A 72,089-nucleotide genomic window follows, 5' to 3' on the forward strand; every position below is an offset into this window, starting at 1 on the left:
CCGCCCCCATTGGTCACACTGGCTGAAGAGGATGGTCACCTCTCGGATTGAGCGCGCGAGTTCATCCGTTCCGCGACGAGATGACTCGCGTCAAACTGAATCCCGAATGAGGAAGTTGACTCATGCGGGCCCGTTTCTCCGCTGCCCTGCGGGTGGCGTGGCAAAGACGACGAGCCAACCCCGTGCCCGTTGCCGGACACGTGTGTGAACGAGAGCTTCATAGCTCATCGGATTCCTCCTCCAGTCTAAATCAAGATTGCGAGTTTGCCAACCCCCCCTCCCCCCCCCCGTGTGTGACCCTCAGAGAGAAGTAGCCGGGCGAGGGGTTCACTTCCATTCTGGCATTGGAGTCGTTCCCAATGCCAGGGATCCCCACGCGTGGCAGCGGTGGCGGCGTCACAACTCTTCAGATGTTGCGATAAATTGGCAATCATTTACATCGTTATTTTATAGATTATTTGGCTGCTATGAATGTCGATGCCATAAGCCGCTTCGTTGAGCTATCGTTCATAGCCAAGTCACTACTGTATATAGCTCAGTGGGCCTTACCTGGTAAAATAAGTTAGTTTTATTTGTATTTTTTCGCGTCATTCATTTACCTTTCCTATACTTTTCTTTCCTATCGTATTTTTGCATTGTTTGTTGTTGTAACGTTCTTCGTCCTCATCGGAAACCTCCAGGATAAATAAAGATCATTCTGATCATCCTCTCCCTCCCCCGCCCGCGTACTGCCAATGAATGACTGCCAACTGTGGCAGTGGCACGTAGCAGCCTCGTGGGTGAGAGCTGCCGTGCGCTATGAATCAAGAATCACCACTTGACTGGAGGAATCCGATGAGCTACAGATGTCTGGTAGTGAAAGCATCGCGCTGCGCTTTCAGTTGCGCTTCTGCGGCCGTCTGGAACGTACTTCCGTCCAATATCAGGAATCCACCGGAGCTGTGTACTTTTAAATCATCATCTAGATTGAAAACTAATTTCTTGAGAACTTATTTTTGTGTTTAGTTTGTCCTTCCCCCTGCCACCTCCGATTAGCACGGTTGGCTACGTACGGTGCGAAAGAAGTTCAACAAACATGCAGGCATACGGGAATGGCGCTGCTGGCGAGTGGATTGATCCTCTCGAAGCGTGGACGACGGCCCGGGCAGTTCCCTCCACCTCGGGCGATAGAACACCGAGGAGGCCCTAATAGCTGCGTGGCCTCAGCGGGTTGGGCCCAATCGCCGCACCGTGCGCGGTCGGGTGGGGCGGCCAGAGTGTGTATGCGGATCACTACTCGCCGCACAATATGCACAACTCGCTGACGTGACCCAAGTCTCACGTCCCAGCCAGCGGTGGCATGAGCCGCTGGAGTTGCAGTACTGCGGCATCACCTTTGTGGTGGCGAGATGGTAACGACCTCACCTGGTATACAGGATGTCATGGGTTCGATACCGATCCTGGCGCCTGCATTGTTAATGGAGTTTGCATTTTCTCCTCGTGATCATGTGGATTTTTCGCCACATCCGGTTTTTCCCCTCATTTGCAATCAGCATCCACGTGATGATAAGCCACTTCGACGAGTTATCATTTGTGGCCAGGTTGCTTCTTAAAAAGAGCTACACATCTCAGTGGGCCTTACCTGGGGAAATAGAACATGGTGTAGTTGTAGTTTGCGACGCTTCGTGGTGACGTTTGGGTGATGTGACGCGCGACGCCTGCAGTTTACTCGACGGCAAACCTCCTCATCCTTGTCAACGACAGCATCTTGCGCAAAGCCATCAGACGGCCACTACCTCTGGTAAGCACACAACTTGTGCACACACAATAGGGTTAACACCCACACACACTATAGTGTTAACACACTCAATAGGGTTAACACAAAATAGACGTAATACACTAGAGATAAAACACACCCACACACTATAGGGTTAACATACATACAATAGGCGTAATACACAATAGGGTTAACACACACACCCACACAATAGGGTATACACAATAGGGTTAACACACACCAATAGGGTCAACTAACTAACTAAACTTTTTATATTACCAGGTAAGGCCCACTAAGCTCTATAGGGTGATTGAGGAGCAGGAAGCGATCTGGCCACAAATGATAGTTCAGTACACACACACACAATAGGATTATACGCACACACAGTGATAGGGTTTACACCCACAATAGGGTTATCACACACAATAGGGTTAACATACACCAGATAGGGTTACTACACAAAGGCATAACATGGTTACCACACACACACAACATGGTTATCACACACACCGATAGCGTTAGCACACAATCTCCCGTGTAGCCTTGAACAGGCTGTCGGAGCAAAGTGCTGTCTGTGAGACGCGATTGAAGCTGTCGCAACACACGAGCGGGAGCAATGTGGCCAGCACCACACCCGGCCACCTTCGGCTCCCCAGTGCTGGTGTTCACACACCACACTCAGCTACTCGCTCAAGGCTAAGTTGACCTAAATGAGTCTCCTTACCGATTCAGATATTCATCAGTGATGTCGGTCGACAGCGGGAATCGAACTCGGGGTGCCGGATTGGTAGTGCGTTGCGCTAACCACTGTGCCACACTCAAAGATGGGTTAACCGTCGCTGCTGACAGGTGGAGTATCTACCAGATCCCACCGCGGTTTGTCGATTGGCAGGTTGATTGTGGTGGAGTAAAGTGTGGGTAAATCCCATCGTTCACCGAAACGTCTGGCCACAGTAGAAGAGTTAGGCCACGAATACCCCGTGTAGCGGAGGTCCTTCCACGAGTGGTGGTGCGAGCAGGCGCCTGCAGGCCTGCGCCTGCACCATCAACTCCTGCACCATCAACTGCTGCCCCCCTGCCTAAGTTAGAGGAGCGCTGCAGTCTGGGGGTGTGGACCATCGCCCCGAGTGTCGTGACGCCTCCTGCGGGTCAAACCACCACGCCGTCATTCACCTTGACCCACACGCCACTCGTGTGGATAATGCAGCCACAACAACCTTGCACGTGAACCGCCCACCACCTCTCAAGCGCCTGAGCCAGTCCCCCTGGCTGGCGCCTCTCCCCTGCCGCCGCCCTCCTCCTCACCCGGCAGGGTCGCTCCCACCGCCAGAGGGCGCCATGCGTGCTCGCTAGCCACCGTTTTCACGCCAATTGCGTTGCTGCACACTACACGCTCCTGGTTATCGATGTAGAGAGAGCTGATGAAAATTGGTCGAGAACGTGCGTGTGTGTGTGTGTACATACATACATACACACGTACATACACACGTACATACACGTACGAGTTGATTCCCGCTCATGGCCAACACCAGTGTGATTATCGATACTGGTCTTGGGCCTCCCCTAGGTCGACTCAGCCTTAATGAGTACCTGGTGCAGTGTGTAAACATCAACACTGGGGAGACAAAGGTGGTCGGGCATGGTGCTTGCCACCCACCCCCTCGTGTGTCGTGGCGGCCTTCATAGGTGCTGCTCGCTAACGTCACTTGCCCCAACGGTTCGTTCAAGGCTACACGGGGAGGGGGGGATCTTTGTCTTTGTGCTCCACGTGTGCCACGCACAGTCGCTGTCCCACGGGCGCCTGATCACTTGGCTCACGGTGCTGGAGTACGTGGAGGTGTTCTCGGAGATGGGCGCCGCGCGCCTCTGGGGCCCGGCCGGACGTTGGCTCATCATCGTGCTGGTGCAGCTCGCCAAGTGAGTGCGACCACGTGACCGCAATGATGATAACGATGATGACGATGATGACGACGACGATGATGACGACGACGATGATGAAAGACGGCGACGATGACGACGACGATGACGACGACGATGATGACGACGACGATGATGACGACGACGATGATGACAATGACGACGATGACGACCGATGATGCTGATGGCATTGGCTCGTGGTGCGCAGGGCGGTGCTGCGCGCCCTGCTGCTCTTCTGGCACAAGGCCGGGATCCAGCCGTCCCCTCCCATCGTCCCACTCGACAGAGATGCGCAGCCCTCCCCGCCGGCACACGGGGCAGGTGGGAGATGCGCGCACGGTCCATCGCACGGTCCGTCGCACGGTCCGTCGCACGGTCCGTCGCTCGGTCCGTCGCATGGTCCGTCGCACGGTCCGTCGCACGGTCCGTCGCACGGTCGGGACCATTCGCAGCCAGCATCGCCACCTACTGGCAGCAGACTAATGCCGCAGGTCGCTCAAGTGAATGATTCTGGTCTCTCGAGTTCTCACCCAGGATAAATTGAATAAACCTGAGACCCGCGTGGGCGATTGTGCATTCGCGCACGGGGAGCGGCAGCGCCGTGGCGCCGTGCGCCTGTAACCCGGCACCCTGTGGGGGGCCAGGGTTGGTGGATCACACATTCGTGACACTCGCCTGCCCTGGCTGCAAGGTCATCGTCTCCTGGTTTGCCGGCATACGATGGCAGTGCAGCGCACGTAGAAAAACGTTGGACAGCGTGCCGCACGAGTTCATGCGTGTCCCACGTGTGACCTCTCATCACCCCCCCGTGACCCCCCTCGTGATCCCCCTCGTGACCCCGCAGACTGCGAGAGGAGGGAGGGAGAGGGCGGGAGCCTGGAGCCAGAGTCTCTCCCCGCGGCCCCCTCCACCTTTCAGGGCCGCAGATCTCAGCGCGTCATCCGCTCGCTCCACCACAGTGAGAGTCCACCACCACCGTCGCCACCTAAACCACCGTCGCCACCTAAACCACCACCACAGTCACCAGCGTCACCTCCACCGCCACCGACACCACCATCACGCACCAAACACATGTCGCCATCACCACCACCACCACCTCGCAGAGCCACACGCGGCGTGGCCCCGCCACCACCGCTGCGTCCCACGCGGCCACCAGAGAAGCACCTCACCGCTGCCGCGTTTACGCTGCGGCACGGCTGCGCCGCGTCGCTCCGCACCACCTCAGCCCGGCTCGCTTCTCTCTCTCCCCCCCTTTATTATACCCCCTCCCCGCGGCCCCCCAGCCCCCCCTCTGGCACTGCGTGAGTGGGGCGCCCCCCAGCGCGAGGCGGCGGGGGGCTCCGCTTCCCGCGCCCGTTCCGCCGACCAGCCCCCGACGGTGTTGGGGCGCCAGCGTGTCACGGCCGAGGCTCTGCACGTGGCTCGTCCCCTGCTGCACCGTATCCACCGCCCCCCCCACAACCCCCGGCTGCTGCAGGTCGAAAAAGGGACGAGAGACCCATAGACTCACACAGAGACCCATAGACTCACACAGGGACCCATAGACTCACACAGAGACCCATAGACTCACACAGGGACCCATAGACTCACACAGAGACCCATAGACTCACACAGGGACCCATATACTCACACAGGGGACCCATAGACTCACACAGAGACCCATAGACTGACACAGAGACCCATAGACTCACACAGAGACCCATAGACTCACACAGAGACCCATAGACTCACAGAGACCCATAGACTCACACAGAGACCCATAGGCTCACAGAGACCCATAGACTCACACAGAGACCCATAGATTCACAGAGACCCATAGACTCACACAGAGACCCATAGACTCACAGAGACCCATAGACTCACACAGAGACCCATAGATTCACAGAGACCCATAGTTTGTTGTCCTTTCCCCGCACCTCCGATGAACATGATTGGCTACGCGCGGTGCGAAAGGAGTTCAACGCACATATTTGTATATTTGGGTGCGGAGGGATGGTACATCGGTTAGTGGCGCTAGGCTACGAACCCGGTGACCTGTTATCTGATCTGGTCCTGGGCTTCCCCTAGGTCGACTCAGCCTCAAATAAGTACCTGGTATGGTGTGTAAACATCGCCAATGGGGGAGACAAAGGCGACCAGGCGTGGTGCTGGCCACCCACCCCCTCGTGTGCCGTTCCGGCCTTTATAGGTGCCACTCGCTAACGGCACCTGCCCCAACAGTCTGTTAAAGCTAAACGGGTGATCTTTGTCTCTTTGTGTGTCTGTGTGTGTGTGTGTCTCTGTGTGTGTGTGTCTCAGTGTGTGTGTGTGTCTCTGTGTGTGTGTGTGTCTCTGTGTGTGTGTGTGTCTCTGTGTCTTTGTGTGTCTCTGTACGTGTCTCTGTGTGTGTCTGTACGTGTCTCTTGTAGGCTACATGGAGGGGAGGGGGATCTTTGTCTCTGTCTATTTGCTTTCCGTCGGTTTAACGACCAACGGCGTTACCTTCTTCTCCCTGTCATTGATGTGGGACTTATGTAAAATATAAATCTTCCGTGGCTGTCTCCGCTGAGTTCTCGCGTCGAACCCGCGTGTCGTTCGGCTCGATGTCCGACCTTTCGCTGCACGTGGAGCAAAACGTCGGACGTCGTGCCAGACGACATGCGGCACGACCCAAAAAAAGTGCGCTTCAGGAGCGGTGGTCGGTTCCTTAACTCCCGTGGCACCGCCGGTGCAGTGGCGAGCCTGGCGGCGTGCGGAGAGAAGTCGTGGAAGCCGTGGCTCCTCTCTGCCGCGATGGACATCACCAGGTAGGGCTCACGGCGCGGCTCCGCTGTGGAGCTTTGGCCGCGGGGTTAGGGGCTCACTCGTTTCTTTAACCCTTTCTCGTTTCCGATGACGCACACGTACGTATGCATTTGTCATCAGTAATTGATTTCCAAATGGAATCGAAAGTAAAAGGCCACGCGGGAGGGCGTGTGGCACTGTTTGCCGCCATCTGTCATCGAGTGTGCAGTGGTGTCGCTACAGGTCTCTGCGGTGAGTACAACATCTTTAAAAACAGCCCCATCCTGCAACCTACAGACATCTCGGAACAGGAAAGGTTAATCGTATAATGGTGTAATTTCCCCAGGTTTTATCTTGATTGTGTTGGCAGCAACTCTGCCGATGAGACGTTGAATGTCGACAACGTCTGCTTGTGTTGAACCAATGCTGCTGATGAGATGCACTCCCAGAAGGTCGCATGGCTGATGGGATGTGTAAAAAACATAAACTTCGATCCAGATTGCGCGATTGGCATCACCAGAAGAAGAATCCAAGCGGATCTCGCGCAGAGCAGCGCGGCGCTACGAGTTAGAGAACGGCCCGTGGAAGCGGATATCACAGAGCTACCTCTGAGATCCCATCAAGCAGCCTCTGATCCACATACAGTGGGGAGCAGCACTTTCCCACCCACTCTACATATGAGAGGGAGGTTTGTCACGTGATAGACTATTATCTAATTCTAAAATTAACCCTTTCCCATTCTGAGATGTATGCAAGTTCCAGGGTGGGTATCGTTCGCTTCTGAATCTTGGAACGGGCGAGTGTTACTCACCGCAGAGAACCATGGCGACACGACCGCACTCTATGATAGCTGGCGCCAGACTATACCACACGCCTCCCGCATGGTCTTGTTGGAGCATCGGTACCGATAAAGTTATTTTATTTAGTTTTTCATCCGGTTCCATCCGGTTCCGATGACGTACACACGTACATTGATCAGAACGGGAGACGGGTTAAGTGCGGAACTAAATCTAATGTGTTTTCTGTGCAGTCATTGGTGACCGGGCTGAGACCATCAACTGGCTACGCTTGAGAACTCTGTTTAGTCGCTGGCGCCTGAAGCCTCAGCCCATGCAGATTCAGCAGAGGCCACCAGAGGGCAGCGCAGCGCAAGGGCCGGTCTATGGGGCTGTGTGGGGGGCGGGGGGGGGGCGCTGTCTCTTCCCATGTGTGGGGCCCTCCCGGTACTTCACTCTCCTCCCACGTGAGAAAACAAAAGGAAGTGGGCCAGGCATCCCAACGCTTTCCCCTCTTGACAACAGGATTTTGAGCCTCGGCGTTGTCATCCTTGACGAGGGCTGCGCCTGCAAGCTCGGCGAGGCCATCGGCCGGAACCGGATTGAGGACGACGACGAACGTAGCTCTGACCGAGCGCCGAATTCCCGTCGAGACGGTCGTGAGATTGATTGGCGAGCGGAGCGGGCTGCTGTGTCGCGTACACAGCCAAAGCGGGCCACTGTGTCGCGCACACGGGCTGAAAGGAATCTAATCGATAATCGTTAGAGTAATCATTCGGTCGAGGAATCACATAATCCCAGCTCCACTCACAATCGCTGTGGCCTCCTTCCTACTCCTCCACTTCCTCCACAGCCTGAGCCTGATGGGCGACCCCAAGGAGTTGAACACGAGTGAGCGCGGAGAGCTGCGACGTCGCACCCTCGCGCTGCTCTACTACCTCCTGCGGTCGCCCTTCTACGACCGCTACTCGCAGTAAGGCGCGCGCACAACGGCGTGACCAACGCGCAGCCCTTCCAGGGTCCGCTTGGGGGCGACCGCCTCCACATGCTGTGTCGGTCCTGAAGGGGTAGGGAGGGAGGGGGGGAGGGCGGCGGGGGGGAGGGCGAGGGGGACGGGGGGGGATGGCGGCGGGGGGATCGGGGACGGGGATGGGGGGGGACGGGGGGGAGGGGGACGGGGGGGAGGGGGACCCAATACAAGTTCAGATATCACTCACCACTGATATTAGCCCTGGCTGCAGGTTTGCCTCGTGTTGCGGATGCAGCCCACAGCTGCCGCACCGTGCCGCTTCCGGCTTGATCCGCTACTGCGGAGCGGCTGTCCCGCTGCCCGCCGTGGGCTCGCATCCCAGGTTACAGCACCCCGGCCCAGGTAGTCTTTGACTGGCTAGGACACCGTATGATGGAACACAATGCCTGGCTATGGGGAGATGACAAATCGGAACGGTTCGATGTGCCACCGTTTCAGCTTAGTCCACGCCGAGAGTTTTCACCACCTGTATTTTGTCTCCCCAGGGCGAGGATCATGCTGCTGCTCAGGATCCTGGCCGATTACATCCCGGGCTTTGGCTGGGTCGCTCGTAAGTGCGCGCCGCTCCCTCTGCCAGTACCGTGTGTGCAGCTTGTTCTGTTTCGTATGTGTGTGTATGTGTGTGTATGTTTGTGTATGTATGTTTGTGTGTGTATGTGTGTGTAAGTGGGGAGTGGTAGTGTAGTGGTTAGCGCGCTGCGCTACAAACCTGGCGACCCGGGTTCGATTCCCGCTCACGGCCAACGCCAGTGACGATTATCTGAACCGATCATGGGCCTCCCCTAGGTCCACTAAGTCTCAAATGAGTACCTGGTGTGGTGTGTAAGCATCGCCGCTAGGGAGACAAAGGCGGCCAGGCGTGGTGCTCGCCACCCACCCCCTCGTGTGCCATCCCGGCCTTCATAGGTGCTCGCTAACAGTACTTGCCCCAAAAGTCTGTTAAGGCTGTACAGGGGATTATTGTCTTTGTTTTGTATGTATGTTGAACTTCTTTTACACCGTACGTAGCCAACCTCGCTAATCGGAGGTGGGTGGGAAGGACGACAAACTAAATACAAAAAGCAAACGAGACGCAGACTTAGACGCGTGTCAGGAGCACATAAACATTTGTGCGAAAGCAAGAAACCATCGGCTTTTCCTGAAGGAGTGCATTGTGGGTCCTCGTGGAGTGCACACGTACATACACTCGACGTACACACGTACGTGCACGAGCACCGTGGGGTCTGCGCTTGTCACGCGGCAGTGAGTCTCATTTGAAGCTTGTGGTTGCCGGCCACACTGTTGCGCACCACTACGACGGGCGTTCCTCAGCGATGACAATTGTAGATATTGAGCGTTATACCTCTACGGTGGCGTTTGTCCTGTGCCCGTGCCGTCCGATCTGCAGGACCATTGATCGAATACCTCCCAGCCTGGCAAAAAGTCTACTTCTACATGTGGAGCTAAGGAGCGAGGCGACGGACGGAGCGCTTGCGTGGCACCGGCAACGTGTCCCGGGAACGGATCGCGCGAGGGCGCTGTCGGTCCAAACATCCTAATGGTTTGAAACAGCCGATGACGAATGGTAGCCGGACTCTAATCAAAATATCCTAATGGTTTCAAACAGCTGCCCAACGATTTGCACAAATTGCATTTGTCTGGAATCACAAGTGATTTGAAACACGAGCGAGAGATGCCTTGTAGGCGTTGGTAGAAAAAAAGTAATCTGACAGACGGAGGTTTTTCTGACCAGTGTCGCTTTCACGCTTTCTGAGCTGCGCGGCAAATACGCGGTGCGGAGGGCGGTGGTACGGTGTGACACACGGCACAGTGTGACGTACGTGTAGCACGGTGTGATGTGCGGCACGGTGTGATGTGCGGCACAGTGTGACGTACGCGTAGCACGGTGTGACGTGCGGCACGGTGTGACACGCGGTACGGTGTGACACGCGGCACGGTGTGGCGTGCGGCACGTTGTGGCGTGCGGCACGGTGTGGCAGGCGGCAGGGTGTGACACGCGGCACGGTGTGACACGCAGAGCACGGTGTGACACGCAGAGCACGGTGTGACACGTGGCACGGTGTGACGTGCGGCACGGTGCGACGTGCGGCACGGTCAGATTTTGGCAACTTTGGAAAAATTACCGGAGCAAATTACTGTGCTCGGTCGAGCAGAGCAATAGCAACATCTACCACCGTACCGGCAGATATCCCAATTGCAGGCCAGTGCTGCCATCAGCTTTTGCTGCAAAGGGAGGGCTGCCACCGGGGAGGGGGGGGGGGCCCAGCTGGGCATTGAAACTTTGAGATGAGACGAGATGCAAGATGCCTGCGGCAGCTGTGCCCAGACGCAGCAAGTGTGATTGCGCCTGTCCCCTTGAATGGCTCAGTGACTCCGGCTTTGTGACTGCTGCAGTGCCTGGGCGTGGCTCCGGGCGACGGTGCGCAGTGTTGTGACTCGTGGTGTTGTGACCCATGGTGTTGTGACCCGTGGTGTTGTGACCCGTGGTGTTGTGACTCGTGGTGTTGTGACCCATGGTGTTGTGACTCGTGGTGTTGTGACTCGTGGTGTTGTGACCCATGGTGTTGTGACTCGTGGTGTTGTGACCCGTGGTGTTGTGACTCGTGGTGTTGTGACCCATGGTGTTGTGACTCGTGGTGTTGTGACTCGTGGTGTTGTGACTCGTGGTGTTGTGACCCGTGGTGTTGTGACTCGTGGTGTTGTGACCCGTGGTGTTGTGACCCGTGGTGTTGTGACTCGTGGTGTTGTGACCCGTGGTGTCGTGACCCATGGTGTCGTGACCCGTGGTGTCGTGACTCGTGGTGTTGTGACCCATGGTGTTGTGACCCACGGTGTTGTGACTCGTGGTGTCGTGACCCGTGGTGTTGTGACCCACGGTGTTGTGACTCGTGGTGTTGTGACCCATGGTGTTGTGACCCACGGTGTTGTGACTCGTGGTGTTGTGACCCGTGGTGTTGTGACCCACGGTGTTGTGACTCGTGGTGTTGTGACCCATGGTGTTGTGACCCACGGTGTTGTGACTCGTGGTGTTGTGACCCGTGGTGTTGTGACCCACGGTGTTGTGACTCGTGGTGTTGTGACCCATGGTGTTGTGACCCACGGTGTTGTGACTCGTGGTGTTGTGACCCGTGGTGTTGTGACCCACGGTGTCGTGACTCGTGGTGTTGTGACCCATGGTGTTGTGACCCATGGTGTCGTGACCCGTGGTGTTGTGACCCACGGTGTTGTGACTCGTGGTGTTGTGACCCGTGGTGTTGTGACCCACGGTGTTGTGACTCGTGGTGTTGTGACCCATGGTGTTGTGACCCACGGTGTTGTGACTCGTGGTGTTGTGACCCGTGGTGTTGTGACCCATGGTGTTGTGACCCGTGGTGTTGTGACCCGTGGTGTTGTGACCCGTGGTGGTGTGACCCATGGTGTTGTGATTCGTGGTGTTGTGACCCGTGGTGTTGTGACCCGTGGTGGTGTGACCCATGGTGTTGTGATTCGTGGTGTTGTGACCCGTGGTGTTGTGACTCGTGGTGTTGCAACTTGTGATGTCGTAACCCGTGGTCTTGGGGCGGTGACCGTCGTGTGCACTGCGGCGCCCTGCCACAGCGTGCGCGTGTCCCACGTGTTCACCACAATACCGACGATGGAGGCGGCCCGTAGCGGTCGAGGCTGCGTCGGTTACAATGCGGTTGTCGCAAGCTCAAACCCTGATTGGTGGTCGATACAACCAATAATTCCTCCGGGGTCGATAAAATCGGCTACGGTGGTCGGTCGTGCTATGGATAGACTCTCCCCCGTCATAGAAATGTTGAATTTCCATAGCTGGCGAAGGGCTTTTGACGGGAGACGCGCACCGCCTCAACGCTCGGCTGAGCAGGAAGTCGCCCTCGAATTTTATTTTTGACCTCGTGTTGTTAGTCACGATGTCCGGCGTTTCGCCCCGTGTCCCGAAGCGAAATGTCGGACATCGTTCCGAACAGCGCGTAGCGGCACAGCTGTAAAAAACGCCTCCGAGAGAGCGTTTGGCCACCTGCCTTAGAATCGCCTCGCGCCATCCCAGCAGCTGCACGGGGACGGTCGCCGGCCCGTGAGTAGCTCCGGACACGGCAGCGGTGGCGGCCACAAGGGAGTGGGATTGGGGAGCTGGTGGTGCGTCGGCCGTGCCGAATCGGCCTCCCCGGCGTGCCACGAACGTCGTCACCGATGCTCCACACCGAGCCGCCACGATTGCCCGCGAGCGAACGAGTGGCAAGATTGGCGCGACAGGTTTTTAATTCACAACGAACACGGAGCCTTCTCGTGGTGCCGGCGCTCTCTGACCGATCGCCGCGTGCAAGGCTGACTGCATGGGCATGGTTGCGAGCGGCGCCTGTGACTCGCTTGGGTGGTGGTCGTTGTGGTGGTGGTTGTGGTGGTGGGTGGAGATGGCAAGCGGCTGACGAGGGCCTCGCTCAATAAACTCTTTTTCTACGGTCGCATGCCTCGTCTCCGTGCTGTGCCACGCGTCACCACGCGTCGATGCGATGACAACCATTCGCGTGGACGGCAACGGGTGACGGCGCAGTGGCAGCAACAAGGGCCTGGGTTTCATTCCCCGACCCGGCAAGTGGGGGGGAAGGAAAAGGGCCGAGTTTGATGACAGTCGATGCAGCATTGTCACCATCGGCATCTCTGCCTTGGCCGCCGCGTGAGTGGCCAGGGCGGTTTGGGAGAGGTCATGGTGAGAGCTGCCGTGTGGAGTCGCACGGCTGCGCGGTGGTGATGCTCGCGCCACCTTCTGGGTTAGATTCCTGACTGGTGTCCATCTGTGTGGAGTTTGTGTTCTATCTCCCCCTGTCCTGCGTGGGTTTCCTCCCGTGTTCTCCGGTTTTCTCCTCCGATAGCGAAGTAAAAAACCACAATATCACCGGCATTGGCCAAACATCCCAATTCTGAGAAATCAGACAAGTCCACACAACCACGGGGAGAGAGACACGCAGACTTCGCATATCCAGCAGCAGGCGTCAGGGTCGGGATCGAACCCACGACCTCCTGCATACCAGGCGAGGTAGTTAACATCTCCTAGCCACCGAATGTGGAGACACTGCCACAGACGCCGGTGTCGTGGTGAGCACGCCGGATTCCAACCCAGAGGCTGTCGGCTCCAATGATCGCCCGGCGCGGCAGCTGAAACAATGGGGCGAGTTTCCTCAAAGCGCCCACCACATCTGTCCCCGCAGCAGCAGTGGAGAATCACGGGCACACGGCCAGTCGATTGACCCCGGTCGCGTGTGGTGGGGTCAAGTCTGGGCACTCCCACCTCTTCAACGACGTCCGCCCCGTGTGGAAGAGGAGGCCAAAGAATCACTTTCGATCAGTGGGGCACGGTCGCCGATAAGACATCCGAAGTGCGAGGGCCGCCACACATTTGCGACCATTGGTTGGGTTTGCCAGCAGCACGATGATGGTGGAGTGTTGCCACGTGTTGTGTGGGGGGCGCCAGGGGGCCGCGGGCCTTGCGATGAAGAAGACACCCGGCCGAGAGGAGCGTCCCTCGAGCTCCTTCCCGGAGAGTCCCACGTGTCACGTGGTGGTGGCGGTTGGTGTGTGGGGTGAGTGGTGAGGCAGGTTGGTGTGTGGGGTGAGTGGTGAGGGTTGAGGCAGGTTGGTGTGTAAACAACATTCCTACTCACCTCTCTGTAAACAACACTCCCACTCACTCCTCTGTAAACAACACTCCCACTCACCCCTCTGTAAACAACACTCACACTCACCCCTCTGTAAACAACACTCCCACTCACCCCTCTGTAAACAACACTCACACTCACCCCTCTGTAAACAACACTCACACTCACCCCTCTGTAAAGAACACTCCCACTCACCCCTCTGTAAACAACACTCCCACTCACCCCTCTGTAAACAACACTCCCACTCACCCCTCTGTAAACAACACTCACACTCACCTCTCTGTAAACAACACTCCCACTCACCCCTCTGTAAACAACACTCCCACTCACCCCTCTGTAAACAACACTCACACTCACCTCTCTGTAAACAACACTCCCACTCACCCCTCTGTAAAGAACACTCACACTCACCCCTCTGTAAACAACACTCACACTCACCCCTCTGTAAACAACACTCACACTCACCTCTCTGTAAACAACACTCCCACTCACCCCTCTGTAAACAACACTCACCTCTCTGTAAACAACACTCCCACTCACCCCTCTGTAAACAACACTCCCACTCACCCCTCTGTAAACAACACTCCCACTCACCCCTCTGTAAACAACACTCACACTCACCCCTCTGTAAACAACACTCACACTCACCCCTCTGTAAACAACACTCACACTCACCCCTCTGTAAACAACACTCACCTCTCTGTAAACAACACTCCCACTCACCCCTCTGTAAACAACACTCCCACTCACCCCTCTGTAAACAACACTCCCACTCACCCCTCTGTAAACAACACTCCCACTCACCCCTCTGTAAACAACACTCACACTCACCCCTCTGTAAACAACACTCCCACTCACCCCTCTGTAAACAACACTCCCACTCACCCCTCTGTAAACAATCCCACTCACCTCTCTGTAAAGAACACTCCCACTCACCCCTCTGTAAACAACACTCCCACTCACCCCTCTGTAAACAACACTCACACTCACCCCTCTGTAAACAACACTCCCACTCACTCCTCTGTAAACAACACTCACACTCACCCCTCTGTAAACAACACTCCCACTCACCCCTCTGTAAACAACACTCACACTCACCCCTCTGTAAAGAACACTCCCACTCACCCCTCTGTAAACAACACTCCCACTCACCCCTCTGTAAACAACACTCCCACTCACCTCTCTGTAAACAACACTCCCACTCACCTCTCTGTAAACAACACTCCCACTCACCCCTCTGTAAACAACACTCACACTCACCCCACTGTAAACAACACTCCCACTCACCCCTCTGTAAACAACACTCCCACTCACCCCTCTGTAAACAACACTCACACTCACCCCTCTGTAAACAACACTCCCACTCACCCCTCTGTAAACAACACTCACACTCACCCCTCTGTAAACAACACTCCCACTCACCCCTCTGTAAACAACACTCACACTCACCCCTCTGTAAACAACACTCCCACTCACCCCTCTGTAAACAACACTCCCACTCACCCCTCTGTAAACAACACTCACACTCACCCCTCTGTAAACAACACTCCCACTCACCCCTCTGTAAACAACACTCCCACTCACCCCTCTGTAAACAACACTCCCACTCACCCCTCTGTAAACAACACTCCCACTCACCTCTCTGTAAACAACACTCCCACTCACCCCTCTGTAAACAACACTCACCCCTCTGTAAACAACACTCACCCCTCTGTAAACAACACTCCCACTCACCCCTCTGTAAACAACACTCACACTCACCCCTCTGTAAACAACACTCACACTCACCCCTCTGTAAAGAACACTCCCACTCCCCCTCTGTAAACAACACTCCCACTCACCCCTCTGTAAACAACACTCCCACTCACCCCTCTGTAAACAACACTCACACTCACCTCTCTGTAAACAACACTCCCACTCACCCCTCTGTAAACAACACTCCCACTCACCCCTCTGTAAACAACACTCACACTCACCTCTCTGTAAACAACACTCCCACTCACCCCTCTGTAAAGAACACTCACACTCACCCCTCTGTAAACACACTCACACTCACCCCTCTGTAAACACACTCCACACTCACCTCTCTGTAAACAACACTCCCACTCACCCCTCTGTAAACAACACTCACCTCTCTGTAAACAACACTCCCACTCACCCCTCTGTAACACACACTCCCACTCACCCCTCTGTAAACAACAACTCCCACTCACCCCTCTGTAAACAACACTCACCACTCACCCCTCTGTAAACAACACTCACACTCACCCCTCTGTAAACAACACTCCCACTCACCCCTCTGTAACAAAACCTCTGTAAACAACACTCCCACTCACCCCTCTGTAAACAACACTCCCACTCACCCCTCTGTAAACAACACTCCCCACTCACCTCCTCTGTAAACACACTCCCACTCACCCCTCTGTAAACAACACTCACACTCACGCCTCTGTAAACAACACTCCCACTCACCCCTCTGTAAACAACACTCCCACTCACCCCTCTGTAAACAACACTCACACTCACCCTCTCTGTAAAGAACACTCCCACTCACCCCTCTGTAAACAACACTCCCACTCACCCTCTGTAAAGCAACACTCCACTCACCCCTCTGTAAACAACACTCCCACTCACCCCTCTGTAAACACACTCCCACTCACCCCTCTGTAAACAACACTCCACTCACCCCTCTGTAAACAACACTCCCACTCACCCCTCTGTAAACAACACTCCCACTCACCCCTCTGTAAACAACACTCCCACTCACCCCTCTGTAAACAACACTCCCACTCACCCCTCTGTAAACAACACTCCCACTCACCCCTCTGTAAACAACACTCACACTCACCCCTCTGTAAACACACTCCCACTCCACCCCTCTGTAAACAACACTTCCCCATCACCCCTCTGTAAACAACACTCCCACTACCCCTCTGTAAACAACACTCCCACTCACCCTCTGTAAACAACACTCCCACTCACCCCTCTGTAAACAACACTCCCACTCACCCCTCTGTAACAACACTCCACTCACCCCTCTGAAACAACACTCCCACTCACCCTCTGTAAACAACACTCCCACTCACCCTCGGTAAACAACACTCCCACTCACCCCTCTGTAAACAACACTCACCCCTCTGTAAACAACACTCCCACTCACCCCCTCTGTAAACAACACTCACATCACCTCTCTGTAAAACAACACTCCCACTCACCCCTCTGTAAACAACACTCACACTCACCCCTCTCTGTAAACAACACTCACACTCACCCCTCTGTAAACAAACACTCCATCACCCTCTGTAACAACACTCACACTCACCCCTCTGTAAACAACACTCCACCACCCCTCTGTAAACAACACTCACACTCACCTCTCTGTAAACAACACTCACACTCACCCCTCTGTAAACAACACTCACACTCACCTCTCTGTAAACAACACTCACACTCACCCCTCTGTAAACAACACTCACACTCACCCCTCTGTAAACAACACTCACACTCACCCCTCTGTAAACAACACTCCCACTCACCTCTGTAAAGAACACTCCCACTCACCCCTCTGTAAACAACACTCCCTCTCACCCCTCTGTAAACAACACTCACACTCACCCCTCTGTAAACAACACTCACCCCTCTGTAAACAACACTCACACTCACCCCTCTGTAAACAACACTCACACTCACCCCTCTGTAAACAACACTCACACTCACCCCTCTGTAAAGAACACTCCCACTCACCCCTCTGTAAACAACACTCCCACTCACCCCTCTGTAAACAACACTCCCACTCACCTCTCTGTAAACAACACTCCCACTCACCCCTCTGTAAACAACACTCACCCCTCTGTAAACAACACTCCCACTCACCCCTCTGTAAACAACACTCACCCCTCTGTAAACAACACTCCCACTCACCCCTCTGTAAACAACACTCACACTCACCTCTCTGTAAACAACACTCACACTCACCCCTCTGTAAACAACACTCACACTCACCCCTCTGTAAACAACACTCACACTCACCTCTCTGTAAACAACACTCACACTCACCCCTCTGTAAACAACACTCACACTCACCCCTCTGTAAACAACACTCACACTCACCCCTCTGTAAACAACACTCCCACTCACCTCTGTAAAGAACACTCCCACTCACCCCTCTGTAAACAACACTCCCTCTCACCCCTCTGTAAACAACACTCACACTCACCCCTCTGTAAACAACACTCACCCCTCTGTAAACAACACTCACACTCACCCCTCTGTAAACAACACTCACACTCACCCCTCTGTAAACAACACTCACACTCACCCCTCTGTAAAGAACACTCCCACTCACCCCTCTGTAAACAACACTCACACTCACCCCTCTGTAAACAACACTCACACTCACCCCTCTGTAAACAACACTCCCACTCACCCCTCTGTAAACAACACTCCCACTCACCCCTCTGTAAACAACACTCCCACTCACCTCTCTGTAAACAACACTCCCACTCACCTCTCTGTAAACAATACTCCCACTCACCCCTCTGTAAGTTTTAGACGATGAATATTTTCAAGTGAATTTTATGCTAAATTTCAGCTTTCCAACGCCTCCTTTTTAATACGTGTTTTCGCCTACAACATCAGAGTGCAGCGCCACATTAAATACGCACTACAATAACAATAGTTTAAAGCGATTTGAAGCATGTTTTTGTGACGTCATATTTGAGGGGGTCTAACTTTTTGTGACGCCGTGTGACGAGGGGGGGGGGGTCAAAAATCGCGTGACGTCATTTATGGACGGCCCCTAAACAACACTCCCACTCACCCCTCTGTAAACAACACTACTAAGCACTGCTCTGTAAACAAGCCACTTCGTTGGGCTGTGTGGCCAGGTCGCTCCTGAAAAAGAGCTACATCGCTCAGTGGACCTTAGCTGCTAAAATAAAACGAAGCAGTTTCAGCTTCGTGTTGTCGCGCGTGTGCCGTCAACGACGCAGTGGCGTCCTACGCTGGCCTGGCTCTGCTGACGAGACACGGTGGCGGCAGGAGAGCGACACGCTCTGGTTTTGGAAGAGGGAGGTCACGGGTCGCAGTCGGCGTCCTGACACAAACCAAGGCGGGCGGGAGGGGGGGCTCGGAGCAATTCATCTCCGTTTGGGGGATTCTTCTAAACGGAGACGCGATTCGCCTTTTAAATAAACAACGGCGGCGGCTGCGGAGCGGTGGCCGCTCGTGATCACGCAGCTCGCCGGCTGCGGCCCGCGAGCTCCAATATCGGGAATCGCCATCCCCTGGAGCGCGCCACGGGGCGGCTTGGTGGGTGGGGGGGGGGGGGCTCGCCCCCACCGCGAGCCTCGTCCTCGATAGAGCGACCGGGGGGGGGCGGCCTCTGGCACGAGACTTGAACCCGCGGGTGGCCGTCAGCCGCTAGAGGCGCTCTCTGCGCTGCTGGCGGGGCGCGAGGATCCCTCCTCTCGGCAACCCACGGGGCCCCCCCTCCCCCGGCCCCCCCCCCTCCCCCGGGGCACGGCCCCCCTCCCCCGGGGCACGGTCCCCCCTCCCACGGTCCCCCCCGCCCTCCCCCGGGGGCGCGGGCTCCGCCATGAGCCGCCAGCCACAATGAATCAACGGCGCAATCCAAAACAAACTCGCCAACGTAAACACCGCGCACTCTTACACTGCGCACTCTGACGATGTTTCATAAACACGGGGCCCGCTCTCCCTGCCCCTCCCTCTCCGCTGATGCACAGAGAGAAGTTCACTGAGACCCCCCCACGCCGCACCACCCTTCCCCACCACCACCACCAACTTCGCCGCCGCATCCATCCCCCTGCAACCACGACAGGGCCAGCCCCCTCCTCTGAGACGCATCCGCCCTAATGGCAGGAAGACCGCCGCTTTGCCACTCCGGGGGGCGGTGGCGGGGGGGCTCATAGCCTCAACATCAAGGGCCGCCTTATCGTTCCAGAGAGCAATTTGCGCCAGGCGTTCCTAGTCGGGGTTCGGGTTTAGGGGCAGCGTGGTGGTGGTGGCGGTGGTGGTGGTGCGGTGGTGGTGGTGCGGTGGTGGTGCTGCGGTGGTGGTGGTGCGGTGGTGGTGCTGCGGTGGTGGTGGTGCGGTGGTGGTGGTGCTGCGGTGGTGCTGCGGTGGTGGTGGTGCGGTGGTGGTGCTGTGGTGGTGGTGCTGTGATTATTTTGTTCGGCTGGAGGATAATGGTCGCGTTGTGTTCCCAGCGCCTCATGTCAGACCGGTCCCTGAGCTGTTCCCGGAATTATTTTGGCCACGCCGCTTCCACGTCGCGTGAGCCTTTTGCCAAACACAAATGTATTATTAGCCTGCTCACAGGGCTGAATAAAAACAGGGTACAATAACATCTGAGTATGATGGATCGGTGTACCTTTGTTAATGTAGTGGTAGTGCCTTACGCCGTTAATCCCGGCTTACTGAGCCAATGGAGCGAAGACTGAAGACGCGGAGAGCGCCGTATCCGTGGCGAGGGTGGTGTCGATGTTGAGGACAGGGCTCGGCATTATGGACATCGTGGAAAAAAGAGCTTTATAGCTCATCGGATTCCTCCAGTACACAAAACTATTCTGATGATTGCGATAGTGTTGCAGGTGTGGCCAGTGACTCAGCCCCTCGTCTCTCGGGAGATGCGTAATAAAATAAAATAAGAACCACTTTGCGAGGAAGTCAACAACCGCTGGATTCCCTCGGGAAGATACTCGCCCCAGGCATAGCAATGTGGAAAGACCACCACTGGCTCTGGGATGTAAACAGGTGATGAGCACCAATTTCTCTGCTCACGTGATTTCGGGAATCGCTGAATGTTGTCGAGTGTCTGGCCGAGGGGAATGTGTTTGTCGCTGTGGCTGGGATGAGGGTTGTGGCTAGAACTTGTGGTGATAACACAGCCGGGGTTCGGTGATGTGCAGATATGTCTCGACTTACGAACGCCCGACTTACGAACACCCGCACAAACGAACACCCGACTTAGGAACACATGACTTACGAACACCCGCACATACGAAGCAGCGTCCATGAAATATATACATTTTTTACGTGGATTTTAAACGCGAACTCGCACTTGAAAATTGAACCACGGAACTATTTTGTTGAGCCGAGCGATCCTCCGCGAGATGTAATGAGTCAGCCTGGTGCTGGAAGTATGAGTGTGTGACAGTGAATGTGTAATGCGGTTGTAAACGGCCCTTCTGAGGTGCCGTCAGGGGGGGAGGAGTTAGGTCACGTGGGGGGAGAGGGGTTGAGTATAGAAGGAGGGGAACCGGAAGAGCAGGGAGAGTGACGGGGAACCAGGAACAGAGGAAGGCCACGAAGGGCGAAGCGGGGTGTGGCGAGATCGCCACGAACACGGGGGGAGCGAGGATCGGCACCGTTGGCCAGCGGTGACCGACCCGAAGCAGCGAGGAGGCTGCAGTCAGCAGCGGGGCTGCACAGAGAGAGTGGGCAGCGGGTCTGCATACAGTGACAGCCAGAGGGTCTGCACATAGGGGTAGCAGCAAGTCTGCAGGGAGGAGGTTACAGTAGATGAAGCAGAGAGTCAGAGGGGTGAGGAAGCTATAATAGCAGTGAATAGCCGGGGGCTACAAATACAGGAGTTATAACAGAGTGCCGTGTGGGTAAAGACGTGAACCTGAATAAAGACACGAAGACAGAAAGAAGTGTTCGAGTCCTTTTATTACACTGGAGTCAGAAGTGAAACGGCATGGCGAAACAACTGAGGAAGAAGAATATCCCATCTCCGGCGTCGGCTTCATCATCGGACGACGACGATCTTCCTCCTGAGGTCGGCTTCACTTCGGCGGAGGGAGAGATCCGTGAGGGCCCGGGTGTGGAGGAGGTTGCCGCTGCGTCCGACCCATCTGCGTTGAAGGACGAAGATTTAAGATGGACCCGGATGGCGGAGCAACTGGCGACCCTAAAAACCGTCATCACGGAGTTGTGTGACCTTGTCACGCCAAGGGCGGCGTTGGTAGGTGATGGTGGTGATCGGCAGGAGCCCGGGTCGTCTTCGATGGCGCCGCCATCGACCACGCGGCGTGAAGACGCCATCTTGGGCGTGGCGCACCACGGAAGGCGGGAAGCCGCCATTTTGGGGCCGCCACGAGGATCGTCCGCCATCTTGGAGACACCGCGTTGCGACGCCTTGCTGAACTTGCCGCCGGAAGAGTCGGTGACGGACGGAAGCAGGCCAAGGAGCCGCAGTCGTCACCTTACAACTGTTAAGGAGTTCTCCATCGGGGGCGATTGGAGTGCGTTCGCTTGTCGATTTTTGGCGGCGGTACGAACGGCAAGGTGGACGGACGCCGAGGCGCTGGAGGTGCTTCCGACTCTCCTTGACGATGAGTCTGTTCGTTTTTTTCGCTCTATAAAAGCTGCGAAGAAGAAAACATTGCGTGGAGTGTTCGACGAAATGGCGGACGCGTACGAGCCACCGGATGACGCCCATCGCCGCTTCGTGCAGCGGCAACGCGCACCGGAGGAGTCGCCTGTAGCGTACAGGGGCGCCGTGCTGGAACTCGCGATGGCCGCTTACCCGGAGACGGAGCCTGACCTGCTGGAACCTCTCATCTTGGGGAAGATGTTAGAGTTATCCCGGGATCTGGGCATTCCTATGCCGGCGTGCGGTCACGAGAAACTCACGTCCCGGACCGCGGCCAAGTGTTTGGACGCCCAGTTCAATCTCCGCCGCTGGAAACAAGTCACGGCGTGGACGGGCGGTCCTGTCGTCGATGGGGGGGCCGTAGGGTGGGACCCTACAAAGGCCGTGTACGTGCCGGATGCGACCGGCCCAAAGGAGCTGTCGGCCGCCTCCACTCCGTGGCCGGCTCGAAGCGAGCCGGGGCCGCGGGCTCCGCCGCCGACGCGGCCACGTCGGGACGGGGTGCCTGCTGCGCGCCGACCCGACGTCGACTGTTTCCGCTGCGGCCGTCGGGGCCACTATGCCAGGGACTGCTGGGCCCGGGTTCCGGGGCCGCCCCAGCAGGAGGCCTCGATCGCGGACGTCCCAAAGAAAGACCCTCCGGCACAGGCAAGTCGGTGCGCACCAGACACCCGGCAAGGCCTGACACCTCACTCATCGCCGTTGTTGTGCGACGCGGATGTTCTAAAATATGGGAGGCCAGTATCTGCGCCTTGTCGCTCGATAACGCAGTGGCGTAAGTTGGCTCGGCGGGTTGTCGCGGCCGCTACAGGTTCGTCCACTGTACCGGGGTCGATCCAAGGGGTGGACGTGCGTATTTTGGTGGATTCCGGGGCGTCCGCGACCATTATTTCGGATGTCATATTCCATCTTTTGAACATCCCACCGGGGGCCGTGAGGCCGGCTTACGCTTCCTGCATCGCTGCGAACGGGGGTAGTATGGGCATCGTGGGACAGGTGGACGCTAATATTTCTATCGGGGGGGTCTCGGCCTCGGGCGTTGTGTTAATTTCGAGGTCCCTGGCGGTTCCTTGCTTGTTGGGCACGGATTTTTTGGCTAAGATGCCCATTTTAATTAGAATCAATGAAAATTGCATTGAACTGCCAGGGGGCCGCAAATTGGCGTTTTTACAGTCCACCTGGGGGCGACCGGCTCCGGTTGCCCAGGTGCAGGCGTTATCGGAAGTTTCAGTTGATATTCCACCTGGCTCGCAGATGCTCATTCCCCTACGATACCGGAAGCCGGTTCCGGGTCGGCAGAGTGCTTGTGGAATTTTGCTGTCGCCGTCCGCCGCTGTTACGGGCGGATTGGCACTGGTGGGGGCGCAAACCATTGTCCGTCCGGATCAGCGCCCGTTTTTGCAGGTGTTAAATGCGACTTCTGAAAGCGTGTGTGTGCCGGCTGGTACCGTTGTGGCACACGCCACTACGGCGTTTACGGCTCAGAGTGACATTCCGGACGGGGGGCTGGTGGGTGGTGTTTCACACGACGGAGGGGTGGACGATCGTTGGATCGCCGAATTATGTGCGGAAAATTCGGCCCTTTCCGCTGAGCAGCGTTGTGCGATTCATAAATTATTAGCGAGCTATTCCGATGTGTTTAGCTCGGACGATTTGGACTTGGGACGCACCTCGCTGCTCTCTCATCACATCGAAACGGGGGACGCGGCCCCTATCCGCTTGAACTCGCGTCGGATGAGTCCGGCTGAGCGTGAGCACGTTCGAGGGGCAGTGGAAGACATGTTGAAAGCGGATATTATATCTCCGTCTAATAGCCCGTGGGGTGCGCCTGTCGTGTTGGTTAAAAAGAAAGATGGTAAATTACGATTTTGTGTGGATTTTCGGAAGTTAAATAAAGTGTCGGTGGCAGATGCGTATCCCCTGCCGCGTATGGACGATTCTCTCGACGCCTTGTCAGGGGCTAAGTTTTTTTCAACGCTAGATCTCTCTTCGGGCTTCTGGCAGCTTCCCCTTGACGAGCCCTCGCGGGAAAAGACAGCGTTCCGTACGCCGCAGGGGTTGTTCCAATTTAACTGTCTGCCGATGGGGTTGAATGCAGCCCCTGCCACCTTTCAGAGATTGATGGAGTTGGTATTGACGGGGTTGCAGTGGGAGACATGTCTCATTTATTTAGATGATATTATTGTCTTCAGCCGCACATTTGATGAGCATTTATTGCGGTTGGAGGCCGTTTTTGCCAGAATGCGTTCTGCTAATTTGAAATTCAAGCCTAAGAAATGTCATCTACTGCAACGTTCCGTTCGATACTTGGGACATATTGTTAGTGCGGACGGGGTGGCCACGGATCCAGAGAAAACTGCGTGTGTCCGGGATTGGGCAACCCCCGCCACGGTGGGTGATGTGCGTCGGTTTTTGGGGTTCGCCTCATATTACCGGAGGTTTGTTCCGAATTTCGCTACTATCGCCAGGCCTTTGCATCTCCTTACTGGGAAGGGGCACAAATTTGTGTGGGGACCGCCGGAGGAGGCGGCGTTTCGGAGCCTGCGCGACCTACTGGCTACTGCGCCGACGTTGGATTATCCGGATTTTGAACATCCCTTCATTCTGGATACTGATGCGAGTGACACCGGGATTGGGGCGGTGTTGTCCCAGTCAAAAGGTGGTGTTGAGCGTGTGGTGGCGTACGGGAGTCGGGTTTTGTCTCCCGCGGAAACTCGTTACTGCGTCACTCGCAGGGAACTTTTGGCTATTGTGTATTTTCTCCGCCAATTTCGACCGTATCTGTACGGTCGGTCGTTTATTGTCCGAACGGACCATGCGGCCTTGCAGTACGCTCTTAAGATGGACCAGCCATCCGGACAATTGGCGAGATGGCTGGACACGTTGCAAGAATTCTCCTTCCAAATTCACCATCGGAAGGGTGTGCGTCACGCTAACGCGGACGCACTGTCCAGGTTGCCGCAACAATCCCCTTGTGCGTGTGCGTCGGGGACGCATAGGTGTGGACCGGCTCAGCCCCCCCCTCAACCTGTCGCGCGGGCAGTGGATGTTCTCGAACCTCCGCTTACACCGGGACCGGTTGAAGGGGGACCGGCTGACGGGATTTTGCGTCTTCCAAGGTCTGTGTGGATTCGGGAGCAAATGTTGGACGATTCTTTGGTGTCGTTACGGAAACGAACGGAGAAGGCGGGTAAGGAAGTCGGTGCGGGTGGTAATTCGGAAACTGCTCTCCGAGATGGGTTACTGATGTGGAGGGAAGGGATACAGGAACACTGGCGTCTCGTTGTGCCTGCGTCATTGCGCTATGAGTTGATTCGATCTTTGCACTGTGACACACTTTTACACCTGGGGGTGCAGAAAACCCTATTGACGCTGCAACGAGACTATTATTGGCACGGCATGACGACGGATGTCGTCGGTCACGTTCGCGCGTGTCCCGATTGTGCCCGCCGTAAGCCGCCTAAACATCCATATGTTCCGCCGATGCAATCGATTAAAGTATCTCGGGTTAATGAGTTGGTGGCGTTAGATATTTTGGGACCCTTTCCGCCATCAGCTAAAGGGAATAAGTATTTACTGGTGGGGGTGGAGTACCTCTCTCGCTGGCCGATGGCCTGGCCCTTGCCCGACCAGTCAGCGGCGTCTATCACGGACGCCTTTCTATTTGGGTATGTAATGGACAAAGGGGCTCCGGAGAGGCTCCTTACGGATCAGGGACGTAACTTTTCGTCTAAATTGTTGGGGGAGGTGTGTGCGGCTCTTGGAACTAAAAAGATACGGACGTCCCCCTACCACCCGCAAACGGATGGTATGGTGGAACGGTTGAATCGGACTCTGTCCGCCATGCTGTGCCATACAGTCGGGGAAAACCAATCTGATTGGGATTTGCATATCCCTGGGGTGCTTTCGGCGTATCGCATGACGCCGCACGCGGCTACTGGATACTCGCCGTTTTTCCTTATGTACGGCCGTGAGAACGTGCCGCCGATTCATGACCAGTTGGGAACCGGTGCGAGGGGGCCTGTTAAGCCTCTTCCTGAGTATATTAAGGACAACGTTCGGCGTGTCGCTGAGGCGAGGGAAAATGCCCGCATGGCTACTGCCAAGGCTCAGGCCAGGAATGAGCGGTGTGCCCGACGTTCAAAGGGGGAGTGTCCCTGGAAAAAGGGGGACCTGGCCTGGCTTCATTGCCCACAGGTGCGGCCAGGTACATCTCCTAAATTACATCGACCTTGGCAGGGTCCGGTCCGCCTCATTGAGGTTCCCAACCCACAGTCGGCGCGTGTTCAGGTTGGTGCACGGCGTTGGTTCGTGCACACGTCCCGGTTGAAGCCATACATTGCCCCACGGCCGGATGCGTCATCTCCCCAAGTTGCCTTGCCGGGGTCTGTTGCTGCCGACTCGCCCTTGCCTGTGTCTGCTGACCTTGCGAGAGCGCCTGTCGTACCCTTCACAGACAAGCCGGCCGTGACAGCGCAGGGAGGAGGACCTTCCGCTTGTGGGACGCCGACCGGAGCCGCAGAACCCACGGGACCTGCAGCTCTTCCTATCCCTCCGCGGACGCGAGTACGGGATGTTTCTGGACGCGAGCGGGACAGTGGCGGGCCTCCAATGGCGACGGAAGAACTTGCGCCCGTCGCCCCTAAAACCCTTCCACGTTCCCGCTCGGCGGGTGGGCCGCCGACTGTCCGGGACGGCCCGGCTACCCGTACTCGCTCGAAATCCCTCACGTTTCGTTAGATTGTGTTGTGTTGTGTTATTGTTATAATGTTCTTCAATGCTTCGTGTCTTTTTGCGTGTTGGCCCTTTACACCCGCATTGCTTTTCAGGTTGCAATTCAGCCGAGGTCGGCTGGATTTTCTTTAGGGGGGAGGGTGATGTAATGCGGTTGTAAACGGCCCTTCTGAGGTGCCGTCAGGGGGGGAGGAGTTAGGTCACGTGGGGGGAGAGGGGTTGAGTATAGAAGGAGGGGAACCGGAAGAGCAGGGAGAGTGACGGGGAACCAGGAACAGAGGAAGGCCACGAAGGGCGAAGCGGGGTGTGGCGAGATCGCCACGAACACGGGGGGAGCGAGGATCGGCACCGTTGGCCAGCGGTGACCGACCCGAAGCAGCGAGGAGGCTGCAGTCAGCAGCGGGGCTGCACAGAGAGAGTGGGCAGCGGGTCTGCATACAGTGACAGCCAGAGGGTCTGCACATAGGGGTAGCAGCAAGTCTGCAGGGAGGAGGTTACAGTAGATGAAGCAGAGAGTCAGAGGGGTGAGGAAGCTATAATAGCAGTGAATAGCCGGGGGCTACAAATACAGGAGTTATAACAGAGTGCCGTGTGGGTAAAGACGTGAACCTGAATAAAGACACGAAGACAGAAAGAAGTGTTCGAGTCCTTTTATTACAAATGTGTGGGGAGTGTTCGTGTAGCAGTCAGCGCGCTGCGCTACGAACCCGGCGACCCGAGTTCGATTCCCGCTCCCGGCCGACACCAGTGATAGCGATGATCTGAACTGGTCATGGGTCTCCGCCTCGGTCGACTCAAATAAGCACCTGGTGTGGCGGTGTAAACATCACCACTGGAGAGACAAAGGCGGCCGGGCGTGGTGTTGGCCACCCACCTTCTCCTGTGCCGAACCGGCCATCGTAGGTGCTCTCTAACAGCACTTTCCCCAAAAGCCTGTTAAGGCTACACGGGGGGTCTCTGTCATTGTTTGTTAGGGTTGTGGTTGTGGTTAGGCTCGTACTCGAGTTAGCGCTGTGGGTAGAACTTGTGTTGACAACACAGAGAAACATGGATAAATATTCCGCCAATAGCCTCCTACTCGTGCTCAAGCTGTCTGTAATCCATGACAGCCAACGCTCAGGCTGTCACGTCCCGGAACTATCCGCTCGGGTTCCGGGACCACTGGCGGACTCAAAGTGGGGCAGCTCGCTGCGGGAGACATTCGCTAAAATAAACATTCACACACAGAGAGCGCGAGCGGCCTTGCCCCTGGCTGTCTCTGCTGAGTGTGATTCACGCCCGAGCCCGGGCACGTGCGGAGCGAGGGCCACTCCCAACCGAGTCTCGCTCCGTCCGCCCGTCTCAAACTCGCGGCCGCATATCCCTCGTGCGCCGCGCCACAAGCGACGCATCCCCCCTCGGGAGACGGCGTCGCTTGAGACTCCGTACCGAGCGACCACAGGGCAGAAGCCCACGCAGCCGGAGAGCTCCCACAGAGAATGGAAGTGAATGAACCTCAACGCCGGGGCCAGAACCCATGGAGACAATCGACTTGCAAGAGAGGACGCACGGCAGAGGGGGATGAGCGGCCACCTTAGAGTAGATGGCACCAGGAGGAGTTGGGCCGAGGGGGAGAGGGGAGATGGCGGTGGGAGACGATGCGTGGAGGGTGGCCGAGACTCAGAGAAGGGGGGGGGCGCGGAATAGAAGCTCACGGAGGGAGAAGATCCGAAATGCCGACCCCCATGCAACAACGGGACGTTTGGCTTAGAATACTATGTACGTTAGTCTCCGTAAGTCCATGGATCTCTATATACGTTTTTGTGGGTATTGTAGGTGCATGTGAGGCGATGAGTCTGTGCGTAATTAGAGTATATGAATCACGTTTAACACGTAGGCTTTCGCGACCAATGTCATCCATAATACAGGTTTTTATGGGTTATATCGCGTAAATATGGCATGAGGTCACGGGACAGACCCATGTGTCATGAGATGACTGACCCATATACAGTACTCACATACACTATGATTTTCATAGAGACCCAAAGGCTCACAGTCGTGATTCATAAATAATACAGCTTTTTTGGGTTAGATCGCGTAGATATTTACTGTATGTGAGCCAGTCAGTCAGTCATCCCTTGACACATGGGTCTGTCCCGTGACCTCATGCCAGCGAACCTTCGACACTTCACGTAGCCTTAAAGTGCGCATAGCCTGGCACAAGCGCCGTGTTGACATCACCGCCACTTAGTGGCGAATGGCGGTTGTAGTTGGGTCATGTAAGTGTGAATCTGGGGTGTTCGTGTGAGTGTTTGTGAGTCTATGAATCTCAGTGGCCATGACCTGAGGACGAGGCACGGAATAGAAGTCAGTGGAGCGATGAGCTCCGGGCACAGCCATCGTGGAATTTGCGTCTCAGAGAAAGAAGGTGGATCTTCTCTTCTCTTATTGCTGCTGCTGCACGATGGCTGCAGCGATACGTTCAGGAGCCGATTGCCAAAAGTCGCGGTGTGCCAGCCACGAGGGGGCTTCAGGAGTTAGACCCCGGGGGTCACGGCAACCAAAGTAAAAAGAGGAGACATTTTGTCGAATTCGGTCAAGAAAAAAAGAAGCCCCTCGATATTCCAAGAGCCGCAATGCAGTGTGTGTGGTGAACACGAGACGGTGGGGCCTTGATGCATCACGTCACGAGGCAGTGCTTGAAGAGCCACCGCGTGCGGCTCCCGAACCGCAGGTCGCCGACCCCTGAGTTCGAGTTTCTGTGGTTTCGCTCTTCCTCCTCGATTGAAGGGGCGCAGACTGCCAGTGGCTTACGCTGTGATCCGTTGCTTGGGTTACGTGGCCACAATCGCACTCCTGCGGCTTGAGTTTAATTTTCCATTCTAAAAACTAAACTAAACTTTGTCTTTTATTTACCAGTATAGAGCTCTTTTTAAAAAATTACCTGCCCACATACGATAGCTCAAGGAAGTGACTTATCATGTAGATATTTAGAGCAGCCAAATAATAGAAACGTATGTTTCTAAATGTGAAGGGAAAATCGGAGGGCCCTGAAAAAATCCACGTGACCACGTGGAGAGAGACATGAAAACTCCAGATATGCATGCGTCTTCGAGATCGGGATCGAACCCACGGCCTCCTGCATCCCAGGCGGGATATATAACATCTCCTAGCCACCGTGGCGCCCATTCATGAACAAGATGTGGACGCCGGCCGGATGACAACGGTTGCACCGGCGTCGAGAAGCGCTTCTGTGGCCGTCTGGAACGCTCTTCCTTCCGATATTAGAAAGCCACTGGGAGCGATGCACTTTGAAATGTAGATTGAAAACAAATTTCTCTACAACTGATGTTTCTGTTGAGTTGTCCTTCTCCCGCACCTCCGATTAGTACGGTTGGCTACGTACGGTGCGATAGAAGTTCAACAAACATAATAAGCCAAGCGGTGTGCTCGAGAGGCGCGGCGCGCATCGGCACGAAGTAAACACCCGGCGGTGCTTCTGTGAAGGTTGCGATCCGTAACACGGGGCCCGACGTCTCAACGGCCGCGACGAACAACGCGGAGGGAGCGCGGCCCTCGGCGGGCCGCGCTCCCTCGGGTGCCGAGGGTCAGCGCGGGGTGGCCTGGCAGAGCTTCCGCAGGAAAGGGCGTCGCCGCTCCGCCTTTTGTTTCGCTGCGTCTCTCGCCATGACCTTTCCGCTCCTCCGCATCCTGTTTTTCGGTTTTATTTTAGCTCCGCCGACGTCCCCTTTAACTCCCCGGCACAGCTACACCCCCCCCCCACTCCCTGGCTCCCAACTTTCATTCGGGATCCGGCAACGGTTGTTGGTCGCGAGCAACTGAAATCGCTCCCGACGTCGCACGTCCACCTTTTGTCCTCATCCGAGCGGGTCGGTTGACTCGCAACGGATTCGCTTGCCGCGCCGCGGACAATGCTGTCCGCAAGCGGTTGCGAGGGGGTCGAGGCCGACTCGGACTCCTCAAGCCGTCGAACCGCCCGGCCATCTGTCGCGACGAGTCGCGTTGCCTTCGCGCTCTCCGTCGCGGTTGACCTCAGCTCTGAATGCGCCATTGAGTGGCCTTGTCGTGCAACTGATCGCTCGGGTTTGGCCCTGGCCTCAGTCGTCCATTGCGACTCGGTGGACACGGGGGCATTCGGGTGGCGCAGTGGTGGCACACAACAAGAAGCGCACGGGTTCGATTCCTAACTCGGGTGCCTTTTAAAATCCTTTATATTAAGTTCACTTGCTTGCTTGCGCGCTTACGACCGTGCAAATCTTTCGGTCGTTTTTTAACCCACTTCCCGTGATCCAATCGAGCTGACATTTTGCACACAGACTCGTTGTGCGTGACAATTTATTTTCGTGAAAAAAGATTTCCATAACTTTACACTTTTTAGGAAAAAAAATATATATTTAATTACCAATTGCTTAATGGTGGCAGGCAATCATCTGACCCATAGGTGGCAGCCATCTCAAGCCAGAGGACGAGAGGACTCTAGTCGCCACGCATATAAAGGATTTATAGTGAAAAACTTTGTTTTTACGGGTTAATTTTTTACGTGTGGAATTTGCACGTCCTCCCCCTGTTCTGCATCGGTTTCCTCCGTGGTCTTCAGTTTGCTCCGAGAGCTTAAACACAAATACAGTGGCATTTCTGTTGGCCAAACATCCCAACGGAGCAGAACTCTCCTGATACGGAGTTTTCGGATTCGGCGTGGCTCTTCTGGGTAATATATTTTGAAATGATTTTTATTAAACGGCAACAGACGTTTGATTACGGGGAAGCGCGTTTTAAAGTTGGGAAGTTTACCTTTACGAGAAACTGGCACGGGTTTAAAAATCCAGACAAATCGAAACGAGCGCCTGGGGATGTGTTTGATGTGAGCACAGTGGAAGCCCATCCCGGGGCAAATGTTGAGAGCCATGCCGCCACAACGAGCCCCGTGGGCCGTCCGGCTTCCGGCTCGTGCTGCGAAACGTCGGACATTAAAACGAAACTAGTTTTTATTTTACCAGGGAAGGCCTCACTGAGCTATGTAGCTCTTTTCCAGAAGCGACCTGGCTATCACAAATGATAGCTCAACGAAGTGAATCATCACGTGGGATTTTATAACAGCCAAATACTATTAACACGTGATGTTGATTCTAAATGTGGAGGGAAAAACCGGAGGATCCAGAGAAAAATCCACGCGACCACGGGGAGAGAGAGAGACACGCAAACTCCAAATATACAGCAGCAGGCGTCAGGGTCGGGATCAAACCCACGACCTCTTCCATACCAGGCGAGGTGGTTAACATCTCCTAGCCACCGTGGCGCCCCTGAAACATCGCGCAGCACCGCACGCGGCTGGACTCTACGACCGCTGGGTCCGGTCGTGGCTGCGACGCGGCCCAGCGGTGGCGCGCTCGCCCCTCGTTCCCGGAGGTTCGCGGTTTGACTCCAGCACCCCCCCGCCCCCCTCCACGGTAAACGCTGTGGGCGTTTGGTCGCTCGGAGGCTGTGCGCGATTCCTGCTTCGCGGTGGTTACGAATACAGATTCCAGTGACGTCATTGGCAAGAAGTGAGCCGTGTACTGTACTGTTACGCATATGAAATAAAAGTAACGTGTGTAAATTTCGATTTAAAGCTTTCGTGACTGCAGGGATTCATCTTCTTGGTTCTTTCGGTAAAGTCACGTAGAAGGGAAATAATAAAATAAAAATAATAAAACATAATCAAATAATAATATTATATTATGGCCGAAACGTCGTGAGAATTATTTTATTATGTTTTATTTTTATTATTTTATTATTTCCCTTCTACGTGACTTTACCGAAAGAACGAAGAAGAGTAACGTGTGTGTTGAACTTCTTTCGCACCGTACGTAGTCAACCATGCCCATCGGAGGTGCGGCGTCAATAAAGTCGAAGTTCGTTCCGTGTCACTTTGGCGCGCGGAAGCGACGACAAATGTGGCCGCTCGGTGTCTCGCGGCAGCTGCGATTTGAGCGGAGGTCGTCTGTGAAACAAGGGCCGTGTTGGGTTCGGGCACGCAATGATCAGCTGCTCTGGTCTATCCACTGCTGGATGAACCCCCCCCCCTCCTCCAAAACAAAAAGCCGCCACCGCCACCTCTCATGAGCCTGCGATGCAACAACCCACGTGGCATCGACCTGCGCACGACGATCTGATGTCACATTTTTTTTTTATTAAAAACGAATTTCTTGAGAAATGCTTTTTGTGTTTTGCACGGTTGTCTACGTACGGTGCAAAAGAAGCTCAACATATATACATAGGGGGAACACCATGCATCCGTACATGGCTCCGTCTCCTTTGGTGGATGTCCTCGGGCGCATTCCATTCCTTGTACATATCGTGATGCAACCTCTCCCACACCTCCCCTTGCGTAGATCCCTGCTGACTACATGTCTCGTGTCGTCTTCCGATCTCGTCTCATTCACTCGCATCTGAGAAGCTCTCAATGTGGAGGGCCACTACGCGACCTACCCAGTGTCCCACCCAGCTTGTCTCAGTGTCCCACCCAACGTGTCTCACCCAGCGTGTCCCACCCAGCGTGTCTCACCCAGCGTGTCCCATCCAGCGTGTCTCAGTGTCCCACCCAGCGTGTCCCACCCAGCGTGTCCCACCCAGCGTGTCCCACCCAGCGCGGCGGTTTTTGAAGATTCACATCTACGCCACTCACCTGCCACGTTCTACTTCCGCAGCTGTGCGTCGCTTCTCCCGTCTTGCCACCGGATTCCCAGCATCCGCCTCGCACACCGCCTGCAGAAGCTGCTGGAGCCATACCTCGAGTCCTCTCTGATCCACGTGGCCGTGCAGACGGCGGCAGCAGCAGCACCCCCCCCCCCCACCCCGTTTGGGACCTTTATTGCCAGTATCAAAATATAAGAACAGCTTTGACCCTTTCTTGTCTGAATGTTCACCACAAGTAGTGTGTGTGGGTAATGCAGACGGGATTCCTTGCAAAAGGTTTCTGTTTGCTGCTTTAACATCTTAACACAACAACTGTTTTATTTCCAGAAAGGGTGAAACCCCTTGCCTCGAACGCCCCCCCCCTTCTCCACGCGATGGCCTCCGTGCCTCGCCGTGACAAAGCGCGCCTGGACACGAGCGGTGGTGGCGAGGAGCGCTTTATTGGTCACGCGACGCGACGGCGCGACGTGGTGGCCGACAGCGGCCCTCGTGGGCCCCCGGCTACAGTGTTGCTACCTGGGACGCATTCGCACTCAGCCGCACAACCACAACCACGGCTGGTGGCGACGCGCGCCGACGCGGCGAGTGACAGTGTTCATGGCAGCGGTAAAACACAGCCCGACTATTGACGAGAGGTGTGCGCTCGTCAGTAAAGTTTGGTAAACCAGAGAGCCTCCCTCCAGTTCATATATTTATGTTTATATGTTTTGGCCTCTTCTCCCACGCTGGCCAAATGTCTTGGACGACGAGGGAGTGACCCACACTTAACCCCACCTGGAGATCGACTAACTACGGTGGTGGTGCTGTTGCTGCTGATAAACCCATTGAAACTCATGGTTGGACAGAGGCGCAGGGGATTTAAGGAAATGTCCCCATCGTGTGAGCTGCTGCGCTGATCTCAGCCAATGTGAGTGAGACAAGGAGGGAACTGAGCGGAGGGGATTCCGCTCCCTCTCAGACTCATCAGCAAAGCGTGGCCGGGGGACACAAACTACAATGAAAGACTCACGGGTCAATGGTTGGTGGGACCTAGATCAGTGTTCTCCACTCATTTTCAAAGGGGGGTGCCACTTTTACAGATAAGACGTCATCAGTGTGAGGGCCGCCACACATTTGAAACTATTGTTGGGTTTTACAGCAGCACGATGACGATAATGATGGGGGGTCTTGTCACGTGTTGTGTCTTGTCGGGGTCCACACGTCGGGGGCCGCCAGTGGCCCGCGAGCTTTGCAGTGAAGAACGCCTCGACGGACGCTCGTGCATCCATCACTGGAGGTTCAGTGACTCCGCACATCATCGTTCGTGGATCGTGGTCCCGGTTCCTCTGCCCCCCCCCCCACTCCCATCGCACTGCAGCGGCCGCGAGCCGCGTGGTAGGGTGGCCGCTTCCCGGGGCACCGCGCGGAGGCTTCGCGCACGCCGAGTGGTGGGAACTGGGGGGGGGCTGTGCGTGGTCGCGACATCACCACGTCAGCCGCCGTGCACACGCCTAGGACATGCTTGGCCACGCGTGTCGTGGAATTATCTTAATTTACACGGCTAGAGGAGCATTACAAAATATAATACCGATGCCAGCATCATACGATACACCGATACCCTAACTATTGCTTTACAAGTAACAAAATACAAAACAAACCGCGCGACACTGTATGGCTTAGGGTATACAGACATTACTCGTATAAAATATAGTTTGCGATTTAGTCTACGGGACGTTATGTTTGACCTACAGCGGATACCGCGAGATTCTTCGGGAATAAAAAAAACCCCTCGATTGCTCGCTCCGGGCGGGGGGGGGGGCAGCGGGGCGGGGCTCTGGTGAGCAGCGCCACTCTCTTCACAGTGCTCGCTGCGTCGCCAGTCACAACCCCGAACCAGCACCATGGGATAGCGCACGATCCGGGGTCGTGGCGACCGATCGCAGTCGATGATTGGTGTGGCGCGCAATCCACTGGCCTCGCCGCGCGTCGCTGAGCAGGAGACGCTCGAAAGAATCGCGTCTCGTCTCCGTCTCGAGCCACCGGTTGTGCGGCTGCCCACAAACGGTTGCGGAGGACGTCGGCGTCTCAGCGACTCCGTGGCGAGTGAGCGAGTTGTCGGGGTGACGCAGTGTCTGTTGGCTACAGCCTCTTAGAAAAAATATATATTTCAGAGAGAATCTTCGTAAAAAAAATCACTCCACACATTCGGCAATAACACAGTGGCGTTAAAACGGAAACAGTATTTATAGGGCGATGTTTCGGGTCATGCCCCTTCTCCATAGCACGCAGATCGATCATCTTTGTGCTCTGAAAAAAAGGTAGCAATTTCCAGAAACGTCGCCTGCTTGTATATATATATTTTTGTTCTGCCTGTGCCATCCCTGCCGAGGCAGTGGTTACTACAATCACGTCAAGGCTTTTGGATGATAGCACCATGGGGCTGGGGATCGCTACTGCCTGCAGTACCCCTCCCTGCCACGCAGCCCCGCACGTGCAGGGGGTCAGCGGCACAGGGGTCCGTGCGGACACGGGGAGGCGGCGGGGGGGGACTGTCCACCGCCGTTCCTAAAATTCCGCAAACGGCAACTCAGCGAGCATCCCAGAGGTCAAGGCTCGCACGCTGGTGGTCACGTGGCGGGGTCGTGACCCCCAGTGTGTCACGCTAACCAATCCCTGCGCGGGGGGGGGGATGCGTCGAAATACAAGTGGGCCTCCGCGCTTTTTCCACTGCGGAAGCCGAGCCATGCCTGACCAAGATGATTCAGTGCCGACGTATGGCCCTACTGAGCCCCGAACCAGATATCAGATGTCGTGTGGGGGCCCATCATGGTTGGATTCCAGCTCGGCAAAACAGCCGGTGGAAAACCTCACCTAGTGCGAGGGACCTGCACTGGCTCGGATCACAAGTGGCAGTGGAAAAAAATAATCTGTGACGGAATTGAGGAACGTGTCCAGAGTCAAAGAACGTGTCCACGATCAGGCTGCGGGACGGGCGGCGACGCAGGCGCGGGAGCCCGCTCCGACTGCACGAACCCCACGGGAACGGAGTCCGTGCCGCGCGAGCCCACGTGACGTGTGGCGGCGCCTGCCGGCACTCCAGGCAGCCAGAAGCCTGAGGCAGCGGCGTTCATGTGGCGATGCGGAGAGGGTGAACGCTTCCACCCACGGTGGGTGACGGTGGGCGACGTTGCTCCCTCCCCAGCCCGTGGGACTCGCCCAAGCCACCGACTTCAACGCGGGTCACCAGGGTTCGTGGCATGGCGAGCGACGAGCCGCTCCCAATTCACCACGCGACGTCGTTTGGAGATGGTGGGTGGGGATGTGGGAGAGGGGGGAGGGCGGTGGTGCGCGATTCGGTAACCGCAAGCATGGGAGCCTCGCTCTCGGTTGGCGCCGCACCGGGCGCCGCTCTGAGCACCACCGTGGGGCCCCGCAGCTCGGAGTGGTCCCGCGGTGGCCGCGGTTCGGCGCCGGGGCGGCGCGTTCCTCGTGCTCCGATCCGTTCTCATCCTCCATTTCCAAATTCACCTCAAATTGAGCCCCCGACCCCCCTTGATTCCCTCCACCCCTCCCTCTCTCTTTCTCATTGAGCCTGCAATGAGCACTGCGCTCATTCAGAACTGAGACACCGACCTGAGAAGTGGCGATAGCTGCTGTGGCCTGCCGGGCCAACCAGTGGCTGATAGATTTGGTTTAATTGCGCCCATTTAAGATCGGCACAGGAGCGAGTGACGGTGATGATGATTTGCGTGAGCCACGGGCGACGGGTCCAATACGTCGGTCAGTCAGTGTGTACGTTTGTCACTGCCGGCTGTAATCACGAGTCCAGTCCAATCTCGAATGCGCCGCCGCGCTGATCACGTGCCCAGCGTGCACCTTCTAGAGTAACAACAGCGCCGCTGTCTTTCAGTCTTTTGCAACAACGGCTCGATACTCGAGGACGGATCGCGAACGGGGCCAGAGAGCGCCGAAAGCGGTGATCGTCAATCGTGCCCAGAGCGCGGTGCGACGGCCCCCAGCCGGTCACAGGGGTGAGCCGCTCACCACGAGTGAGGCTCTCGCGTCCGGCTGAGAACACGGCGGCAGGAGAGCGGTGCGAGAGCTGCCGCTGCTGGTGGATCGTCCGAGCAGAGTTGGCTTTGCGTGCGGTTGACTACCCTGGGGTCCTCTTTGAAGACAGCGGCCGTGCCCACATCCTGACGACGCCGATGACCTCACCGAGCCGGACGCCCGCCACCGCGTAGCCAGCGGCGGCACGTGTGGTAAAACAGGCGACAATTCCCCTCCCCCACCCCACCCGACCCCACCCCCACCTCCCCCAACTAAAGTCACGCGGCTCACGACTCGATTTCCCGGACGGTCGGACATCCGCACGCCGGTCGGCGGCCGCGAAGTTCCGACGGCCACGAAAAATGGACGATAAACCCGGGGCAGAGGAACCGGGGCAGAGGAACCGGGGCCGCCGCCAATGCCACCAGGCCGCCGGGTCAGGGCTTGCTGTGCTCGGCGAGGCCGACCCCCAGCATGGCATGCAGCTCCTGCGGGGAGTAGCCCAGGAGGCTGTGCAGGTCGCAGGCGAAGCGGTAGACGTAGCGCTTGCCCGACGACTTGTACAGCAGGTTCTTGTGGTAGTAGTAGCGCAGCGCGCGGCTCAGCTTCTCGTAGTTCATTTTGGGCTTGTTCTTGCGCTTGCCCCAGCGGCGCGCCACCTGCACCGCACACGCGCAGCCCCAGCGGCGGAGTTAGCGGCAGAGTTGGCGGCGGAGGTGGCGGTAGCGCCGGCGGCTCCGAGTGAACGAGCGGAGAGTAGACCGGGCGCTTGCCCCCACTGCGGTGGAGTGAACGTCTCCGGAACGTGGGAGTTGTGCCACCGCGTGCAAAGCGCACACGCACATACACGACGCGCTGGGTGGGTGTGGGCGGTTAATCAGTCGGGGTGGATGTGCGATGTCGTGCTGCCACAGCGGTGGAGCAGTCGGCGCACTGGACTTGTGATCCAGAGGTAGCCGGTTTGGCTCAATCTCCCGGCGCGGCGGCTGGAAACGTTGGGGAATGTTTCCTAACGACTCCCTCCCCCTACTTCTCTCCACCGAATGGTGTATGTGGGTATGGGTACGCCAATGGTGAATCAGCAGGTGGTGGGATAAAGAGTGGGCACACTGACCTCTACGTTCAAAGACCAACTACCCTCTGGAAGGAAGCGACTCCCTCGAGCGGAGGCAATTTGAACAATTAAAAATTTAACTCAATCATCTCTGCTCGGGACATCTTCTGTTTGTCTAAAACATGGCTTCCCTCGCAGATAAACACCAGCCTCACAGATTTATATATTCCAATTCTACAGACAATCACGAGGAGTTGTGTCAGTATATGTGTGGAAAATCACCTCTCTTGCACACAACTCACTCCCCCCCCCCCCCCCCTTAGCCGTACAGCAGGGAGGGGGTAGGGGGACAGGGGGATGGAGCCCCTCACCTCGTCGGGGTCGGACAGCTTGAACTCCCAGCCGTCGCCGGTCCAGCTGATGAAGGGCTGGCACGCCGTGTCGGTCAGCAGCTCCAGCAGGAACTGCCACAGCTGTATGGGGCCGCTGCCTGCGGGGCGAGGGGGCCAAGCGTCAACGCTGGTGTGGAGAACGCTCACAGGGCATCGTGCCTCCCGCACGTGTGTGCGTGTGTGTGCGTGTGTGTGCATGTGTGTGTGTGCGTGTGTGCATGTGTGTGTGTGCATGTGTGCGTGTGTGTGTGTGTGTGCATGTTTGTGTGTGCATGTGTGTGGGTGTGTGCATGTGCGTATGTGTGCGTGTGGGGAGTGGTAGTGTCGTGGTTGGCGCGCTGCGTTATGAACATGACGGCTCGAGTTTGATTTCTGCTCACGGCCAACACCAGTGACGATTATCTAAACCGGTCCTGGGCCTCCCCGAGTGAGTCCCTGATGCGATAATGGGTAAACGTCGCCACTGGCGGCCGGGCATGGCGCTGGCCACCCACCCCCTCGCGTGGTGCCGTGCCGGCCTTCGCAGGTGCCGCTCGCTAACAGCACTTGCCACCGGGCTCCACGGGGGATCTGTGTGTGTGTGAGAGACGTCGCCAGCGCCCCACCTGTGTACCCCGCGAGGATCGCCGCCGGTATCACGGGCTTGCTGACGCTGCTCGCCTCCGCCGCGTCGCCCAGGTAATCGCGGAACGTGACCTGCGACTTCCCGCCGTCGGGATAGTAGCGGTCGTCCGCCAGCTTCGCCTCCGCGGAGCCGTAGCCCGCGGCCTTGGTGCCGAAGCGCCGCTTGTGCGCCGGCGCGAGCGGGCCGCGGCCCGGCGCGTCCGCCGCCGTGGCGAAGGAAGAGGAGGAGGGCTCGTAGGGGCCGCGGTAGTCGTCGAACGCCGCCGCCGCCGCTTTCCGTTGGCCCGGCTGCTCGAGGCTCGTGAAGTTGTCCGCCTCGAAGCTGCTGTAGCTCGGCACGCGCTGCAGGCCGCCCAGGGGTGATGGCATCCACCAGACGCGCTCGGGGCTGGGCACGCACTCGCCGCCAGCGCTGCCCTTGTCCGCAATCAGCTCGCCGAACGCTCCTGCGCAAAGGCAAAGATCCCCCGTTTAGCCTCAACAGTGCTGTTCGTGAGTAGCACCTATGCAGGTTGGCACGGCGCACAAGGGGGTCGGTGGCCAGCACCGCGCCTGACCGCCTTTGTCTCCCCAGTGAAAATGTTTTTTCACACCACACCGAGTTATCATCTCATAGGTCGAGCTGTGGGAGGCCCAGCACCGTGAGCGGGAATCGAACTCGGGTTGCCAGATTCATAGCGCAGCGTAGCACGAACCGCTACACGACCGCTCCCCCTGCGCACATGCACGCACGTACACGCGCACACACCGCGATCGTGAGCGACGCCCGCATGCTGTGCCAAACGTGCTCGGACCTCGTGCATCACTTGGCATGGCGCGACGCTGCTCGCCGCAGAGGCTCACGGTTCGAGCTCTGCGGTCGCCCTGGTCAATGCTGCCGGGGAGCCCGCGGAAGAAGTACGTCACGTGTTGGATGCGAACGATCCCATGACGTCCGCGTGAACTCCCGCGAGGGGTGCTCAGATTTCTAGTCTGGGCACTCCGAGGTCCCGGCGTGCCCAGAGATGGTGGCGCTACGATACCTCGTCCAGCCGACGTCACGCAGCATGACGGGGCAGCAGTAGCAGCAACGTGCCGGGCAGTGATGGAGCGTGGGGGGGGGGGGTGGGGGGTCGCTACCTTGAGTGGTGACGCCACCGCCTCCTCCCCCCAGCACGATCTGCGTGCCGCTCTCCTGCTTCACGGCGGTGGCGCGGAACATCTCCGGCGCGTGGCTCCCGCCGTGGGCCAGCCGACGGTCCCCGCCGTGGGCGGCCTCCGCGCTCCGTCGATCGCCGCCGCCGCCGTGGAAAAGTGCGACGGCGCCGGGCGGCGGCTCCCGAGCGCCGCACGGAGGCCCCGGCTGCATGCGCGCGTGCGCCAGCAGCCGGTAGTGGCAGTCCGCCTCCATCTCGCTCTGCTGGGACGGCGCCGCCACCACCACAGCAGGTTTATGCTGAGGTTGTTGTTGTTGATGATGATGATGCTGCGGTTGTTGTTGGTGATGCTGCGGTTGTTGTTGTTGCTGCTGCATGGCGGCGGCGGGGACGTAGAGTTTGGGTTTTGCGGCGGGGCCCGCGGGGGGCTCCGGGCGGGGGGCCGGGCCCTGCGAGGACGCCAGGCACAGCACCTCCTCCCACGTGATGTCGTGCAGCGTCTGGAAGGACTCGCAGATGAAGCCCGGCTCGCTGGACTCGGCGTGCGGCACGTACTGGCTGCTCTCCAGGCCGTAGCCTGCGGAGGGATAACGCGCAGATGCTCTCTGTGACGACCACGATCGTCGTCGTCATTATCGCTAAGCGCGTTCGCAATTGTTCTCATAGCACGGCGGTCATCACGGACGCGGGCTGCCGTGCGTCACGGACGCGGGCCGTCGTGCGAGATGTGCGGACGCTCACCGCTCGTGAAGTTGAGGGAGCTGAGTTGGTCACAGTAGGAGGGAGTGGACGGCTCCATGAGGTAGTTCTTCATTTCCTCTTGCCACTCTGCGATGTAGGAAGAGGAACGAGGGGCAGGAGGAAGCAGGAGGAGGAATGAGCGCGATCGTGAGCCACGTGCGAGAGTGAGGGATCGCAGCCATGCTCCGCCAGGAATGTAAACAAGGGAATTTGTGTCCGTCCTGCCTCTCTCCCATGCCTCTCCTCTCTCCCTCTGCCTCTCGCTCTGCACAGATGTTTGCTCAAAGGTCACGGCGTACATTTTACGTCTCTCTCGCGTGCGGCCATAAAGCACGGGAGGCCGTCCGAGCCGCATCCGCGTGGTGGACGTACCGGCGGAAGCGTTCCGGCTCGCCCCTAACGTACACAAAGCGCCGCGTTCAGCCGTGACCCCACGCCCGAGAGTGCAGCCGTCTGGAGACGATCGCAAGGGTTTGGAAGTGGCCGTGACAGTCTGCGCCGCGCATCGTGAGAATCTCAAGACTCGCGGCTTATTTCGACGACGACGACAACAACAAAAACATCTTCATATAATCCAGACGATCCGCATTTTCCCTTCACCGACAGATTCCACATCCCCTCCTCCCCATAGGAAACGATAAATCCCAGCCAGGAGAAGCCTCCACAGTCCCTCGGCTCAGAGTGGAGACCAAGATGCTCGCAGTGCCTCAGGGTGCCGTGGCGGCGGCCAGGAGATGTTGACCACCTCGCCTGCTACACAGGAGCGCGTGGGTTCGATACCGACCCTGACGCCTGCTGCTGCTGTATACTTGGAGTTTGCGTGTTTTTCCCGCGTGGATCTTTCTCGGGGTCTTCCGGTTTCCCCCTCTACATTTAGAATCAACACCCGTTCAGCGTATTTGGCTGTTATAAATGTCCACGTGATAAGCCACTTCGGTTGGCTGCCATTTTGTGGTCAGGTCGCTTCTGAAAAACAGCTACATATAGCTCAGTGGGCCTGACCTGGTGAAATAAAAATAATAAACATAATTCAAATAAAAAGAATTCAAATAAAACCTGATTTACTGGACTTGGTAGCTCATGGCACTTTTCAACTCACCTCAACCGACATTATGATGTCACTGCACTTTTAAACCATCCAGATTGAAAACTAATTTCCTTAGAACTGCTTTTTGTGTTTAGTTTGTCATCCGATTTGCATGGTTGGCTACGTAGGGTGCGAGAGAAGTTCAACATACGTACAACCAGTGGCGTAGCAACGATCAGCTCACGGGGTGCGGCAATCAGTCCGATGGGTTCCCAATATTTGATTCGTCTCGCACCTCGGCTATTAGACATCGCGGCTCCTCTTGCCTAATCACATCATCGTTCAGATCAGGGTCTCGAACATTTAGCGCTGTACGGGCGCTCCGTCTTCGCAAAAGGCAGCCACGACAGCTCCGTAGTGCGGTGGCTGTCAAGGGGGGCCCCAACTCGTAGCGTTGGTCGCTGGGGGGCGGGGGGGGGGGCAAGGCACCCCCTGCTCCCACGCTCGCTATGCTTCCACATACAAACATTCCCAATGTCCTGCCACTCTCTACCCTCGGGGAGCCGTGGGGTGTCGTTGGAGCGGATCCCACCTCGGGGCGCAAGGTTTTATGTGCGCGGTGCCCGCGACGTTTATCACTTCCCGACGTGCCAGGAGACGGTTCAATTCGGGAACCGCAAATGCGAGGCGGCGCCACGCGGAGCGAAGCATCGAACGTCGCGAAGCGGCGTGACGGAAGCGAGGCGCCCGGGGCAACGCCCGCGCGGTGGTGCCAGCGGCACTGGAGCGGCGGCGCCGGTGCGGTACCTTGCGGGAGGTACTCGAGTGGAGAGGGGACCTCCTGGATCGCGAGCTCCATGTCTGCTCCTCCACGCTCGTGGCACGGGGTCTGCTCCTGCGGCGCGGTGCGCAGAGAGCGGCGGTGCCGGTGAGGGGCGGGCACGGGAATCCAGACACTCACGTGGAGATGAACAGAGAGGCCAAAAGACTCAGAGAGAGAGGCCAACACATTCACACAGAGAGGCCAACACATTCACACAGAGAGGCCAACACATTCACACAGAGAGGCCAACACATTCACACAGAGAGAGGCCAACACATTCACACAAATAGGCCAACAAGCGCGGGTCGCATGGGCCCTGGCGGAGTTGCACCACCTGCACACTCGACATCCGCAATACTGATTCTCATGCGGAGATCGCATTCTTCACATCGGCTGAGAGAATGGACCCCATCAGTTTTAGGCGATATCTGAACCGCCCACGCAGCTACACACACACACACACGTGGCTAGACACACACACTACTACACACACACACTGCTACACACACACATTGCTACACACACACACAGTGCTACACACACACACTACTACACACACACACAGTGCTACACACACACACTGCTACACACACACTGCTACACACACGCACAGCGCTACACACACACAGCGCTACACACACACACTGCTACACACACACCGCTACACACACACACACCGCTACACACACACACTGTTACACACACACACAGTGTTACACACACACACACACTGTTACACACACACAGTGCTACACACACAGTGCTACACATACACACACACTGTTACACACACACAGTGTTACACACACACCGCTACACACACACACACCGCTACACACACACACTGTTACACACACAGCGGCGCTGGCAAGCGCTGCACTCTCGCGAGGAACACGCAGATGGAACAGATGGAAAGGGAACCTTCTTCGCTCGCTAACCCAGGCGGGGGCGGATGGGGGGGCGTGAACTCGACATCGATGACTTCGGCGGTTCGTAGCCCCTCGCGAAGGGAAAGTCTCTGTCTGTGTGTGTGTCTGTGTGTGTCTCTGTGTGTGTCTGTGTGTGTGTGTCTGTGTGTCTGTGTGTGTGTCGGTCTGTGTGTCTGTGTGTGTGTGTCTGTGTGTGTGTCTTGTGTGTCTCTGTCTGTGTGTCTGTGTGTGTCTCTGTGTGTGTGTCTGTGTGTGTCTGTGTGTCTCTGTCTGTGTGTGTGTCTGTGTGTGTCTCTCTGTGTGTGTCTATGTGTGTGTGTCTATGTGTGTGTGTCTCTGTGTGTTTGTCTGTGTGTGTGTCTCTGTGTGTGTGTGTGTGTCTGTCTGTGTATGTGTGTCTCTGTCTGTGTGTGTGTATCTGTGTCTGTGTCTCTGCGTGTGTCTAGAGAGCCCCGCGCGAGCCGTGCCCGTCGTGAACTCTGCGTGAACCCCCACAGAGGCAGCAGCAGCAGCAGCCGCTGCGACTCCCCGCCGCTGCTAAATCGTGGCGGCGGTTGTTGAACGAGGGCTGCCGCCGCTGCTGATGAGACCCAGAAGGGGCGAGACCGCCGCGGGCGGGGCTCGCTTGCTCAAGCAAACGCTGCCGCTGGATTACGGTATTGGAGGATCGTTTTCGGGATGATGTTCGACGTTTCGCTCCACGTGCTGGGGAGCTGCTGCTGGGATTGCTCAAACGCAGGGTGTGTGGTGGTGGGGGGCTCTGTGTGTACAAGTGGAGACTGGGGGGGGAGGGTGCTGGTGGTGGTGGTGGTGCTGCTTGTGGTGGTGGTGGTGCTGGTGGTGGTGGTGCTGCTTGTGGTGGTGGTGCTGCTGCTTGTGGTGGTGGTGCTGGTGGTGGTGCTGCTTGTGGTGGTGCTGTTTGTGGTGGTGGTGCTGCTGCTTATGGTGGTGCTGTTTGTGGTGGTGGTGCTGCTGCTTGTGGTGGTACTGTTTGTGGTGGTGCTGTTTGTGGTGGTGGTGCTGCTTGTGGTGGTGCTGCTTATGGTGGTGCTGTTTGTGGTGGTGGTGCTGCTTGTGGTGGTGCTGTTTGTGGTGGTGCTGTTTGTGGTGGTGGTGCTGCTGCTTGTGGTGGTGCTGTTTGTGGTGGTGCTGCTTGTGGTGGTGCTGCTGCTTGTGGTGGTGCTGCTTATGGTGGTGCTGTTTGTGGTGGTGGTGCTGCTGCTTGTGGTGGTGCTGTTTGTGGTGGTGCTGTTTGTGGTGGTGGTGCTGCTGCTTGTGGTGGTGCTGTTTGTGGTGGTGCTGCTGTTTGTGCTGCTGCTTGTGGTGGTGCTGCTTGTGGTGGTGGTGCTGCTTGTGATGGTGGTGCTGCTTGTGATGGTGGTGCTGCTTGTGGTGGTGGTGCTGCTTGTGGTGGTGGTGCTGCTTGTGGTGGTGGTGGCCTCGGCTCAGAGGCCGACCCAGAAACGTCCCAACGCGAGGGCTGGGAGAGCGGCTCCCTCCCTCCGACACGAGTAACAGCAGCAGCATCATCGCGTGTCGTCTCTCTGTGCTAAATATCAATAAACACGGATGGTCAGGGTCTCAAGAGGAAGTGAGTGGGGAGTGGAGGGTAGCCCCCCATGGCCCTCCCCCTGTGAGCCGCCACTGCCCAGGCTGGTGGCGGTGGAGGGGGGCAGGTTGGGGGGGGGGCTTTAGCCCCCCCCTCCAATTAGCGCGGTAGGCTACGTACGGTGCGAAGGAAGTTCAACATAGATGCACACATCATGGGACCTCCCTTGCCAGTATTCTTTCTTTTTCTTCTTTTTATTTTTTATTTTTTTATATATAAAAGTCTCTGCGCGCTCGCGCTTGCGGGGGATTTGGCTCTCGGACGGTGGGCTATATGTAGAAACAAAATTTGCCAGGCGGCACGCCCTAAGCCCCGCGGTGGGAATAGGCTATTTCATTTTCCCATCCCTAAACTTTAAAGTAGTTTAATTAACACATTTGTGCCGTTTTATTATTTATTTACTTATTGCGCGACATCGACCGTACCAACTGACGCCAATTGCGTGGGGGGGCGGACCCTGCCAAGTGCTGTGCCTTCGCTCGAGCTCACGGGGGACATTTCCTTTTATGCGTTTTACAGCCAATACATACACACATAACGCTGCGGATATTTCTTCAGTGTCATGTCTTCTTCGCCCCCCCTAACACGATGCGTCCAGTTTATAGTACAGACTCCGTAGATAATAATATTTTAGTGCTTACATTACATTATTCTTGCACGGGCGGGGGATGCTGGGGGGGTAGCGGCCCAGCCCCTAGCCTGGCAACGTGCCAACTCCACCTCCTCGCCAATGTAGGCCAGGACGGGGACTACGAATGGCACAAGGCCTCAACACGCCTATGGCAAGTACAAAGTTCCTTGCTTCTTACGCTAACAACTCAAGTCCATTGTTTACTATTGTTAAACACATTAGTTGACAAACATTACTATAATAATGTTTGTGTGCATATACGAACTCACATTGATTGCTTACTATTATCAAACAAATACGTTGGGAGATATTATAATAATAATGTTTGTGTGCACAAAACTCTTTATTTTTAGGTTGCTAAATTTTCCCTTTTTTTGCTGCGCTTTTATGACGCTGCGACGGTCTGCCAGTCTGTGATGTGGCCTTGTACGTCCATGTGTATGTGTGTGTCAGTCCATATGTGTGTGTGTTAGTCCACATGTGTATGTAAGTCTATACATGTGTGTGTCACTCGATGTGTGTGTGTAAGTCAATGCGTTTGTGTGAGTCCATATGTGTGTGTTCATCCATGTCTGTGTATCTCAAGTAGATGTCTGTGTGTCACATGTGTATGTGTGTAGGGCTGTGTGTGTGTCAGTCTATCTATGTGTGTCTAAGTCCATGTGTGTGTGTCTTAGTCCATATGTGTGTGAGTAAGTACATATGTGTGTTTACGTCAATGTGTGTGTGAGTCCACGTATGTATGTGTGTGAGTCGCTGTATGTGTGTACGTCCATATGTGTGAGTGTGTCTGAGTCCATGTGCGTGTGTGTTAGTTGATGTGTGTGCATGCCTCCATGTTAGTCAGTGTAAGTCAATTTCTTTGCGTGTCTGTAGGCCCATGTGTGCATCTTAGTCCATGTGTGTGCTTTATTGACCTGCTCAAGGCCTATGATACCATCAGTAGGCTGGCCTCTGGATTGTTCTTCGTGCTTTCAGAGTCCCTCACCCACTGCTCACCATCCTTAAGGACCTTCATGATGGTGAGCGGCCCCGCGTCAAACTACGTGGCCGTGAGTCAGAGCCATTCCCTGTACACCTTGGGGTGCTACAGGGATATCCTCTGGCTCCCACATTATTTTACATATATTTGGACCACGTAGTTCGTGAAGCCTTCAATGGCTGTACCGCTACAATTTCCATCTGGTACAGATACAATGGGAGGCTGATCAATGCCCGGGTGCGGTCAAGGGATGGCTCCCTATTGCTCAACCACGTTATGTATGCCGATGATCTGCTAATTGCTGCTCACTCGGAGGAGGAGTTCGAGGTGCTGCTGCTGAACCTGGAGCTTGCCACCAAGAGGTGGGGCCTTACCATCAGCCCCACCAAAACTAAGCACCTGCCTGGGTATTTTCTACCATCGGACACTCCACCCCCACAACTCCCAATTGGTGATGGGACAGTTGTGGAGACGGTGGAGAGTTTCCCATACCTTGCCAGTGTGCTAATGACCGGCTCTGGTTTAACAGCAGACGTCTCACTCAGAATCAGTCGAGCCACATTATCTTTTCATTGGTTGCGTAACACTATGTGGAAGCTACCTAGTCTATCGCTCTGCACGAAGCTTCAGGTCTTCTCGGCCACGGTCATTCCCTCCCTTCTCTACGCTTGCGCCCCCCTAATGGAACATCTTCGCCGGTTAGAAACATTTAGGATGGTCTGCCTACGATCCATCCTGGATTTAACCAGGCTGCATTGTGAGGAGTTCACAAATCCTTGAAAGATGTGGACAAAGTCCCATCGGTGAGCTCCTCTGCCAGGTAAGGCTGCGTTGCCTGAGTCGCATGACCAGACACTCGAGCACGGGGGGGGGGCCCTCGGGGGGGGGGGGGCAGCCGGCGGCCTCTGGCACCGTCCCCCCCCCCCGGCCTCCTCCCTCCCTCCCTCCCTCTGTGCGACCAAAGCCACGGGTGCCCAAGTAGCCGCAGCGCAGACCGAAGGGTTCCCAACACGTCCAGCGGGCGGCAACAATCAGCACGAGCCAATGTTGCGACACAAGTTGCGGCTCCGGAGCCGCATGTGGCCCTCTTCAGGGACTGCCTCGTGACGTCTTTGAGGGCCGTCTCGTGTTCACCTGCGCAGTGCACTGCGGGACATTGAAATGTGGAGGTTTTTTGGGGTTTTGCCGATTTGTACAAAAACGTCTCTTCTTGTTATTGTGGTGGCCGAACCCCGTAGCAATGTGACGATAACGAAGCGGGTTTTTGACAGACGGAGCGGGGTCCCTGGGAACTTGTGAAGAGAGCGAATTCCGAAGCGCAGCAGCAGCAGCGGGCAGCCGCTCCGCGCGTCTTGAACCGCACGCGTCGCCGATTCTCTGCGCTCGGAGATCGAAGTGGAAGCGGTCGTGTGAAGGTGCCGGGCGATCGCGCACAGCGGCTCGCGGTGTCTCCGTGGGGTCTCTCCAACCCCCCCCCCCCACAGTTGCGATCGTCAGCAGGGCCACTGCCGTCACGGACTGTGGCTTCGCGTCGTGGACGCAACGGACTCCACCATCTCCCGCTTCCTAGAATCTCTGAGTCACTGCAATCAGGGAATTGCAATCGCTGGTGCCATGATAATGTTGCTGCTGTTGTTGCCATTCTGCTGCTGTCGGTGGCATGCGACTTATGTCGGTGGCATGCTGTCCGCACATCGGTATATGCGCGTCGCACTGACTATTTCGTCTCATCCCTTCTGCGTTCACGCACTCAGTCACCCAATAACTCGTGAACTCACCAACTCGTTCACCCAATCACCTACTCACTCGCGCAATCAGCTTGCTCACTCGCCCACTCACTCGCCCGCTCGCTCACTTGCTCGCTCGCACGCCCACTCGCCCGCTCGCTCACTCGCCCACTCGCTCACTCGCCCACTCGCTCACTCGCCCACTCGCTCACCCACTCGCCCACTCACTCGCCCACTCGCTCTTTGATCGCTACTACTGCCGTGGCCACTGTTGTAGGGAACTTCACTCGGTGGTTACTCCGCCCGTGTTGAGGACAGCTCCCGGTTGTGTTCAACCACCACCACAAGACTGCAGGCCACAAGAACTCACTCACCCGCTCACCCACTGACCCACCCACTCACTCACCCACCCGCCCACTCGCTCACCCACCCACCCGCTCACCCACCCACTCACTCACCCACCCATTCACCCGCCCACTCACCCGCTCACCCGCCCACTCACCCACTCACCTCACCCACCCGCTCACTCACCCACCCTCGCACCTGCTCACCCACCACACCGCAGGGCCCTCCTCACCACCACCTCTCTTTCTGCGTCTCCCCCGTGCACCAACCGGCGGCAGCCCGCGAGGCCGCCAGGGCCCCTCGTGGGCCTCGCGGTCTCCGCGCGCCCCCCCCCCCAGCCGAGACAGAGACGACCCCGCCAGCTTGCGTCTACCCCCCTACGCACCCCTCCCCCCGCGACCCCCACCCCCAATCCACCCCACGTCACGACACCGAGAACCGGGCCCCTTCCACCGCCTCCGGGCGGACCCCGTGAGCCGCCAACCCCGCCCCGGGTCAGCGATTGCGACATCCCCCCTCCCCCCATCCCCACACTGCGTTAATGGGGGGGGGGGGGGGATGTACCGCGTATTGTTCGGTGTGATGTCCGACGTTCCGCTCCACGTGCTAGAAGCTCCTTTCGGGGATTGCACTATCGATGTGTACTGTACTATGCGCATACACACGTGTGTGTGTGCACACAGAGCACGTGTAGCACACACGTGTCGCACACACACGTGTGTCTGTGTGTGTGAGCGCGTGTGTGTGTGAGCGCGTGTGTGTGTGAGCGCGTGTGTGTGTGAGCGCGTGTATGCACCTATGTTGAACTTCGTTCGCACCGTACGTAGCCAACTGCGCTAATCGGAGGTACGGGGGAAGGAAACAAACTAAACGCATGAAGCACTTCGACATAAATTACTTTTTAATCTAGATGCTTTAAACATGCATAGGTCCAGTGGCTTCCTGAGTCGATGTAAGAAGTGTGAGTCTGAGTGAGTCTGTGTGTATCTGTGTGTGTCTGAGTGTGAGTCTGATGAGTACGAGTGTGACTCTGTGTGAGTCTTTAGTGTGAGTATGTGTTACTGTGAGTCTGTGTGAGTCTGTGTGAGTCAGTGTGAGTGTGAGTCTGTGTGAGTGTGAGTCTGTGTGAGTGTGAGTCTGTGTGTGTGTCTGTGTGTGTGTGAGTCTGTGTGAGTGTGAGTCTGTGTGAGTGTGAGTCTGTGTGTGTGTGTGAGTGTGAGTCTGTGTGTGTGTCTGTGTGTGAGTCTGTGTGTGAGTTTGAGTGAGTGTGAGTCTGAGTGTGAGTGTGTCTGTGTGAGTGTGAGTCTGAGTGTGAGCCTGTGTGAGTGTGAGTCTGTGTGAGTGTGAGTCTGAGTGTGAGTGTGTCTGTGTGAGTGTGAGTCTGAGTGTGAGCCTGTGTGAGTGTGAGTCTGAGTGAGTGTGAGTCTGAGTGTGAGTGTGTGAGTCTGAGTGTGAGCCTGTGTGAGTCTGTGTGAGTGTGAGTCTGTGTGAGTGTGAGTCTGTGTGCGAGTCTCTTCCCTCCTCCCCCTCCTCTCTCTGCTCCCCTCGCCTGCTGCTCTGTCGAGTCCAATGCCCCCGCGATGCGCCCCCCTCGTCCCTGCGTCCCCGCGTCCTCGCGGAACGGAGACCTCAGTGCGACCTCAGTGAGCGAACCGCGACACCTCCGCAGATTTGACGCCGCGGGTCGAGCAAGGAGGAGGAGCGGTGGCGCAGTCGTTAGCGCGCCGCGCTCTGAACCCGCGGCGACCCGCGTCGAGTTGCGGTGCGCGCCGCTCCCCTCGCTCCGTGCGGGTCGGGGGGGAGGGGGCGCAGTGGAGACAGCGGGAAACCCCGGGGCTCGCGAGCTACGGACTCCACCCCTGGCTCTCTCTCCCCCTGGCTCTCTCCCCCCCCTGGCTCTCTCCCCCCCTGGCTCTCTCTCCCCCTGGCTCTCTCTCTCCCCCTGGCTCTCTCCCCCCCCCTGGCTCTCTCTCCCCCTGGCTCTCTCTCCCCCTGGCTCTCTCTCCCCCTGGCTCTCTCCCCCCTGGCTCTCTCTCCCCCCTGGCTCTCTCCCCCGCCTGGCTCTCTCCCCCCCTGGCTCTCTCTCTCCCCCTGGCTCTCTCCCCCCCTGGCTCTCTCTCCCCCCTGGCTCTCTCCCCCGCCTGGCTTTCTCTCCCCCTGGCTCTCCCCCCCCCCCCCCTGGCTCTCTCTCCCCCCCCCCCCTGGCTCTCTCCCCCCCCGGCTCTCTCCCCCTGGCTCCCTCTCCCCCCCTGGCTCTCTCCCCCCCTGGATCTCTCCCCCCCCCCCCCTGGCTCTCTCCCCCCTGGCTCTCTCTCCCCCCCTGGCTCTCTCTCCCCCCCTGGCTCTCTCTCCCCCCTGGCTCTCTCTCCCCCCCCCCTGGCTCTCTCTCACCCCCCCTGGCTCTCTCCCCCCCTGGATCTCTCCCCCCCCCCCCCCTGGCTCTCTCCCCCCTGGCTCTCTCTCCCCCCCCTGGCTCTCTCTCCCCCCCTGGCTCTCTCTCCCCCCTGGCTCTCTCTCCCCCCCCCCCCCCTGGCTCTCTCTCACCCCCCTTGGCTCTCTCCCCCCCCCCCGGCTCTCTCTCACCCCCCCTGGCTCTCTCCCCCCCTGGCTCTCTCTCCCCCCCTGGCTCTCTCTCTCCCCCTGGCTCTCTCTGCCCCCCTGGCTCTCTCCCCCCCCCCCCTGGCTCTCTCTCACCCCCCCCCTGGCTCTCTCCCCCCCCCCGGCTCTCTCTCTCCCCCCTGGCTCTCTCCCCCCCCTGGCTCTCTCTCCCCCCCCTGGCTCTCTCCCCCCCCCTGGCTCTTTCTCCCCCCCCCCCCTGGCTCTCTCCCCCTGGCTCCCTCTCCCCCCCTGGCTCTCTCCCCCCCTGGATCTCTCCCCCCCCCCCTGGCTCTCTCCCCCCTGGCTCTCTCTCCCCCCCTGGCTCTCTCTCCCCCCCTGGCTCTCTCTCCCCCCCTGGCTCTCTCTCCCCCCCTGGCTCTCTCTCCCCCCTGGCTCTCTCTCCCCCCCCTGGCTCTCTCTCACCCCCCCTGGCTCTCTCCCCCCCTGGCTCTCCCCCCCCCCGGCTCTCTCTCACCCCCCTGGCTCTCTCCCCCCCTGGCTCTCTCTCCCCCCCTGGCTCTCTCTCTCCCCCTGGCTCTCTCTCTCCCCCTGGCTCTCTCTCCCCCCCTGGCTCTCTCTCCCCCCCCTGGCTCTCTCTCACCCCCCCTGGCTCTCTCCCCCCCCCCGGCTCTCTCTCTCCCCCCTGGCTCTCTCCCCCCCTGGCTCTCTCTCCCCCCCCTGGCTCTCTCCCCCCCCTGGCTCTTTCTCCCCCCCCCTGGCTCTCTCCCCCCCCTGGCTCTTTCTCCCCCCCCCCTGGCTCTCTCCCCCCCCTGGCTCTCTCTCCCCCCCCTGGCTCTCTCCCCCCCCTGGCTCTTTCTCCCCCCCCCTGGCTCTCTCCCCCCCCTGGCTCTTTCTCCCCCCCTGGCTCTCTCTCCCCACCGGCTCCACGCGTCGCTCCCTCCGCATCAACGCGACCGCCGCAGCGCGTCCGACAACATCCCATCAGCGAGTGTACTATGGACACACACACACTATAGACTGTGTGTACTATAGACACACACACACTAGACTGTGTACACTATAGACACACACTATAGACTGTGTGTACTATAGACACACACACTATAGACTGTGTGTACTATAGACTGTGTACACTATAGACACACACTATAGACACACACACACTATAGACTGTGTGTACTATAGACTGTGTGTACTATAGACACACAAACACACTATAGACTGTGTGTACTATAGACACACACACACTATAGACTGTGTACACTATAGACACACACACACTATAGACTGTGTGTACTATAGACAAACACACACACTATAGACTGTGTACACTATAGACACACACTATAGACTGTGTGTACTATAGACACACACACTATAGACTGTGTGTACTATAGACTGTGTACACTATAGACACACACTATAGACACACACACACTATAGACTGTGTGTACTATAGACTGTGTGTACTATAGACAAACACACACACTATAGACTGTGTACACTATAGACACACATACACTATAGACTGTGTGTACTATAGACTGTGTGTACTATAGACACACACACTATAGACTGTGTGTATTATAGACTGTGTACACTATAGACACACACACTATAGAATGTGTGTACTACAGACAAACACACACACTATAGACTGTGTGTACTAAAGACAAACACACAAACTATAGACTGTGTACACTATAGACACACACTATAGACTGTGTACACTATAGACACACACACACTATAGACTGTGTGTACTATAGACACACACACACACTATAGACTGTTGTACTATAGACACACACACACTATAGACGGTGTGTACTATAGACACACACTATAGACTGTGTACACTATAGACTGTGTACACTATAGACACACACACTATAGACACACACACACTATAGACACACACACTATAGACACACACTATAGACACACACACACACTATAGAGTCTATAGTGTGTGTGTGTGTCTATAGTGTGTGTGTGTCTATATTGTGTGTGTGTCTATAGTGTACACAGTCTATAGTGTACACAGTCTATAGTGTGTGTGTCTATAGTGTGTGTGTGTCTATAGTGTGTGTGTGTCTATAGTGTGTGTGTGTGTCTATAGTGTGTGTGTGTCTATAGTGTGTGTGTGTCTATAGTATAGACACACACACACTATAGACACACGCACACACACTACAGACACACACACTATAGACACACACTATAGACACACATACACACTATAGACACACACTCTATAGACACACACACTATAGACACACACTATAGACAGACACACACTATAGACGCACACACTACACACACTACACACTGTAGACACACACTGTAGACACACACACACTATAGACACACACACACTATAGACACAGACTATAGACACACACACACACACTACACACACTATAGACACACACACTACACACACTATAGACACACACACACTATAGACACACACTATAGACTGTGTGTACTATAGACACGCACACACTATAGACTGTACACTATAGACACACACACTATAGACTGTGTACACTATAGACACACACACACACTATAGACTGTGTGTACTATAGACAAACACACACACTATAGACTGTGTACTATAGACAAACACACACACTATAGATTGTGTACACTATAGACACACACTATAGACTGTGTGTACTATAGACAAACACACACACTATAGACTGTGTGTACTATAGACACACACACACTATAGACTGTGTACACTATATACTGTGTACACTATAGACACACACACTATAGACACACACACTATACACACACACTATAGAGTCTATAGTGTGTGTGTCTATAGTGTGTGTCTATAGTGTGTGTGTGTCTATAGTATGTGTGTGTCTATAGTGTGTGTGTGTCTATAGTGTACACAGTCTATAGTGTACACAGTCTATAGTGTGTGTGTGTCTATAGTGTGTGTGTGTCTATAGTGTGTGTGTCTATAGTGTGTGTGTGTCTATAGTGTGTGTGTCTATAGTGTGTGTGTGTGTGTGTCTATAGTATAGACACACACACACGCACACACACTACAGACACATACACTATAGACACACTATAGACACACACACACTATACACACACACACTATAGACACACACACTATAGACACACACACACTATAGAGTCTATAGTGTGTGTGTGTGTCTATAGTGTGTGTCTATAGTATGTGTGTGTCTATAGTATGTGTGTCTATATTGTGTCTATAGTGTACACAGTCTATAGTGTACACAGTCTATAGTGTGTGTGTCTATAGTGTGTGTGTGTCTATAGTGTGTGTGTGTCTATAGTATAGACACACACACACACGCACACACACTACAGACACATACACTATAGACACACTATAGACACACACACACTATAGACACACACACTATAGACTGTGTGTACTATAGACACACACACACTATAGACTGTGTACACTATAGACACACACTATAGACTGTGTACACTATAGACACACACACACACACTATAGACTGTGTGCACTATAGACAAACACACACACTATAGACTGTGTGTACTATAGACACACACACACTATAGACTGTGTACACTATAGACACACACACACACACTATAGACACACACACACACTATAGACACACACACTACACACACTATAGACACACACACTATAGACACACACACTATAGACACACACACTACACACACTATAGACACACACATTATAGACACACACACTATAGACACACACACTACACACACTACACACACTGTAGACACACGCTATAGACACACACACAGTAGACACACACTATAGACACACACTGTAGACACACACACACTATAGACACACACACACTATAGACAACAACCAACAACAACAACCGCCATTCGCCACTAAGTGGCGGTGACGTCACCACGACGCTTGTGCCAGGCCATGTGCACCTTGAGGCCACGTGAAGTGTCGAACGCCCGCTGGCAGGAGGTCACGGGGCAGACCCAGGTGCCACGGGTCGACTGACTGAGATGACTGGCTGATGCACCACCTGTGCCCCCTACTGTGCCAACTTGCTGTGCTTTAGCCACCCGGCGCTCCGCTCGTTGTTGTGAGCGTCGCTCCTCCACCCTCCGTTGTTGTTGGAGGGCGACTGCCTCCAACTGCCCAGTAGCGTCCTTCACGAGCCTCCTCCACAGAGGCCGATCTTGACACCGCTGGTACCAGTCATCGGCAAGTCCACTCAGCTCCACGTCTTCCTGTACCACATCACTCCATCTCTTCTCTAGCCCGTGCCGCGCCCGTTTAGCCCCGTCGATCCGGCCAAACAAAAGCTGTTTAGGCATGCGGTGGCTGGGCTTGCGGGCTACATGACCCAGCCAACGCAGCCTTGCCTGCCGGAGGAACTCACCGATGGGACTTTGCCCAGATCTTTCAAGGATTTGTGAGCTCCTCACACAATCCAGCCTGGTTAAACCCAGGATGGATCGCAGGCAGGCCAGCCTAAATGTTTCCAACCGGCGAAGATGCTCCATTAGGGGGGTCCACGTTTCGCAAGCATAGAGAAGGGAGGGAATGACTGTGGCCGAGAAGACCTGAAGCTTCGTGCGGAGCGACAGACCAGGTAGCTTCCACACAGCGTTACGCAACCGATGAAAATATATTGCCGCTCGACTGATTCGGAGAGAGACCTCTGCTGTTAAACTGGAGCCGGTCATAAGCACACTGCCCAAGTATGGGAAACTCTCCACTCTCTCCACTACTACCCCATCACCGATTGGGAGTTGTGGGGGTGGAGTGTCCGATGGCACAAAACACCCAGGCAGGTGCTTAGTTTTGGTGGGGCTGATGGTAAGGCCCCACCTCTTAGTGGCACGCTCCAGTCTCAGCAGCAGCGTCTCCAACTCCTCCTCTGAATGAGCAGCTATTACCAAATCATCGGCATTCATAACGTGGTTGACCAATAGGGAGCCATCCCTTGATCGCACCCGGGCATCGATCAGCCTCCCATTATATCTGTACCAAATGGAGATTCCCCCGGTATAGCTATTGAAGGCTTCACGAACTACGTGGTCAAAATAGATGTTAAATAATGTGGGAGCCAGAGGACATCCCTGTCGCACCTCAAGGTGTACAGGGAAAGGCTCTGACTCTCGGCCACGTAGTTTTACCCGGGCCCGCTCACCATCAGGAAAGTCCTTAATGATCGTGAGCAGAGGGTCAGGGACTCCGAAAGTACGAAGAACAACCCTGAGCCCAGGCCTACTGATGGTATCATAGACCTTGACCAGGTCAATAAAGCAGAGATGTAGGTCTTGTTGAAATTCCCTACACCTCTGCTGTAGCAGACGGACAGAAAATATGACATCTGTGCAGGACCGCCCTTTCCTGAAACCACATTGGGGCTCCGTAAGCCTCTCCTAAGCGTGCCTAGCAAGGCGATGTTGAATAATCCTTGCCAGGACCTGACATTACACACACTACACACACATACTACAGACACACACACACTATAGACACACACACTATAGACACACACACTACACACTATAGACACACACTATAGACACACACACTATAGACACACACTACACACTGTAGACACACTATAGACACACACACTATAGACACACACACTACAGACACACACACTATAGACACACACACTATAGACACACAACACACACAATACAGACACGCTATAGACACACACACACTATAGACACACTATAGACACACACACTACAGACACACTACAGACACACACACTATAGACACTACAGACACACACACTATAGACACTACAGACACACACACTATAGACATACACACTACACACACTACACACACACTACACACACACACTACACACACACTACACACACTACACACACACCACACACACCATAGACTCACAAAGCCCACGTGTTGCGCGCTCCGTACTCGTCTCACCTGAGAGAGCGACCGCGCTGACTCCGGGACCCTCTTCCCGTGTCTCCCGTGTCCCTCTTCCCGTCTCTCTCTTCTCGTCTCTCTCTTCTCGTGTCCCGTGTCTCTCTTCCCGTGTCCCTCTTCCCGTGTCTCTCTTCCCGTGTCTCTCTTCTCGTGTCTCTCTTCCCGTGTCTCTCTTCTCGTGTCTCCCGTGTCTCCCTTCTCGTGTCTCTCTTTTCGTGTCCCTCTTCTCGTGTCTCCCGTGTCTCTCTTCTCGTGTCCCGTGTCTCCGTCTCCCGTGCCTCGTGTCCCTCTTCTCGTGTCCCGCGTCTCCACGGGCGTGCCGAGCGCCTCACTGCGCGACACTTCTCCTCCTCGCCCTCTCTGCGAGTCTCCGTCTCCTCCTCCTGCTGCTGCCCCCTCCGTCTCCTCCTCCTGCTGCTCCCTCCCTATTTTATTCCGCCCGGCATCCGGCCCAGACTCAGCTCACGGGGAGGAGGTTGGGCGGAGTGAAGGGGTAGAGGGGGAGGGGGGGTGCTGCTGATGATGATGATGAGACGCGCTCACGCACGACGCTAATGGAGGTGGTGACCTCGTGGTTATCTTCATCAGCAGATCGACGCGGGGGGGGGGGGGGGCAGAGGTCCCGGCTCTCGACTCGCTCACGACATCGTGACTCGACTCGGAGCACGCACGCGCCGCGACACGACCCCACTCGCTCACGCAGCCCACTCCTCACTCACCCACCCAGCCACTCACCCACCCACCTACTCACCCACCTACTCACTCACCCACCTACTGACTCACTCACTCACCACTCACCCACCCACCTACTCACCACTCACCAACCAACCCACTCGCTCACCCACCCACCTACTCACCCACCCACTCACTAACTAACCCACTTGCTCACCCACCCACTCACCCACTCCCCCACTCACTCACCCACTCACTCACGCACCCACTCCTGACTCACTCACCCACCGACTGCACCACTCACTCACACACCCACCCACGTACTCACTCACCCACTCACTCACCCACTCACCCATCATCCACTCGTTAACTCATCCATTCACTCCCTCATTAAGTTATCAATTCATTCACTAATTTACTCACTCGTTAACTCACTTGTTCAGTCACTCATCTATTCACTAACTCAACCACTCCTTCATTCACATCCATTCAAACACTCACCCACCCACTCACCAACCAACCCACTCGCTCACGCAGCCAACTACTCACTCACCCACCCACTCACCAACTAACCCACTCGCTCACCCAGCCCACTCCTCACTCACCCAGCCACTTACACACCCACCTACTCACCCACCTACTCACTCACCCACCTACTGACTCACTCACTCACCCACTCACCACTCACCCACCCACCTACTCACCACTCACCAACCAACCCACTCGCTCACCCACCCACCTGCTCACCCACCCAGTCACTAACTAACCCACTTGCTCACCCACCCACTCACCAACCAACCCACTCGCTCACCCAGCCACCTACTCACTCACCCACCCACCCACTCACCCACTCCCCCACTCCCCCACTCACTCACCCACTCACTCACGCACCCACTCCTGACTCACTCACCCACCGAATGCACCACTCACTCACACACCCACCCACGTACTCACTCACCCACTCACTCACCCACTCACCCATCATCCACTCGTTAACTCATCCATTCACTCCCTCATTAAGTTATCAATTCATTCACTAATTTACTCACTCGTTAACTCACTTGTTCAGTCACTCATCTATTCACTAACTCAACCACTCCTTCATTCACATCCATTCAAACACTCACCCACCCACTCACCAACCAACCCACTCGCTCACCCAGCCCACTCCTCACTCACCCACCCACCTACTCACCACTCACCAACTAACCCACTCACCCAACCCATTCCTCACTCACCCACTCACCACTCACCCACCCACTCACCCAGCCCACTCCTCACCCACCCACCTACTCACCACTCACCAACCAACCCACTCGCTCACGCAGCCAACTACTCACTCACCCACCCACTCACCAACTAACCCACTCGCTCACCCAGCCCACTCCTCACTCACCCACCCACCCACCACTCACCAACCAACCCACTCACTCACCCAACCACTTCTCACTCACCCACCCACCTACTCACCACTCACCAACCAACCCACTCGCTCACGTAGCCCACTCCTCACCCACCCACCCACCACTCACCAACCTACCCACTCACTCACCCAACCACTCCTCACTCACCCACCCACCCACTCACCACTCACCACCCACCCACTCACTCACCCACCCACCCACTCACCACTTTCCAACCAACTCACTCGCTCACCCATCCCACTCCTCACTCACCCACCCACCTACTCACCACTCACAAACCAAACCACTCGCTCACCCAGCCTACACCAGCCACTCCTCACTCACCCACCCACCTACTCACCAACTAACCCACTCGCTCACCCAGCCCACACACCCACTCCTCACTCACCCACCCACTCGCTCATCCAGCCCACACCAGCCACTCCTTACTCACCCACCCACTCACTCACCCACTCACCACTCACCCACCCACCCACTCACCCACTTACTCACCCACCCACTCCTGACTCACTCACCCACCGACTGCACGACTCACTTACTCACCCACTCACCCATCATCCACTCGTTCACTCATCCATTCACTCTCTCATTAAATTATCAATTCATTCACTAATTTACTTACTCGTTAACTCACTTGTTCAGTCACTCATCTATTCACTAACTCAATCACTCCTTAATTCACATCCATTCACTGATTCACTCACTCGTTCACCCACTCATTAATCCACTCACCAATTCACTCATCCGCACACTAATTCACTCACTCGTTTACTCAATAATCCATTCATTTACACATACACTTATGCATTCACTCACTCGTTCGCTCACTCATCCATTCACTCATACACACTCATTCACTCACTCGTTCACTCATACTCAATCATCCATTTACTCACTGATCTACTCATACACTCATTCAGTCACTCTTTGACTCACTTGTTCACTCACTCATTCACTCACTTGTTCACTTACTCATAGATTCACCCACTCATCCACGCACTCGTTCACTCACTCATTCACTCACTCGTGCACTCACTTATCAATTCACTCACTCATCAATTCACTCAATCATTCACTCCCTTGTTAACTCATGTATTCAGTCACTCACGCATCCACTCACTCGTTCACTCACCCAGCCACTCATTCACTCACTCGTTCATTCACTCTTCCATTCACTCGCTCCACTCATTCACACACGAATCCACTCATTCACTCGTTCAGTCACTCATCCACTCACCCATCCACTCACCCATTCATTCACCCACTCATTCGTTCACTCACTCACTATCTATTTACTCACTCACCCACTCACACACACACATTCACTCACTCGTCCATTCACTTGTTCAATCACTCATTCACTCACTCATCAATTCACTTATCCACTAATTCACTCATCTACTCACATGTTCACCCAATCATATATTCCTTCACTTATTCACCGATGTATTCACTCACTCGTTTATCCACTCATCCATTCACTCACCCACTCACTCGTTCACTCATTAACTCACCTATTCAGTCACTCATCCATGCACTCATGCATCCACTTGTTCACTGATTCATTCACTAAGGCACTTACGCATTCACTCACTCATTTGTTCGCTCATTCACTCACTCATTCACTCACTGGTTCACACACTCATCCACTCATTAACTTATTTGTTTACTCACTCATTCATCCATTCACTCACTCATCTAATCATTGACTCGTTCACTCACTATCCATTTTCTGACCCATTCACTCACACTCATTCACTCACTCGTTTACTCATTCACTCGTTCATTCACTCATCTACCCACTCATCCACTCGCTCATTCACTCACTCGTTCTATCACACTCACTCATCCATTCACTTACTCATTCAATCACTCTCTCATTCACTAACTCGTTAATTCAATCATCAATTCACTCACTCATCCACTCACTCGTTTACTCAATAATCCATTCACTCGCTCATCCATCTACTCATTTATTCACTCACTGGTGTACTCAGTAATTCATCCATTAGCTCACGCATCTACACACTCGTTCGCTCACTCCTCCACTCACTAATCCGCTCACTCGTTCACTGCAGTCGTTCTCTCACTCATCCATTCAATTACTCATGCATCCACTCACTCATTTGTTCACTGATTCACTCGTCGATTCACTAACTCATTCGCTCACTCTTACACTCATAAATTGAATAATTCACTCAATCGATCACTCACTCATTAATTCACTGGTTCACTCACTCACTGATTCACTCATCCACTCAACCATCAACTCGCCCACTCGTTCACTCACTGATTCACTCATCCACTCACTCATCCACGCACTCATTCAGTCACCCACTCATTCACGTCCCCTGGTCGTGAGTATGGATGAGAACGAGGTCTCTGTGTGTCCTGCACTCTCTCTCTCTCTCTGCGCGCCCTGGGAGGCAGTCGCACCTAGCGGGCGCTCCTGCTTTCCCAGGTGTGCGGACGGAGGCCTGGGCTTCAGGGCAGCCTGAGCCTGGCCTGAGGGAGAGGTTAACGGGGAAGAAATGCGATCGTCATTGTCGTGTTTCTTTCTGTATTTTTTTCTGTACTAAGTCCTTACTGTTACCATTGTTATTATTATTATTTTTGTTTCTATTGTGCTGTTGCCATGCGAGTGTCATGGCTCAGCACGATAGCATTGAAGCCCTCACGGATGAGCACGGCTTCATGTGCTTTCCTCTGCCGGGGACGTCTTCCGACGACGTCGCCGTTGCGGTGGCTGCGCACATCGGGCCGGCAGCCATCCGCATTGTACAGAGGGAGAACCGCGGCTACGTGGTCTACGTGGCCGAGGTGGATGCGGCGGCGCGCATCGTGGAGAGGGGGCTCAACGTCGGGGGGGAGGGGGGGCTGCTCGTGCAGTGCACCCCTCTCTCCACGCCGACGGTGAAAGTCACTATCTCCGGTCACCCACCATACCTGACGAATGCGGAGCTGATGCAGCGCTACGGTACGGTGGTGTCGCGCATCGTGTTGCTGCCCATGTGGACGCAGAACCCTGCTATGAAGCACATCCTGTCGGGTCAACAGCAGGCCTTCCTCGTGCTAAAGGGTGGGCGCACCGGGCTGGACGTGGCCATCAAGCGCACCGCTGGTGGCCGCGTCCACACAGAGTACCTGCCCACAACTGCGCCGCGGTGCTACAGGTGCGGCGGCGTTGGGCACGTGAGGAGAAACTGCTCGGCCAAGACCAAAGAGGGAGCGGCGTGGTCTGGCCAAGCAGGTGCGGAGCGGAAGACGCCAGTGCCGGAGCCGAGGCAGCCGCGGCAGCCGCAACAGCAGCAGCAGTGGGAGCATCAACCGCAGCAGCAGCCACAGCAACAGCAGCAGCAGCAACGGCAGCAGCAGCGGGAGCAGCACCTGCAGCAGCAGAAGCCGCAGCAACGGGAGCAGCTGCCGCGACAGTAGCTGCAGCAGCAGCGGGAGCGGCAGCAGCAGCAGCTACAGCAGCAGCAGCCGCAGCCACAGCCGCAGCGAGATGGTGCCGACTCTGTGCCATAGTGCGGAGAGTCAGCACCTGATAAGGAAACTGACGACGGTGGAGTTTTCACCGTCATCAGAGCGCGAAAGAAGAGAAAGACGGGCAGGCGCGAGGGCGCCCAGCCCGAGAAGGCGGCCGTGGCTGACAACATTCCTGAGCCAACAAGCCGCCCAGTTGAGATGGATGGGAGGCCATGGATGCCACCGGCGACGCGCACCAGGCGGATGCGACCGAGCCGGAGCACGACCGCCGGACCCGGCCTCGCCCACCCCGACGCAGGAAGGGGGAGAGTCGCCGACCGCCGCCGGCGCCACTGGCGTGCCGAGCGGTGCTGCGGCTCCGGAGAGGACCCCTTCGCCCGCCCCGATGGGTGGCGAGGAGGTAACCGCGGGACCTGAGGGGAGTGGGCTGCCCGGGCTTGGGAACGAGCCCAGTGGGACCCTGGCTTCAGAGGGGTCGGCGGAGGTGGCAGAAGGGGCCTGCGCTGACGTGTGGTTCAACTCTGTTGACCCAGATGCTGAGGCATCAGAATCGGACACGGCGAGCGGTGCAGGCGACGGCGCCCCGGAGGAGCCGAAGAGGGGGGACATGTACACGCCTGGGAGAATCTGCATTTTCCTGAAGTGGGCGTACGGAAGGTGCAAGGTCCGGGTGCAAGACACGTTCACCGACAAGGGGGCATTCATGAAGACGGCCCGGATGGTGATCCAGGACCTGCACAGGCACGGGTTCAACCGCCAGGAGATTTACCGGCTGAAAGCGTTGGTAGGAAAGGTTAGGAAACTGACCTCCCCCCCCCCCATAGCGCTAACGGCGTCATTATTAGCACCACCACCGCCTTCTCCCGCCGGGGAGGAAGGTGTGGGTGTGTAGGAGGTGCTCTGCCAGGCAAAAGGGCGTCGTGGCCTGGATTGGGGAGTGCATCGGACACTGGCCGTTTGGCGGTGGCGATACTGCGCAGATTGTGCGAGGCGTGGCTCTGAGGAGAGCACGCTTTGAGGATGTTCACCCTTTAACGGGGTGGCCGCGGTGGGCAGCGTACGTAGCAACGCAGTACCGGCGCTGCGCATCAGAATGTGGCGAGTGTGCCGTTGTTTTTTATTCCTATTGTGGTGGTCATGATTGACACACACGCGCCACAACCAGCGGGAGGGGTAGAAGCCGGTCCGGACCGGTCGGGCCAACGGCAGTTGGAACCCCTCTGAGGGGAGGGGGCTGGCAGAAGCTACAATCCTCCAGAACCCCGCCCCTCAGGGAGAAAGAGTATATAAGGCGGGTCCCTGAGAGCGCGAGTCAGTCCGTCTCAAGTCGAAGCCAGAAGCCGCCTGAAAAAGAATAAGACACTGAACCCCAAGCCGCCGACGTCCTTCTGAGGGCCAGGGCTCAGTGTGGTACCAGCGGTCAAGGCTAGGACCCTGAGGTTCCCTCGGCCTGATGTCCTTCTAAGGGCCCGGTCCGGACGGGCCAGTGGTCAGAGACCCACCGGGCCAGCGGTGGGTCAGCCTCCCCTAGTTCTAGCTAGCCGGAGGGCTAGAGTCGACAGAGTTGTAGGTATGATAGCCCGGAGGCTGTACCTCCCCAGGTTGTGGGTGAAAGGGGCCGTTACCCCTTTGTGTTAGGGTTTAAGTGCAAACTGTTTGGTATAATAAACCGTGTTTCCTCTATGAAGACTCCGTCTCCCTCAAAGAACATTACAACTGTTGACAGAAGTGGCCAAGAACTTCGCCTACATGGAGACCAGACAGAAGGCACTTACCAGGGCTCCGGACAAGGAGGCCAATGCCGACGCTGCTCCGGAGGCGGTGGTGCCATTCCCGGGGGACGGGTCCGCAGCGGCGGGCCCGCAATCTCCGGGCCCCTCAGGGAGCTCGCCACCGTCGGGATGGGCGATCCAGTTGGCACACGCTCGTCTGGCCGATCTCCTGCATGCCGCTGCCGCCATCCTCGACGAGCTCATGCTGGGTGGAGCAGCTGCTGCGGGTGGGGGGCCAGGCCGGAGGTCGGGTGCCGTTCCCATCGGAGCGTGAGGGATTTCCGTGCAAAATTTTAATATCTCTACCGGATATGACGTCATTTCCGCCCGGGGATACGTCACTGCCGCCAGGAACGCCACAGCCAGAAGCGACGTCACTTCCGCCGGGGGTTTCACCACTTCCTCCGAAAATGATGTCAACTGCCCCGGAAGTCACGTGCCCCAGGGGGCGCGCGTCACTTCCGGCCTTGCCATCCTCCAACCCGAGACTGCCGCGTCATCGGAGATGTGACCGCCGCTTCTGGCGGACATTCTGTCGTCCGACGGCCCTACAAACGCCACACTTGGTGCGCATCTTGCCTCGGCGGGGGACTACATCCCTGGCCTGCAACAGTGCTTGCTGTCTCTTCAAGTCTTCGCGGCTAAAGGCGGAGACTGGGCAGCTTTTGCCCGATGGTTCGTGGCAAATGCTGAGACGGCAGGGTGGACTGCGGACATTGCTCTCCGAGCTTTGCCTTCATCGCTGGACGACACCGCTCTGGCTACATTCCCTCGATCGGATGGCTTTGGTGTACGGGCCCCCATCGGAAACCAGGCAGGACCTTTTATGCAGATTTTGGCAACTGCCCTTGGAGAGGCATCTAAACCAAAGACCGCGTTCCGCACGCCACAGGGCCTTTTTCAATTTAATCCGTTGCCCATGGGTTTGCACTCAGCCCCGGCGACATTCCAGCGGCTAATGGAGATGGTCCTCGCTGGGCTGCAGTGGGACTCGTGCCTCATCTATCTGGATGATGTTATTATTTTCAGTCGTACGTTCGAGGAACACTTGGAAAGATTGAGGGCTGTGTTTGTCAGGATGTGGACCGCTAACCTTAAATTCAAGCCCCAGAAGTGTTTTCTGTTGCAGGAATCGGTGCGGTACCTCGGCCACATTGTCAGCCAGACGGGCATAGCCACCGACCCCGCAAAAACTGATTGTGTAAGAACGTGGCCGACACCTACGTCTGTGGGTGAGGTTCGCAGCTTCATAGGGTTCGCGTCCTATTACCGCCGGTTCGTTGAGGGTTTTGCGACAATAACGAAAGCTCTTCATGCTTTAACAGCTAAGGGGGCCAAATTCCACTGGGGGGATGCAGAGGACAGGGCATTCAAGGCGCTTCACGATGCCCTTGTCGGTGCCCCTCCCTTGTGCTACCCTGACTTCACCTTGCCCTTCATCCTAGACACTGACGCCAGCAATACAGGCATTGGCGCAGTGCTCTCGCAAGTCGTGGACGGCGTCGAACGCGTCGTCGCCTACGGCAGTAGGGTACTGTCCCCAGCAGAACAGTGCTATTGCGTGACCCACTGTGAACTGCTCGCTATTGTTGTTTTTATACAACAGTATCGTCCGTACCTGTATGGCAGGCATGTTACGGTTCGCTCTGATTATGTGGCACTACAGTATGCGCTAAAAATAGACCAGCCATCCGGCCAGTTGTCACGATGGCTCGAGGTCCTACAGGACTACGCGTTCACAGTAATCTACCGGAATGGCACGCGCCATTCAAACACTGATGGCCTATCGCGCCTTCCCCCGGGGGAGGGCTGTGCGTGCTTTACGGGCTCTGGGAGGTACAAGTCGGCCACTGTGGCTACACCTGCTTCTTCCATTGCGGCGGCGGCAGGGGTTGTCGACGGGGAGCCTGACTCTATTGCCGACTAGCGTGATTTGGTCGCTCGTGACTCGCTGCTTGACCTGCCTCTGGATGAATGGGGACGGTTTCAGATGGAGGACGCCTCCCTCCTTAGGTTACGCCATTGTGCCGAACGTGCTGGCGATTGCCGGGAGGATATTGGAGCTGTCGTTTTGCGTGATGGTCTCCTCATGTCCTGAGACGCCAGCTCTCGCCGTTATAAAATCGTCGTTCCCACCGCTCTGCGCGGCGGGGCCGTATGGGCCGCGCATGAACGACTCTTACATTTGGGTATTCACAAAACGCTCGCTACACTGCAATTGGATTTTTTTTGGTCGGGAATGCCGCGCGATGTCGCTGATCTGTTGAACAGTTGCACGCAGTGTGCACGGCGGAAACACCCGGCTAGGGCAGCCTGCCCGCCCCTTCAGTCAATTCAGGTGTCTCGGGTCAACGAGCTGGTGGCACTGGATATCCTGGGTCCCTTCCCTGTCACCGCTCGGAGTAATAAGTACCTACTGGTTGGGGTTGAGTATTTCACCCGCTGGCCCATGGCCTGGCCCCTCCTCAACCAGTCGGCAGCAGCCATTGTGGAGGCATTTCTCCAGGGCTATGTCCTGGATAAGGGCGCCCCGGAGCGGCTGCTGACCGACCAGGGAAAAAACTTTTCATCCAACCTTCTGCGGGAGGTCTGTGACCTTCTGGGTACGCAGAAGGTGCGAACTTCCCCCTACCATCCGCAAACCGATGGTATGGTCAAGCGCTTGCACCGGACTATCACCTCTATGTTGTGCCATCAGGTGGATGATGCACAACTTGATTGAGACCTGCGGATACCTGGAGTTCTGGCCGCATATCGATTGGCACCTCATGCGGCCACGGGTTATTCTCCCTTCTACTTGATGTACGGCAGGGACGTTGATCCCCCCATGGATGTGCAATTGCAGGTCAAGGCGGCTGCGTCATGCTCGAATCTGTCCGACTACATTCAATTTAACATTCAGAAGTTGGTCGAGGCGCGAGTGGCCGCGAAAGAAAATCTCGGGGCGAGGCAATGGGCGAACGAGCGTCTGTATGATCGCCGGGTTTCTGTCCACAAATAGTCCGTAGGGGATAGGGCGTGGCTGCACTGTCCCCAGGTACCGCTGGCAACATCATCTAAATTGCTCAGGCCCTGGCGGGGTCCAGTGGACATTGTTCGGGTCGTGCGGGACCAGTGTGTTCGGGTCGCGTGCGGACGGCGCTCGTGGTACGTTCACCCATCACGCCTGAAACCCTTCGTCGCACCGCGCACTCACACATCTCCTTCATCTCGCAGGGGCCGTTCGCGTGATGTGTCCGACATGCCGGGGGAGAGTTCTCCTGATCCTTGTGTTGCTCCGCACCATCCCTACCACTCCTTTGGATGTTGCAGGTGTGAGTCCACCAAGGGTGGCCACACCAAAGGATCGGGGAGCTGCCCGACCGCCCGGCCAGCAGGAAGACGGCTCACGGGCACTGTCCCCTGCCTCCAGTGACAGGCCGGACGCCCGTCATCAAGCCCCTCCCGACCCTCCACCGGGGACTCTGAACTCTTACGATGGACCCGCCACACGGACTCGCTCGAAGCTTCCCCGGTTCTCCTGAGGCCTGATCCGACGCACACACACCGCCCTTCTCCCTTCGGTCCTTGCGTTCGGTCGGTGGTGTGGGTGTGAGGTTGACCTCAGGTCCTTGGTGTGGGGTGTCCACAGTGTTCATATGTACAGGTGGGTTGGGGTAAATTATTGTGGGTGTTGTTGGCTTGTTGTAGTTGTGCTGTTATTGTTACTGTTGCGTTGAGGCTCACGGATTTTTTTTCTGGTTCACATTGTTTTTATTATTGTCGGGGTTGTGGATTGCGTTTCAGCCGGGACGGCTATGTGCTGTACAGGGGGGGGGGGTGATGTGGTGGTCATGATTCACACACACGCGCCACAACCAGCGGGAGGGGTAGAAACCAGTCCGGACCGGTCGGGCCAACGGCAGTTGGAACCCCTCTGGGGGGAGGGGGCTAGCAGAAGCTACGATCCCCCAGAACCCCGCCCCTCAGGGAGAAAGAGTATATAAGGCGGGTCCCTGAGAGCGCGAGTCAGTCCGTCTCAAGCCGAAGCCAGAAGCCGCCTGAAGAAGAAGACCCTGAACCCCAAGCCACCGACGTCCTTCTGAGGGCCGGGGCTCAGTGCGGTGCCAGTGGTCGAGAGGCTAGGATCCTGAGGTTCCCTCGGCCTGATGCCCTTGTAAGGGCCCGGTCCGGACGGGCCAGTGGTCAGAGACCCACCGGGCCAGCGGTGGGTCAGCCTCCCCTAGGTCTAGCTAGCCGGAGGGCTAGAGTAGACAGAGTTGTAGGTACGATAGCCCGGAGGCTGTACCTCCCCAGGTTGTGGGTGAAAGGGGCCGTTACCCCTTTGTGTTAGGGTTTAAGTGTAAACTGTTTGGTATAATAAACCGTGTTGCCTCTACGAAGACTCCGTCTCCCTCAAAGAACATTACACTATCACCAGGAACCGTTTATGACTAATGACTCCAGCGCAATTGCCGCTGGAGGAATAAAGTTGTTTGAAAGTCAAAAGTCTCTCTCACACTCTCACTCTCTCGCTCTCACACTCTCTCTCATTCACTCTCACACTCTCTCACACTCTCACACTCTCTCTCACTCTCTCACTCTCTCCCCACTCTCACACTCTCTCACACACTCCCACACTCTCACACCCTCTCACACTCTCTCACACTCTCTCTCTCATTCTCTCACACACTCTCACTCTCTCTCTCACACACTCCCACACTCTCTCACACTCTCACACTCTCTCTCACTCTCTCCCCACTCTCACACTCTCTCTCACACTCTCACACTCTCACACTCTCACACACTCTCACACTCTCTTACACTCTCTCACACTCTCACACTCTCTCACACACTCCCACACTCTCACACTCTCACACTCTCTCTCACTCTCTCTCACTCTCTCCCCACTCTCACACTCTCTCTCACACTCTCACACTCTCACACTCTCACCCACTCTCACACTTTCTCTCACACTCTCACACTCTCTCTCACTCTCTCCCCACTCTCACACTCTCTCACACTCTCTCACACTCTCTCACACTTTCTCACGCTCTCTTACACTTTCTCACTCTCTCATGCTCTCTCACGCTCTCTCACACTCTCCCCACTCTCCCCACTCTCTCACACTCTCTCACACTCTCTCTCACACTCTCTCACGCTCTCTCCTCCACCATTGGCGGAGACCCTAAGCGTTGGTATTTTATGATATTTACAGAGAAAATACATGGATTGTTATATTTGTTATTGTAGGGCCCTCATCAATAAGCTTGACGTTCCGGGACCGCCCCCATGGGAAGTCTCGAGATGCGCCTCTCTCTACACCCCCTGTGGAACTCTCCCCTCCACTCTCTCCCAGTCGCCCCTCCACTCGCTCCTTTAGACTCTCATGCACACTCTCTCCCACTCCTTCACACTTTCCTCCACACTCTCTCCACTCTCTCCTTCACACTCTCTCCCACTCCTCCACACTCTCCTTCACACTCTCTCCCATTCCTTCACACTCTCCTTCACACTCTCTCTCACTCCTTCACACTCTCCTTCACACTCTCCTTCACACTCTCCTTCTCCCACTCCTTCACCCTCTCCTTCACTCTCTCCTTCACACTCTCTCCCACTCCTTCACACGCTCCTTCACACTCTCTCCCACTCCTCCACACTCTCATGCACACTCTCTCCCACTCCTCCACTCGCTCCCACTCTCTCCTGCACTCACTGTACTGCACACTCTCCGCTACTCTCTCGCACTTCTCCACTCTGTTTCCAGCTCTCTCCCGCACTCTCTCCCGCACGCTCTCCACATTGCGTGGCTGCTTTGCATTCGCTCCGTTAAATTGCAAACGACCGCGTTTAATGGAAGCGCGTTCATTGGCGATGGTGTCGGCGAGGAACTCTCCACGCCGGGTCAGAGGCGGCGCTGCCCCTTCAGAGAGGCATCGCTCGCGCGAGTCTGGACCACGGGCGTCTCACAGTGAGATCACGGGGTGCTGCGATGCACCGATGAATCCTCACGATGAGGAATCCGGGATTGCAGATTTCGCCCTCACAGCGGTTACCGGCAGCGTCATCCTCGCAGCAGCAGCGACAGCAGCGGCGGCTTTCCGCGAGTCATCAAACAAAGACGGTCGTCACCGCATCGTGCGCTTTCAGATGTACTTCTGTGGCCGTCTGGAACGCTCTTCTTAAAGATATTAGGAGGCCAGTGGGGTTTATGCACGTTTCAATCGAGATTGCAAACTAATTTCTTCAGAACAGTTTTTTTGCGTTTAGTTCGTGGTCCTTCCCCCACTGCGTACGGTGCGAAATAATGTCTCCATACGTACATGCAAAATGCATACAACATACACACAACATGCGTGAAGGATACGGCGCGTGGCGGAAGGGAAATGGCAATGATGGCCCAATGTGAGTTCGATGACAGTCGATGCAGCATCGTCACCGTCATCTTCACCACCACCACCATCACCGCCACCCTCGCCA

The 72,089-nt window shown here is 56.2% G+C and overlaps 2 protein-coding genes across 2 annotated transcripts in view; one reads left to right on the forward strand and one right to left on the reverse strand.

Annotated features, from left to right (window-relative positions):
• Positions 1-10,886, forward strand: part of LOC133341981 (peroxisomal membrane protein PEX16-like) — a 14,084-nt gene extending 3,198 nt beyond the window's left edge. The window contains exons 3-11 of the mRNA XM_061550822.1: positions 1,704-1,780; positions 3,540-3,673; positions 3,882-3,994; positions 4,518-4,631; positions 4,957-5,112; positions 6,387-6,459; positions 8,066-8,185; positions 8,728-8,792; positions 9,630-10,886. Coding sequence (XP_061406806.1) covers positions 1,704-1,780; positions 3,540-3,673; positions 3,882-3,994; positions 4,518-4,631; positions 4,957-5,112; positions 6,387-6,459; positions 8,066-8,185; positions 8,728-8,792; positions 9,630-9,688 — 911 coding nt within the window. The 3' untranslated portion in view covers positions 9,689-10,886. The remainder of the gene's footprint in view (positions 1-1,703; positions 1,781-3,539; positions 3,674-3,881; positions 3,995-4,517; positions 4,632-4,956; positions 5,113-6,386; positions 6,460-8,065; positions 8,186-8,727; positions 8,793-9,629) is intronic.
• Positions 10,887-34,067: 23,181 nt separating this feature from the next.
• LOC133341992 (uncharacterized) lies at positions 34,068-58,666 on the reverse strand. Its single transcript, XM_061550843.1, has 7 exons — positions 58,271-58,666; positions 43,517-43,604; positions 41,683-41,769; positions 40,925-41,518; positions 39,787-40,251; positions 39,161-39,279; positions 34,068-38,394 (listed from the first exon to the last, which is right to left on the reverse strand). Exons 2-7 carry the CDS (start codon positions 43,566-43,568, stop codon positions 38,173-38,175), a joined length of 1,539 nt encoding a protein of 512 aa, XP_061406827.1. The 5' UTR covers positions 43,569-43,604; positions 58,271-58,666; the 3' UTR covers positions 34,068-38,172.
• Positions 58,667-72,089: the final 13,423 nt, after the last annotated feature.

Source organism: Lethenteron reissneri, chromosome 13, assembly GCF_015708825.2.
Source record: "Lethenteron reissneri isolate LAM-NWPU_2019-01 chromosome 13, ASM1570882v1, whole genome shotgun sequence".
Classification (NCBI taxonomy): domain Eukaryota; kingdom Metazoa; phylum Chordata; class Hyperoartia; order Petromyzontiformes; family Petromyzontidae; genus Lethenteron; species Lethenteron reissneri.

What these genes read in the sequence shown, in the direction of transcription:
- LOC133341992 (XM_061550843.1), bottom strand. Translation starts at nt 43,568, where the DNA reads ATGGAGCTCGCGATCCAGGAGGTCCCCTCTCCACTCGAGTACCTCCCG. An exon ending in CGGTGGCGTCACCACTCAAG is followed by an intron (nt 40,252 to 40,924) that starts GTAGCGACCCCC and finishes GCCTTTGCGCAG; the next exon opens with GAGCGTTCGGCGAGCTGATT. An exon ending in AGCTGTCCGACCCCGACGAG is followed by an intron (nt 38,395 to 39,160) that starts GTGAGGGGCTCC and finishes TGTGCGGTGCAG; the next exon opens with GTGGCGCGCCGCTGGGGCAA.